At 35.2% G+C, this 62978-nt stretch overlaps 3 protein-coding genes, 1 long non-coding RNA gene and 1 other non-coding gene across 5 annotated transcripts; all 5 read right to left on the bottom strand.

The window, feature by feature from the left end:
• Positions 1-17835: 17835 nt before the first annotated feature.
• On the bottom strand, positions 17836-28631 carry wdr73 (WD repeat domain 73). Its single transcript, XM_030157470.1, has 9 exons — positions 28538-28631; positions 27857-27924; positions 26198-26286; positions 24661-24749; positions 23019-23086; positions 21519-21683; positions 20629-20747; positions 19453-19690; positions 17836-18514 (listed from the first exon to the last, which is right to left on the bottom strand). Exons 1-9 carry the CDS (start codon positions 28591-28593, stop codon positions 18261-18263), a joined length of 1146 nt encoding a protein of 381 aa, XP_030013330.1. The 5' UTR covers positions 28594-28631; the 3' UTR covers positions 17836-18260.
• A 4307-nt stretch (positions 28632-32938) lies between these two features.
• Positions 32939-35317, bottom strand: LOC115435215 (uncharacterized). The gene is made up of 2 exons (XR_003937671.1): positions 35114-35317; positions 32939-34511 (listed from the first exon to the last, which is right to left on the bottom strand). It is a non-coding gene; the product is annotated as an uncharacterized LOC115435215 (long non-coding RNA).
• An 863-nt stretch (positions 35318-36180) lies between these two features.
• Positions 36181-44568, bottom strand: cfap418 (cilia and flagella associated protein 418). The gene is made up of 6 exons (XM_030157480.1): positions 44374-44568; positions 43326-43428; positions 42891-42955; positions 42121-42186; positions 41086-41181; positions 36181-37478 (listed from the first exon to the last, which is right to left on the bottom strand). Exons 1-6 carry the CDS (start codon positions 44493-44495, stop codon positions 37319-37321), a joined length of 612 nt encoding a protein of 203 aa, XP_030013340.1. The 5' UTR covers positions 44496-44568; the 3' UTR covers positions 36181-37318.
• A 576-nt stretch (positions 44569-45144) lies between these two features.
• On the bottom strand, positions 45145-45226 carry trnas-aga (transfer RNA serine (anticodon AGA)). The gene has a single exon. It is a non-coding gene; the product is annotated as a tRNA-Ser (tRNA).
• Positions 45227-53345: 8119 nt separating this feature from the next.
• cd83 (CD83 molecule) lies at positions 53346-58694 on the bottom strand. The gene is made up of 5 exons (XM_030157479.1): positions 58525-58694; positions 58258-58394; positions 56609-56837; positions 56152-56249; positions 53346-55958 (listed from the first exon to the last, which is right to left on the bottom strand). The coding sequence occupies exons 1-5, from the start codon at positions 58571-58573 to the stop codon at positions 55797-55799; spliced, it is 675 nt and encodes a 224-aa protein (XP_030013339.1). The 5' UTR covers positions 58574-58694; the 3' UTR covers positions 53346-55796.
• Between the last annotated feature and the right edge of the window lie 4284 nt (positions 58695-62978).

Below are 62978 nucleotides of genomic sequence, written 5' to 3'. Positions count from 1 at the left end.
ATCTGTGGACAGATTCTTGTCGTAAATTCAGATCTAGATTTTCTCACCAAGAAATTAAAATGAAAAAGAGAAAAAATAAGACTTTGATTGAAAACACAACACACTAACTCTTATTGATCAAGTTTTATTGACTTTCCCTTACAGTCCTCAGTTTCTTAGTGTACATAACAGATGCAGATGTTTGCCTTGGTAGAAGAGTGGTTGTTTTTTGTCTTTCGGTGACAAAACATCCAGTCGTTTTAAGTCCAAGTCTCTAGAATCTGAAACAGTTAATGGAAACACTCTGGATGTGAGTTGTGTCCATCTCAGAGTTTCAGATTGGATGAAGTGTGTGTCCAGCTTCATGCCACCTTTTGCCTTCGCTGTCACATGGTGCCTTCGGTACAGAACGTACAGGGTATTTGTTACTGAATTGACCTTCCTCAGACTGGAGCAGCTGTGTGGATTGTGTTTACGTGCTGCATATTACCAACCAGAAACCGACACTCCCATTCTCAGACATGGAGACTAATATGTTTTTCAGTGGAGATCTTTGAGTAATATTTCTTTTAACTCTTAACTAGGTTTAATCTACATCTGAAAGAGTTGAGGTTGGAGATGTAATGAGGAAATGTGAGTTTCTGCAGGTTTTTCTTTCAGATTTAGCTGCTCGTGTGGAAGGTGTGCACAGATTCTCCTCTGCTTCAGGCTTTTTACGAGGCTGATCACTGAGAAGAATGGCAAACTGTTAACGCTGCTTATGACGTTTTTCAAGCAAAAAACAATTATTGATGTGACAGTGTGCTGATTTTCCTTTAATCATGTACTTTGGGGTTTGGGACTAAATAACACAACTATATTTTTTTCTTGTGTTCTAAAAATGAAATGACTAAATCAATTAGTTCAGAAAATAACTCAGATGATTTAATAGTTGCAGCCCTTACAATCCTGCATATAATCAGAGCATCTCAGCAGAAGATGAGGTGTTTTTTAATATGTATATTTTCCAGTGATAAATGAAATGGCATTCAGGATATTTCCAAGAAAGGCTGATGCATCTTGAGTCTGACTATAAGGGAAATACAGAGTGCCAGTATCTGTTTTTGAGGAAATAATGAGGGATTTCATGTGAGATTTAGATTGACAGTTCCAACAAATAATCTGTCCTTCTTGGAAATAATCCTTTAATTAATACTTTAATATGGAAATATGAGGATTTTTAACAGGACATGGAAAATAAAGTGAGATATGTAAAAACATCACTAAATGAAGGAAGTGCAATGGAATAATCAAGTGTATGGAATCAGATTTGTGTCAATATAATCCATAACAAAACATCTTTAATCTAAAACAAAAGTATTGGAGTAAAACTCACTTTTTAATGCATCCTGTTGTTTGCAGTTATTGACAATATACTCATTCAATATTTAATATGTCCCAGGAAGTCATAATAGTACAAGAAAAAGTCAGAATATTTAGAGATTAAAGTCACTGTGATATACTCAGAAAAAAGTTATTTTGTGACAATAATTCATTTATTTATGAGAAAAAGGTTTGATATTACAAGACGCACTTAAATATATTTGCTTCGTAATGTTTAGTATCTATGAAGAAACTTCATAGATACATTTATAATTAATAAAAAATCTAAATATTACTTGTTACTCTCCTAAGATTAATTTTTTCCAAAGAATATTAGCATTTGATTTTTACATCACATTATTTTTTTCACAAATATTTAACATTTCCCCGTCAGTTTGAGTCTAATAGTGACAGACTTATTGATGATGATAATGATAATATACCCGTTATTTATGTAGTAAAACATAATTATAAAATTCTTTACAATTAGGACTGGATTTTTTTTTACTTGCTAATTTGTGAATAAACTGCAAAAGCTGATGTGGATTTACTTGGTCATATTGACACACATCTGACTCCATATTCAGTCTTTCTTCGTGTTTTTCTTCCTAATCTCATGATGTGATGCGTTGTGACACAGACTCAGGTTTGTGTTGTGTTAACTGGCATGAAACCGTCAGGAAATCAGCGTCTTCCTTCCTGTCAGAGACTCCTCTTCCCTGAGCCGCTCTGAGGTCAGAGGGCGGCGCCGTGTCACAAAACAAACGCACCCTCTGTGAACTGCAGCCGCTGGAGTCGCGTATCCTCACAGGAACTGCGTCTCTGCCAACGAAAACCACCGTCCGTCCACGTGTCTGTCTCCGTCCGTTTTGTCCTTCCTTCTTTATTTTCCAGCACCACAACTTTCCTCTGAGTACCTGATCATGTGACTCGCCCCGTCATGTGATCAGCCTCCGAACTGGGAAGTGAGACGGTTCATACAGATGTTCATGTCATCAGTTTGAGCTGCAGTTTATTTTCCCTGTGACTCTGAAGAGTTTCATTCCTTTGAAAGAGGAAGTAGTGGAAGGCAGAAATGACTCATGTGAAAAACACCTTCTGACAGTGAAACGGAAAAGTAAAAGTTAGCGTGGATACGGAGGACGACAAAAACTTCAACTAAACCAGTTGAGTCTCCTTTATGAGACGTTGCAGGTCTAATAAACATCAAATGACAAAAAGTATGTGAAAGGATACAGAAAAACACTGGTTTTGTTGAACCTGTCATTCTCAGTCACGTGAATTAATTCCTTTTGTCTCATCTGATTTGCTTTCACACTTTGTTGTAGAACATGTTCATTATCCAGACTCTGCCAACATTGTGCTTAGATCTGAATATGCAAATTAACTTGTGTCATTCTCGACTCCTGCACAAAATGAAGTTTTGCTTGAATGGTCTTGTCTCCCTTTAGGGCCGAGTATCACAGCTTTAATCAAATGAACTCAGCTCTGATTTATAAGGTTCCACTTTGACTTGATTTCCCATTCGATGTGAAAGGGATTGTCAGAGAAATTGCACCATGAAATGCATTGCAAGGCAACCTCTGACCTGGTGCATTATTGAAATACTGACCCTAAAGTGGGTGTTTTTAAAAGGGGTCTTAACATAGAGGTGGAGAAGTCTTCCTTTATAGAAGGTGCATTTCTTCTGCTAAATCTTTTATAGGAGGTGGTGTCTGAGTGTGGATTAAAACCTCCTAAACTTAAAAAAAAACACACAACAGACAAAATAGACCCAGACTCTAACAGCAGATTTTTGCATTTTCAGCCTCTACAGCAGTGTTTTTCAACCTTGGGGTCGGGACCCCACGTGGGGTCGCCTGGAATTCAAATGGGGTTGCCTGAAATTTCTAGTAATTGATAAAAAATTAAAACTTACTTATAAAAATTTATATTATATAGCCTAAATGTTGCCTAAAATTTGTTTATTTGCAACATATTATAGCAAATTATTACACGATCAAAAACTAATAAATTTTAGCAAATAAAATGTCTCCGTTTTGAATGTCTGGGGTCGCCTGAAATTTCTAATAATTTATTAAAAAAAATTTAAAAATTAAAACTTACTAATAAACATGTACATTATATAGCCAAATGTTGCCTAAAATTTACGTTTATTTGCAACATAGTATAGCAAACTATTACATGATTAAAAACAAATAATTTTTGCAAAAAAAAAGGGTTCTGTTTTGAATGTCTGGGGTCGCCAGAAATTTGTGATGTTAAAATGGGGTCACGAGCCAAAAAAGGTTGGGAACCACTGCTGTACAGAGTTAGAGCAGAGCAGTGCAATCTGCAAATTCACCACTAGATGTCACTAAATATCACACACTGGTACTTTAACGAGGCAGTCGAGAGGTTTCTTTAGTGCAGAGACTGTGACAGTAATAGGGATCAAATACACCTCTGCAATTTAGGCATCAAATTAAATGGTATTTTAATCCCTGTTTGGGGTGTGGTTTCATCTGTAAACCATGGATGGGCATTGTTGGTTTTCTCTTTGTATGAGACCAGACTTTTTCCAGTAGATCCAGTGTCGATATTATCTTGGACCACAGTTCCAGTTTAAGATCTGCAGGTACTTGTACATTATCATCTCCAATACCAGGGCTGATTCTTTAGCGATGGAATTCTACTCAGATTTTCAACTGTTTTGTTAATTTTATTCCATGTTGCAAGTTTCTATCCGCATGTAATTTCCTTTCTTTTTTTTTTGGTTTGTTATATATACACTAAACCAGGGGTGTCAAACTCCTTTTAGTTCAGGAGCCACATCCAGCCCAATTTGATTTCAAGTGGGCCAGACCAGTCAAATAACAGCATAATAACCTGTAAAAAAAAAAAAAAGCCCTTGACTGTTAATATCTTCAGTGTAATTTTTGCACTTTGCAGATTCATCCCGCAGACCAGACCGGACCCTTTGGTGGGCTGGTTTTGGCCTGCGGACCATATGTTTGACAGCCTTAGACTAAATAGTCAACAGGTTTCTTGGAGCCGCAGTAGGAAACAGAAACGGCTGAAACAGTTACTGCTTGTACTTCGACCTAAACATTTGGTTTTTTAAAATTCTTTTACTTCCTTTTTGTTTCCATCAGTGTATAAGCTTGACGACACAGTTCTGATGGATCTGGGCTCTAATGTTTTCAGAGTCTTGTTTTTTAACATTTAATCTCTTCAGGTCTTACATGTAGATCTGTATTTGCTTCTGTCCTCCAGTCTGTGTCAGGTGAAAAGCCCATTTGTCTGCAGCTTAAAGCATTTTTACTATTATTATTGGAGTGAAACTCTTCAGAGGAGCATTATTGTAACATCAGACAGCAAACAGACTGATTTGATCGTTCCCTCTGGACTGGGAATAATCGAACAGGGATCAAAATCGTAAACACTTAAACCTTCTTCTGTTCATTTTGATGTGATTTAGGTGAAACTTTTCCTTTTGTGTTCAGTCAGTTTTCAGCATTTTTCATTTAGTGATTAGACTCTGGATCAGCTGACGACCAGAGAGATTAAAGGGATCCATTTCTTTTTCTTTTGTCTTGATTTGACTCGTTTAATTTGCTGTTAATGATGATGTCGCTGCAGAAGAAGCAGCTTTAGAGAATTAACATGTTAATGATCACTAACCAGCCGGTGTTTATACTCGCTGTGGCCGAGGCGACGGCTTCGTGTTCAAACCAGACGCACAAAGTCCGGCCTCAGGTTTGCACTTAACGGAGCTGGCACATGGACTCAAGAGTCCGTCCGACTCAAATCGACTCTGACGGAGTTTTAAAATGAACCTTCATGTTGATTTTTGTACAGTTGTACAGGTTTGTTTGGGCTTTTTTTGGGGTTTTGTTGTACAGTTTTAATCAGTTCTGAAATGACGCTGTTTTGGCTCCTTCCTCCTGTCTTCTTTTTGTTTTTAGTCCAACAGGATCTGCAGCTTTTACATTTGTTTGTTGCTTTTTAAGTCAGATTATCAAATGGATCCCTGAACTCAGCATCACTTTTCTGCAGGTTTAAAGTCAATTTTCAGATTAATGTGTTGATAAGGGTCAAGATCCACAAAAAAACACCTTTTATTGTAATTTGATCAGATGATTTTATCTAATGAATGAACATTTGAGATTTGTCCACTGAAGAAAAATCAACCAATTTATTAAATTGTTTATGCTGCATCTTACGTAACCCTTTCATGCATACTGGTCACTACAGTGGACAGCTATTCTACAGCTGTTCTCTTGAATATTCATGGGTTTTGTTGTTTTAGTTGCATCCCATACACTGCAATTCATACCATTACTGTAACGTTGCTGTTCTTGATAAACCTGATCTGCACTAACATGTTTGAGTGTAAATCAGTTGCTAATTGTTATTACTGTTATTAACAGTTTTCTTAAACAAAAAGTTCTTTTTGCATATTATTTCCAGGAAGTGAGTAACAACTAGTATTAGAGTATGTTAAAATGTGAGAAAACATCAGATTGGCTGCATTAAAAGATGTTTTATTTCATAGTTTTCACACACTATATCACTTTCTGATGATGGGTTTTAAATACGTTTCTTCGTTTCAAAAATTAAACGTATGGTGTCCAGCTGAGTAGACATTTTTGTAACAGGTTCATAAAAAAAAATTCAACTGCATTTTTTCATGCCTAAAGAGGAATAAAAACACTGAAGAAAAAAATATTGACAGAGGTTCTCAGAATTCATGCATGAAAGGGTTAAACATAAGTTAAAGATATTTTCATGTTATATTGACTCATGTGTATCATGTAAAACGTACACAACATAAAGTGTTTCATGTTATAATTCAATATTATAATGTGAAATGTTTCTTATAACATGAAAATATCTTGTTACTAGTGGAAACTTCAACAGATGCACTGATTAAAAAAACTGAACATTAAGGAACTATAGAAATGGAATAAAACTAATGTAGAAATAATTCAAAAAGCTGGAATTGTTGAAACATTCACAATAAAATAAATCAATTGTCTATAGACTGTATTTAATTAAATGTTTGAACTTGTATTAACATAAAAAGTAAAGGTTAAATGGTCTGAAAACGGTCATTAATGCTGGTTGTAAAGTTTAGAACCAGGTCGTTTCCTCGACTGGACTTGAGGGTGGATAAAGGATTTAGATTGAATTTTCTTCAGAGCTGCAGATCCTGACACCTCCCTTCAGAACCTCTTAGTGTCTAAACAAACCGGAGGAAAACTGCCTGAAACGGCTGAAACTGAGATCTGTGTGTTTGAGTTTGGTTTTGCTCACTTTACACCTCATGGATTTTTATTAACATCTTTTCAGTCGGTTTGACTTTTTTTTTTTTTTTTTTTGGTTCAATTGACTTCTTTTTAAAAGGGCTTCAATCAGAATGTAACCCAGCATATCATTGTTTAATACTAATTCTGCAGAAATCTGTGAGTATATATTATATAAATAATGTATTGCTTAAAACCTGCTTGTTTTGTCTTTTTTTTTTTTTTTTTAAACTGGAAAAACATCACAGTCTTAGCTTTGATGAAGTATTGCATTCTTAAGTTGTACAATAATGTGCACTACAGATAAGCAGGATGTAAGAATGAAAGTAAACAGCAGCACCACTGACAAACACTGCAAAAAAATAAAATAACACAAGCTGGTTAATTACACTGTGATTAAAGCAACTGTTGCACAAAGATGCACAGGAGACGAGTCTGCGATGAAGTGTAAACAAATGGATATAGACGTAGAGTAAACAAACACACGGATGTTCATTTGTCTCACAACATAATCTGTCAATTGGAATTTCTGGTGTTTCCATTTGGGTCTTTTTATGCACAAATTAGAGTAAATAAAAACAACTGGATGGAAATGAAGCACATGGTTATCAAATATTTTCAGCTGAAGACCTTTAAAACATCTGACAAAAATTTACAAAAATATGACAAATGTGTACATGTTCAACTCTTCATTTAAACGTCTCTAGATTCTGAACATTTATTAAGTACAGGTCTGATAGCAGTGATTCGGATTCAAACAGGGATTCACTTGAGGATACGTATGAGTCGCCTGATTCGGATTCGAGTAGCGATTCACTCAAGGATCCACTACAATGTGAGTCACCTGATTCAGAGTCAAATTGGGATTCACTTGATCCACTGCAATGTGAGTCACCTGATTCGATTCGAGCAGGGATTCACTCGAGGAGCCACTACAATGTGAATCACCTGATTCAGATTCGAGTAGGGATTCACTCAAGGATCCACTATAATGTGAGTCACCTGATTCATATTCAGATAGGGATTCACTCAAGGATCCATTGCAACGTGAGTCACCTGATTCAGATTTGAATAGGGATTCACTCGATCCACTGCAATGTGAGTCACCTGATTCAATACGAGTAGGGATTCACTCAAGGATCCACTGCAATGTGAGTCACCTGATTCAATATGAGTAGGGATCCACTCAAGGATCCACTACAATGTGAGTCACCTGATTCAGATTCAAAAAGGGATTCACTCGATCCACTGCAATGGGAGTCACCTGATTCGGTTTCTAGTAGGGATTCACTCGATCCACTGCAATGCAAGTTAATCAATTCTTGCTCAAGCGACTCAAGTGACATGTACAACACGGATCCTTTCAGTGAGTCTTTCAGAATGATCCAGATCGTTAAAATGATCTGTTTCCCATGACTCGTAGTGGTTTTAGTTCTGGACCTAGTCTCATGTAGCCAAGATGGAGATGTTTTTTCCCCATTTTTATAAAGAGATGAAAGGTTTCACAAATTGTTTTAAATAATCCATAGATTTTCTAGTCCGGCTCTGAATAATCCTGTCTCATATGGTCTAGATATGCAAAAGTACAATCTTCGTGTTGGTAAGTTTCTCAAATTAGAAGGATGTTTTAAATAAGTAAAAAAAATATTTAGGCAATTTTCTTGTTTAATTCAGATGAAATGTTATTGAAGTATTCACGTACAGAGTCAACAGGGAGCAAAAGGTCAAGACTAATCAGTGACTGAAAGGAATTAGCACTGATCAAATGTCATCAGGCGTAATCAAATTTTAGTAATTAAGTTATTTAGAAGTGTTTTGGCTGATGATGATGGTAAATATGTAATACCATTTTACAGTGGGTACGGAAAGTATTCAGACCCCCTTACATTTTTCACTCTTGTTACGTTGCAGCCAGTTGCTAAAATCATTTGAGTTATTTTTTTCCCTCATTAATGTACACACAGCCAAGGTTATAATAGTTTTGGATTTTTAATTATAGTTTTAATTTGTTTTGACTTTTTTTTTTCTCTAATTCAGTTAGTTTTAATTAGTTTTTAGAGCAGGTTTGCTAGTTTTTATTATCGTTTTTTTTTTCTGAATGCTTAGTTTTAGTTTAGTTTTAGTATTGGTTTTAGTTATTTCATTTATTTTATTTTCCTCACCATCCTATACAAAGAAATTAGTGAGGCGCGGATATGGGTTACCCTGGACACTTTATTTGGGGTCAGGTTAGGGCGGCTCATTGACTGAGCAGAGACACAAACACGTACAGTACAATGTATAAATTCCCTATAGCAGGTTGGGGGGGTGATACATACACAACGACACTTACGTGAAAACAATGCGAAGATGTGCAAAGCGTGAGAGGAGATGCACAAAGCAGCCAGCAGTAAACCAGATAGAAACATATATAAACCAGTTAACCAGCAGGTAAACCAGATAGAAACATATATAAACCAGTTAACCAGCAGTAAACCAGATAGAAACATATATAAACCAGTTAACCAGCAGGTAAACCAGATAGAAACATATATAAACCAGTTAACCAGCAGTTAAACCAAATGGAAGATGTCCGGCCAAACTGAGCAAGCAGGGGAGAAGAGCCCTGGTGAGAGAGGTAAAGAAGAACCAAAGATCACTGTGGCTGAGCTCCAGAGATGCAGTGGGAAGATGGGAGACAGTTGTAGAAAGTCAACCATCACTGCACGGCCTGATCACAATCAAGACTTTATGGCAGAGTGAACCAACAGAAGCTTTTCCTCAGTGCAAGACACACAAAAGCCTGCACAGAGTTGGCAAAAAAACACACATGAAGGACTCCCAGACGATGAGAAATAAGATTCTCTGGTCTGATGAGACCAAGATTGAACTTTTTGGCTTTAATTCTGAACGGTATGTGTGGAGTAAGGATGTAACAATTACCGGTATAATGATAAACCGCAGTAAAATTGCCAACGGTTAGTATTACCGTTTAGATTCTAATTATCATGATAACCGTGTTTGATTACCACACTTTTAGGGGAAAAACCCTATGTAAAAATCTGCTTTTATGTCAAATATTTGAGTATAGTTTTAATTTATTACAATTTTAATTTTCTATACCTCATATTTGGAACCGATATTCACTTTTAAAGTCTTTGAAAAGGTTTGTAAAGCATCTGTGTGTTATTTATGCAATAAATTATATACATTTTTCAAATCAGATTTTTTTTTTTTTTTTGTGTGTTTTTTGTCCTTTTATGTTTTTATAATAGGTTAAAATAAAAAAATAATAATAATAATAATAATAGACAGATGAGATAGATGAAGTTGTGCTGAAAAAACAGATCCCAAACATGGGTCTAGTAAACATTTGTTTATATAGTATATAAAGAAAAAAATCAAAAGGACTGGAAAAACTGACAAAATAGGCTCAGACCACTAAGGGTTAATATTTGAATGTTTCTGCAACAGAAGGGACATTGTGCCAGTTATTTTATTTATTTATTTTTATTTTTATTTTTTTTTAAATACAACTTGGTTAAATTATTTCAGTGTGTGTATTAGTACTTTTTGAACATTTTGAGCACAATTTCAATAATACTGCGATAATAATGACAACCGTGATAATTTTGGTCACAATAACCGTGATATGAAATTTTCATATTGTTACATCCCTAGTGTGGAGAAACCCAAGCAGTGCTCAACACCTGTCCAGTCCAATCCCAACAGTGAAGCATGGTGGTGTGTGTGTGTCAAGGTTATAATAGTTTTGGATTTTTCATTATAGTTTAGTTTTATTTAGTTTTGACTTTTTTCCTCTAATTCAGTTAGTTTGAATTAGTTTTTAGAGCAGGTTTGCAAGTTTTTATTAGTTTTTGTTTTTCCCTAAATGCTTAGGTTTAGTTTTAGTTTTTTTTTTTGTTTGTTTTTTTTTTAATATCTTTTCTCTTCTTTGCCGTCGTATTCACATAAATCCCCTACAGGACTCTGCTGCTTTAGTCTCCATGTTTCCAGGTACAGTGGAAACCAGAAGACGACTCTAAACCAGGTGACAGACCGTGAAGTACCGTATGGTGCCAACAGCTAAAATTGATGGAGTGAAATAAATCAATTTCATATCAATCCGCCATTGACAAAAACGAGAATGAAGGGAATTTTAGTCATAATTTTTATACATTTTAGTTAGTTTTATAAGTACAAAATACAGTTTCAGTTATCGTTATCGGGGGGGGGGGGGGGGGGGGCAGCGTCATGTTTTTCAACTGCAGGGACAGGATGACTGGTTTACATTGAAGGAAAGATGAATGCAGCCAAGTATAGACACACCCAGGACCACAACCTTTTCCAGAGTGCTCTGGACCTCAGACTGGGTTGAGGGTTCACCTTCCAACAAGACAGTGACCCTAAGCACACAGCGAAAATAACCAAGGAGTGGCTTCGGAACAACTCTGGGACTGTTGTTGAATGGCCCCCTCCCAGAGCCCCGACTTAAACCTAACTGAGCATCTCTGGAGCAAGGTTGTAATAGTTTTGGATTTTTCATTATAGTTTAGTTTTATTTAGTTTTGACTTTTTTTTTCTCTAATTCACTTAGTTTTAATTAGTTTTTAGAGCTGGTTTGCTAGTTTTTATTAGTTTTAGTTTTTTTCTAAATGCTTAGTTTTATTTTTTTCATATCTTTTATCTTGTTCGCCATCAAATTCAAATAAATCCCAGACAGGACTCTGCTGCTTTCTCCCAACTTTAGTCCCATGTTTCCAGGTAGAGTGGGGACCAGAAGACGACTGGAAACCACAAGTGACGAGAAGTGACGGACCACTAAATATCATATGGTGCCAGCAGCTAAAATTGCTAGAGCAAAATATATCGATTTCATATCAATCCGACACTGACAAAGATGAAAACAAAGGGAATTTTATCCATAATTTTTATATGTTTTAGTTTTGTAAGCACACAATACAGTTTTGTTAGTTATCGTTTTTTTCTTTTAATTATAGTTTTTATTTATTTCAGTTAATGAAAATGTTTTTACAATTCTAGTTTTCGTCATTTCGTTAACGACCTGAAAATGACTGTCCACCAACGTTCACCATCCAACCTGACAGAGCTGGAGAGGATCTGCCAGGAGGAATGGCAGAGGATCCAGGTGTGAAAAACTTGTTGCATGCATCATTCTTAGGAACTGTATCAGCTCCAAAGGGTGCTGCTACTCAACACTGAGTAAAGGATCTGAAAACTTATGACCATGTGATATTTCAGTTTTTCTTTTTTAATAAATCAGCAAAAATGTCTACAATTCTGTTTTTTTTTTTCTCTCTCTCTTTTTCTGGGTGCTGTGTGTACACTGAGGGAAAAAAATGAACTCAAATGATTTTAGCAAATGGCTGTAATAGAGTGAAAAATGTAGGGGGGTCTGAATACTGTCCGTACCCACTGTATGTTCCGGTTTATCCTAAAGGTGCCTGATGGGGTCAGAGGTCAGGACCCTGCTCTTCATGGATGTGGCTTCATCCACAGGCAAAAGGTGACAAAACAAAGCCACAAAATCCTCACCACACTGTAAGCCCAGACTTTGTATTTACTAAAATGCTTTAATTACAATGTACTTAAATGATTTAAGTTTTATTACATTAATTACATATTATAAAATGTTCAGTATATTCTACTAATTTATAGACATAGTCGAAAGTACAAAAAAGTTTAAGTTGAATGGAATTAAATCACTAAGTTTTAGTCATGATCACACCTTTTTATCTCCGCATTGCATCCGCATTGCATTGTGGGTATTGGGCATGTTGTTGAAAATGTGTTCTTTTTCTGTGCAGGGGTTTAACGGGGTAATGGTGTTTGTGTTAATTTGTACTTAATGTGTGTATGGACATGTTTATTGGCCTGTTTGTGTTTTGTTTTTTTTTTTGTATTTTTGTACAGCTGCACCATGAGTCAGAGCCATAGGCCCAACAACTGTTCTGTTACTGTTCATAAAGGATTACTCTGATACAATATGTAACTTAAAACCTTACCAAATCAAAGGTACTGTCTATACTGACTGACTACATTGAGCTGCCGTTGTTGTAACTTCCAATTGTGCTACGATATATTTAGTTGAATAATTTTGAAAAGCAAATTATATCGCATTACGTTTAATTTAACTTAACTTCAAATTAAGTCCAACGAACTGATGATATTAAGTCTAATGATTATACAAAGCAATTGACATTGCAACAAATTATAAGTTAAATTAACTTGGCATTTAGTGTGTTGTACTTAAAATAGCAATTCCATTCAAATCAAGCATTTAAGTTTAATACACTCATGTTTTCATTACTCATTACTTAAATTTTTTAAGGCAACGAGTTACGTCCGATTTTTTAAGTGACCTCAACTTATCTGGTCTTACAGTGCAGGAAGTAACATGAGCCTCATCACAAAGTTTATCATGAGGGCAATAAGTATCTGAGAGGCATTTCTATTAAGTCAGATGGTTTAATTATGTGCATATTTTAAACCTCATCACAGCAGGAGTCAATCTGATGCAGAGTTCACACTGAGACTCACGCAAAAATTCAGAGAAAATTATAAATTTTTCATAAGAAACTAATTCCCGACAGATGTGCATGTATCACAGGATGATGAATGACTATGTAAATGTTTAAGGATATGTAAAACATAGACCGCAAGGAACTAATGAAGGTAAAAGACATGAAATATTCATTTAATATTAATTATACAAACTCTCAGACTCCTTTAAATAGACAGAATAAGACGAATAATGATGCTGGATGATTTGAGATGAAATTACGAGGAACATTACATGACTTTTCTCATTTGGGGTCCTTATAGTCTCATTAAGTAAATGTAGACTCCATTTAGATCTTATTATCTCCTGGGAAAGAAAAACGACATAAGGATCCTCTAATGAATGTGACGTACGTTTAATAAAAAAAGAAGCTGAATGGTTTCTTGCGCAACATTGCGGTGAGTGGCAGGTAATGACAGCGAGCGCTGACCTTTATAGGCTGAAAATGGAGGATAATAACAGTAATCATGGTGATTGTTTCTACGACTATTGAAGTATATGTTTCATCTGCATCTGGACATTTAAATACTAGGTCAAACTGGTACTTTTAAAAGCCAATCATATAGTTTTGTTAACAATTTTATCAAGAAAAACTTTGCTCAGATGTGACCAGTTGGTGTTTTTCTTCATCATATGAAAGAATTATGTAACTAGATGAACTGCAGTTTTTGAAGTGGTCGTGTGTGTGAACGCTGATAGTAAAGGTTTGTTAAAATGCAGCTGAACTGTGGTTCAATTGTGACTGAAATATCACAGAGGAGATGAAATGGCTTAAAGCACAAAATATGCATTCACACCGTCATTTTACCTATTAATGATTCATGTGATTGATATTAACCCTTTCATGCATACTGGTCACTGCAGTGGACAGCTATTCTACAGCTGTTCTCTTGTATATTCAGTTTTTGTTGTTTTAGTTCCATATCAGCCGACACAGTGGACGCTTATGCACCATCCCATACACTGACATTCAGACCATTACTGTAACTTTCCTGTTCTTGATAAACCTGATCTGCACTATCATATTTGGGTGTAAATCAATTGCTAATTGTTATTAGACTGTAATTAACAGTTTTGGGTTTTTTTTAACCCTTTCATGCACGAATTATGAGAACCTTAATCAAGATTTTTTTTTCCTGAGTGTTTTTAATCCTCTTTAGGCATGAAAAAAACAATCCGATTGAAAATTTTCTTATGAAAAATAAATAAATTTTTAAAAAAGTAAAAAAAAAAAAAAGTAATAATAATAAAAAAAATTCTTAGGAACCTATTTTTCATGAAATTGCAAAAATGTCCACTCAGCTGGTCACAATGCATTTAATTTTTGAAACATGCATTTACTGATAATTGCGTGAAAACTATAACTATTACACTCAGGAGAGATCTACACAATGTTACCAATTCACGTCAGAAACAATATGTAATGTCTTAAAACTTTAATAAAGATATGTGTAAAAAAACAAAACAAAACAACAAAATCCATGAATATACAAGAGAACAGCTGTAGAATAAGTGTCCACTGTAGTGACCAGTATACATGAAAGGGTTAAACAAAAAGGGTTTGTTTTTCACATTGAGTGAATAATAACTAGCATAAAATGTGACAAAACATCAGATCAGTGGCATTAAAAACATTTTTTATTTCATAGTTTTCACACAGTATATCAGTAAATACATGTTTCTTTGCTTCAAAAATTAAATTAATTAAATGGCGTCCAGCTAAGTGGACATTTTTGTAACTCTATGAAAAATAGGTTCGTAAAAAATTTCAATCACATTGTTTTTTCATGCCTAAAGTTGACTACAACCACTCAGGGAAATTCAATCTTGATTAAGGTTCTCATAATTCATACATGAAAGGGTTAATATTTTCACTTAACTCTCAGTAAAAATACTTTTGAAATGTGTCAATCGGTCCAATTTTCTGCCATTTTGTATCAGTTTTAGGTTTAGGATGTTTTTGTTTAAATAAATAAAATAAGATGCAATTTTAGGTTGGAGGAGATTAACAGGCACCTTTTTACCCTTATCCAGTGGCAAGAAAAGTATGTGAACCCTGTGAAAATGTTGTTTTCTGTATGAATCTGATCTGATTTGCATCTGATTCGCTTAACCCAATACCAAACAAAGAAGTATATTATGTGATGACATTTTATGACCAGTTCAGATACAAAAAAATGTTCATTTCAAAGGGTTCACATACATTTTCGACACTAAATAAGTCAACGTGTTTATTTCTGCATCACTGTGTCACAGATGTGCCAAGTGAGGACGCAGATGTTTTTAGTCCAAATTATTCCTGATATTTAGCCTCATTTTGTCTGCCTCACTTTTATTTTTAGATCAGACTATTTTAGACTTTTATATGTGTGTGGGATGGGATTGAGAGTCACAGATTTAGCAGCAGCAGAAAAACTTCAGGATTACAAATTTTATTAAAAATACATTTTCAGATTCACCTGTATCAGTAAAATGCTACTTATTTATTTATTTATATTTACTTACTAATAGAGGTTCTATGCCTTTATAATTTAGAAATGACCAGTAATATCATATCTAATGTTGTATTTAGATTGATTTTCTGAAGCTCTGGCTTTCATTTTAGCTGTTAAAGCAGCAAAAAACAAAGCTCAAAGTTTCATTAGAGAAGGGGTAAAAAATAATCTGTTTTAATACTCATTCTTTTTAATATTTTAAATAATCTTCCACTTGTTCTTATAGTCTTAAAAATAATAAATCCCATAATCTGAATCTGTAGCTTTAACTGTCTTAAATATTGTTTCAGTGGGTGTTAAAACTGATTGAAGTTGATATGTTCTATAAAGTTGCTTTGACTGGTTTTACTTTTCTGTATTAATGATGCTATAACAAGCGAGGGGCTTTGGGTATAATGATATTAGAGTCTGAAAAACAGAAAAATGCATCAAAAACTACCAGAAAATGCCTGCTCACTTCGAAAACTGCATTCATATTGAAGATTTTAAGTGAACTTTTTAGTTTAAAAAGTCTGACATCTATCTTTATTTAACCTACAGAAATAATAAAACTCGATCTATATTGATAAACAACTAAAAACACAATGAATGTAAATCTCCCTATTGCCATTAACATCTTTGTAGTGCATTAGTAGGTTTTGCAAAAGAAAATGTTGAAAGAAAAAACTTTTTTATTTATGGTTTTTCTTTCTTTTTTTTTCTTTACGAGCACATAAAGCAAACATTTAACTCATGAGACTGATCAGATGTTCGTGGCATTGTCATATACGCTGATAAAGTGTAAAACATTATCTAATACAACACGTATATGTGGAATGACCATGAGAAGAAGACATGACAGTTGTTTTATGTGGAAAACAAGAGAATTTTCTTCCTCTGAACCTGCTTTATCCTCACTAGGGTCATGGGGGGGGCTGCTACCTATACCAGCTACCTATGGGCGAAGGCGGGGTACATCCTAGACGAGTCACAATAGAATCCATACTGGTCAAAATGCCAACATATTTGTAAAGTAAGTAGGTGTAGAAAGGCAGCTTTAGAGAATCCTACTATATAATGCACGTTCTGTGTCCGATTGATCGATGTTGCAGCACAGGAGGGCATTTGTACAGATTTTCCTCAGCCTTCACAGGCTCGATCGCCTCCAAACTCACCAAATAAATAGAAACATTACCTGACTATCTACTAGGCACAATTTTATGTCCATATTCAAATGTTGTGAGGTATGCTGGGCAACTTTAGCTTCTCATGCTATCGTACAATGGCACCACAGGTACAATGCTGCTAGTAAGGATAATAATAAACATAAGGACCAGGATCCCATACATTTTTACCCCACCCCCTAAAGGGGAGGCAAGGGGTATAGTTTTTGGTTCGGTTTTTTTCTTTGTTTGTTTGTTAACACTCTAGCAGCAAAACTATCGGTTTAATTCAAACCAAACTGAGTTTATAGATTGCCAGTGATGCAGAATAGATCTCATTAAATTTTGGGAAAAGTAGGTCAAAGTTCAAATTTATTATGAAGTTTTTAAAATCTTTTTTCCCCCATTTACTTATAATGGGCGAAATTTCAAATGTCTGTAGCAGCAAAACTATCGGCTGAATTCATACCAAACTGGGTTTATAGATTGCCAGTGACCCGGAATAGATGTATTTACATTTTGGGAAAAGTCGGTCAAAGTTCAAATTTCTTATGAAGTTTTTTAATGTTTTTTTTTTTCCATTTACTTATAATGGGCGAAATGTCAAATGTTTATAAAAACATCAATTTTGTTTCAATTTACTTCAAACTTGACCCATATATAGAGGCAAACGATATGCTGACATCATCACACACATAGACACGATGACATCAGCTGGATCGATGCCAAAATAAGCTACAATACATGAAAGGGGCGGGGTTTGATGTGCCTGGTACTACTTGTTTCTTTTTGTTTTTAAGTAACTTTATAAATGATGCAAAGTTTCACAGAAAGTGAGTTTGGGACATAGAAATGAGACTATTCAGATATAAAGTATATTTCATATTTAAAGAGATTTCAAGGTTTTCCCTGGAACACCTAAACCAAAAAGTGAAGTCAGCTCTTTAGATGTTGTTAATATATCATCGGCTCCAGCTTTTCTGATTTTCTGTATGTATTTTTTTATATGGCACTAATGGTCCACAATTAATTGATGGTATAATGTGCGCATAAATCCTCTGCAAACTCAGGAGAAATTCTTGAATCCAGACAGAACCTTTTGAAAACCTGTGGGAAAGGATGGCTGTGATTCAGTACACTGTGATATACTGCAATTTTTTTATTTAATTTGATAAAACAGTCAGAGTATAAAGGAAACGACACCAAATGTGTGAAAACAGAAAAAAAAAGTTCAGTCAAACTGCCGAAAATTGACAACGGTTTGAAATTCCATACATTATCACAATATGCAACAAGTTTGTGAACATTTTCTTCACTTTTCTTTCAGTTTCATCTTTTTTAGAGCAGCTGCATGTTTTCAGTTTGTCAGTCAGGTTTCCAGTCCAAACACTCACCGGTGGAGACTAACAGAGCTCCAGTCCTCTTCCTGTTTTCAGGTGGGAGGGTCAGCTGATCCCGATTCGGCAGCAGATTGGTTGACCCAGTCCCACACATGAACGGATCCGTCTGAGGCAGCGGACAGCAGCGTTCGCGGACGTTCAGGATGCCACGCGTGAGCCGTGGTGAGGACGCCATCAGGCTGCTGCGATGACACCATGTGACCTCTGTGTTGAAACAGCGGCGTGGTTTCCTGCAGATCGGACTTCCACAAAGACGTGTTGTAGATCTGAACTGCCCCACTGAACCCTGAGAGGAAAACACCTTAGGTCAACATTCAGATTCTAACATAAGGTCTCATCACCAGAGGGGGGCAGCGTTTTACCAGAAAGCTGTGACGTTCTGTGTCTGCGCCCAAAGATACGAAAATCTGAGTCTGTTGATGTCAGTGTAAAGAAGGGGAAAGTTTTTGGACACGTTTAAAATTTTACACAATCTCAAATATTCAGGACATATTTGCAGAAATTTTTTTTGTGTTTCAAAAGTGTGTAACTTCATCAGACAAACAAATGCAAATGATGGGGTTTTGTTTCTTAACAAGAAAAAAAACTAATCTAAATATTTAACAGTTGTAACATGTCATGTCCTGGATGAGTTTCATTATTTTGCTGAAACATTCAGTTTTGACTTTGATGGAACAGAGCATGTGCAAAAGGGACAAGTCGTTTTAAATGATTTAAAAAAAGATAAATCTGGATGTAGATGTTTTTCTAACTGATTGAATTGAGTTGTGCTTTGAGATGCATTTAAGGAACACTGTTGTATACTTTTAGTATCCTTTCAGTCATTGGTAGTGTTTTATGTATGTTTTTAGTGTGCATCTATGGCTGAAATGTATATTTTCTGTAACTCCTGCTGCTGCTGTCTTGGCCAGGACACTTTTCCAAAACAGATTTTTAATTTCAATGAGTCATTTTTTTCAAATGTTGAATAAAGGTTAAAAATATATAATTATCTCTACCAGACACTGACATGTTTGTTATGTCAACTGAGTTCATTTCTGAATGTTTTAAAAGTAGAAATATTACAAAATTGCTCCTTTAAAAAAAATTTCTGTATCACAGATATGACTTCCAACCCTGACTGTAGCACGTGAATGTGTCCTGCTGCAGGTTGAGTAGACTTTATGTTTCTACTGAAACTGTACAAATAAAAACACAGCAGCTGTGATTTCAGTTCAAACTGACCGGACACAGCAATGCAGTCATCCAGCGCTGGAGCCCACGACACCACGACGTCCTCAGAGTCGGAGCCTCGCATCTGGATGTCGAGCTGGGCCTGACACACAGCCCCTCCTCCCAGCATCCTCAGCTCCGACACCACGGCTTGACCACATGAGGACAGACGGATCAACCTGGAGCTGGACGCTGAAGCGTCCGTCCACCAGAGAACCGACTCAGCTGAGGAGGCAGGAGGACAACAAACCTGAGGAGCAGTGACCAAACGTCAGTGACTGTTTATCAGTAACAATGTTCAGATAAACACATGAACGTTCCACATTCAAGGGGATTTCATGGTTCTCCCTATAACACCGAAACCAAAAAGTTACAAATAGTTAATGACATTTTACTTTGCATATTACAGTTTTACGGTTTAATTATGCACATTTTTTTTCCTTCAAATTTATTATGTATTGTGTGTTTGCTCACTATTGTTGTTCTCTTTTTACCTCCGTTAAGGAACAGTGGAGAATATGTTTTCATCGGTGGTTGTTTGTTCGTCTGTCTGTTAGCAAGATAACTCAAAAAGTTATGGATGGATTTCGATGAAATTTTCAGGAAATGTTGATACTGGCACAAGGAACAAATGATTAAATTTTGGTGGTGATCAGGGGGTGGGGGGGACTGATCTGCCTTGGTGGACGTCTGTGCTCTCCGAGTGCTTTTCTTGTTTATTCTTCTATTTTTTCCGTGTCACATGCTGTTGCTATCTATCTATCTATCTATCTATCTATCTATCTATCTATCTATCTATCTATCTATCTATCTATCTATGCTTTTTGGATGTTATATATCATCTGCTTCAGTTTTTCAGATTTTTTGGTACGTATTTCTTTAATATGGCACTCATAGTCCAGTTTTATGTGAACTTATATACTTGTTAATGTGTGCATAAATCTTCTACAAACTTGGTAAAAATGCTTGAATCCAGACAGAACCATCTGAAATCCCACGGGAAACTATGGCCGTGATTCAGTACATTGTGATACACTGCAATTGGCTAACTTAATTTGATGAACCCATCATAGTATAAAGGAAAAAAATTTACACTAATCAGAATAAAAACAGTTTAGTCAAATAGCTGCAAACGGATTTGACAGTTTGAGAATGTGTCCAGTATCATCAGGCAGGAGGACGACAAACCTGAGGAGCAGCCGGCGACCGAATATCAGCGACTAAAATGCTGCCTTTACAGCAGCCGGCGACGACAATGCTGTCAGTCACAAACTGAAGGGAACTCAGAGCATCTGATGAATCCACCTCTGTGGACGGAATGAGACAGAGGACATGAGTGGCTGCATGAGGAAGAGCATGGAGCTGAACACACTGACAGCATTCAGGACCAGAGGGCTGGAAATGTGGATTATTGACTGATTTTCATACATTTCAAAACAGTGTCACATATTAATAAATCCTCCTGGAGGTGCTCCATGTCGTGAGCTGATGTACAAGCATAAACATATGTATATTACAAGTTATATGTATGTAGATTTATTTCATACATACAAGCATTTACAGTACTGTGCAAAAGTCTTTGGCCACCTTTAGCTTTCTTGTTTTTACAGGGTACAAATGATCAAACATATTTATGTCTCATGCTCTTTTCCTCAGATACAAGAAAATACAGGAAATATGAGTGCAGACTTAAAAGACATACAAAAACTGAACTACGACAGCAGCTTAAAGCTGCGCATGACTTTCGTCACCAATTTTTCACCATATCTGTAAAACCAGAGTCATGGCCTAAGTATCACGAATCTGTTAGTCTTTCTGTGATTACTCACCTGACTCTCTTCCCTCATGGTGAACAATTTCGAAGTCTACTCCACCATAAACAATCCATTTGTTTACAAACAGATGGGTATTTTCGGAAATTTATCACAACGTGCATTGTAGGAAGCGGTGCTACACGCAGCTGCAGTACCAAGAGGCAATGAAGCTGTTTCCATGTTTGCTGCCACTGCGGCCATAATGCAGCAGCGTGGAGCTCCGATTCCCACAGTGCACGTTGCGACAAACGGTTAAATGTTTACCTAATTTGTAAACGGTCCGTCCTGATGTGATCTCCGTCAGCCGGACGTCGTCGCTCTGGGCTCCGTGAAGAACCTGCGGCTGAGATGACGGTCGAGCTGCGATTCTGCTGCCTCTGACTGAACCCGTCCTCCCGCCCTCGACACTTCCTGTCCTTCTGATCACATCTGTCATTGGGCAACAGCACAGACACGCCGGACCAATCAGAGCACAGAATCAAAGCGACTCACTGATGACACAAAAACTGAATAATGACGCAGAGCATCCTCATGTTACAACACAGCCCCGTTGACTGAAATAAAACATTGTATAGATGATCTACAGAAACAAACAGTCTGGATTAAAGGGTTTACTGCTGTTCAGGATTTGATCAGTTCTGAAACACTGATGACTGGTTTAACCCTTTAACGACAGCAATCTCACCAGTGCTGTATTTTACACTTCACAACATTCAAATTACTGTAAGTCCTGAACTGTTTGTTCTATCCATAAAATTCAAACGTCATCAGAAAGCTGAGGTCCTGAGCTTTCCGACACTATATAACACATTATGGCAGCATTGTGGGGCTTTATTACAAGTAGAAAGGAACTGTTTCGCAGTCTTCCACACAGGCTAAAAAACGCCTGGAAATAACAAAATATATGAAGCCATAATATGGATACTGAATGTTCAAGACCAAAAAGTATGTTCAAGCAGATGTAAAATAGTTGAAAGTTTATTTCTGCAATCTTGAAAGGTTTTGTTATGGACATTTACAGTTGTTTCTGATAATAAATATGCTAAAACCTCGATTCAGTTTTTTTTCTTTTTTACTAAAATACACTGTTTTGAGCATTTATTATTTATAATCATGATCATTAATGGCCAGATATTGAAAGTTTGGTTCTTACAGAAAACAAAGGTGCAAAAGAACTGGCAAAAAATACATTTTTTGACACTTTTATTGCAAAGAAAACATGAAGACCCCTAGGCAGCCTGTTATAATGGCAGCCAAATAGAACACATTTACTTTAAAATACTCAAAATTGTTTTCAGTTGATCTTTTCTGTTTCATATGATTGTACATGGGTTCATTTGGAAACGTGGGCTGAAAAAAAAAGCCATTTTAAGTCGACAAACTAGAGATGTGACTGGGACATTCTGGTCCAATACTGATAAGATGTTAAAAATAACAATTTACCATGGTTATTTTCTTTTCATTGTGTGTTTCTTTTTGTTATTTTTTCTCCTTTTTATGGGAATCATCATTAAAAATGGTAACATTTTAGAATATTTTAGGTCTTCATCATAGTATCTTTGAATAAGAACAAAATCAATCTTTACAAATGTATCAAACAACAGCAACCGTCAGTGAAATAATACCTTATTTTCTGATCAGGGCTGATCTATCTGTGCCTGTCTTGAACAAACTGTACCACCTACACTGTTCCTGTACCCGTCTGCCTACCTGAAGCTGATGTGTGATTTCACACAGAGGAGGTTCAGGTAAATATAAACTCACCGCTGTCGTCGCCGCCAAGATCCCACACCTGCAGACTGGAGCTATGACCATCATTTGTAACAGCACACCTTTAAAATGATAAATGAACAACACTTTTATTCATGGAAATATACTAATCACACAACAACAGCACTAGAAACAATGTTTACACACAGATTACATTCATTCCCATATGTTTAGGATCCTAGGATATGAAATTAATTTAAAAAAAAACACTGTTATGTACCCATCAGTGAAAATATTCTGACCACTGACGGGTGAAGTGGTATTAATATCAATTATTAAATTTCAAAGGGACCAGTCGGTGGGTTAAATATATTAGGCAACAAGTAAAAATGTAGACCTCAATATTTGTTCATTTTGTTGATTATTTTGCTCATTTTCATCAACTTTTTGGATTATTTTCCTCATCCTTGCCCTTTGTGTTGAATATTTTGCTCATTTTGCAAATATTTTGTTCATTATTGTCCCTATTGTTGATTATTCTGCTCATCTCTGTTCATTTTGTCAACTGTTTCCTTATTATTGTCTCTATTGTTATTATTATGTTTTAAATTTTCGTTTATTATTGTCCCTTTTGTTGATTATTCTGCTCATTTCTGTTTATTTTGTCGACTGTTCCTTTATTATGATCCCTATTGCTGGTTATGTTTTACATTTTTTTTAAATTATTTTGTTCATTTATGCTCATTTTGGTTCATTTTGTCGATTATTTTGCTCATTTTCACTACATTTTTGTCAACTTTTTGGATGATTTTCCTCATCCTTGCCCTTTGTGTTGAATATTTTGCTCATTTTGCAAATATTTTGTTCATTATTGTCCCTATTGTTGATTATTCTGCTCATTTTTGTTCATTTTGTCAACTATTTCCTTATTATTGTCCCTATTGTTGGTTATGTTTTAAATTTTCATTCATTATTGTCCCTGTTGTTGATTATTCTGCTCATTTTGTCGATTGTTCCTTTATTATGATCCCTATTGCTGGTTATGTTTTACTTTTTTTTTTTTTATTATTTTGTTCATTTTTGCTCATTTTGTTGATTGTTTCTTCATTTTTGTTCAGTTTGTTAGTTATTTTCTTCATCTTCTTGATTATTTTGCTCATGAGGAGGTGACACCTGAAGCGTTAAGGAGCAGATAGATACAGATAAAGATATATATGTCATGGAAAAGATGAGATGTAGAGGAACAAGTAGAAGAGATGGACGACCAACATGTCAGAAGAGGAGGATGCTACCTTCATGGGACTGTCGTTTACCATTAGTATTTAAATTTATACGACATCCTACTGTTTCTGAATTGAAAAAAATGTTAAACTCGTCATAAAATCTATCAAAAGAAAATAGAATAAAATATTATGAAGGCCTGATTTTGCCTACAAACATATTCATTTATCAACTCCAACATATAATAACGTGTTCTTTAAAGCTGAAAATAGTACAAAATGCCTGTTACCAAAAAGAGTGTTTTCTAGCTGCTTTCTCTAAATAAACAAACAGTCCATTTAGAAAGAAAAGAAAATCCTCCGAAGTGAAACAGTTGCAGTGCCTCTAATGAATCTACAATCTAATATGTAAAAATTATATCTTTACTAAACTCATACTGTAAATGAAAAAGGTTAATATAAAAGTTGAAGCTCACCTTGTTCCTGGGATGTGTCTGAGACGGCGAACCGGACCGTCTGCAAACCCACCATGGACCACTTTAAAATCCCGTTCAGCACAGAGACCCTGAACACAACACGGCCAACAGAAGTGTCATATCTGTGTTAAATCTGAAGAAGCAACACACAACCTTAGGGCATTTGACTCAGTGTAATTTTCTTTCAATAATGGTTTAGTAATTATATTTTACTGCTAAAACATTATTGGACCAAGACGTTCAGCTTTAGAATCATCCTGTGTTATATTAAAATTATGATATCTGTGTCCTTAATACTGTCCCTTCAGGGTTTAATTAATCAGTGACCTTATTCTTCAAGGAAAAACAGTAAATTCACTATTACTGCTTCATATATACTGATAAAAGTCGTTTTTCCATTATATATTAAGGATAAAAATAAGGCAATTGTCAGCGTTGTCCTTAGTTCCTCTTCCTCAGTGGCAAAGAGATTCCATTTAATCCTCGACAGGTTTTATCCAACTAATCTGTCCCTACAGAAGCTTTAACAGCAGTTTTTTGTTGTGAGAATGGATTAATTCAGCTATAATTATTTGCTTTTTCCACAAGTTTTTTTTTTTTTTTTAATTTACACTAAAGATTAGACAAGAAGCTCAAATCTCAATTCTAATTGGTAAACAAAATTATCAGGACCACATTTTATATCCATGAGTCAAAATTCTGAAAACAAGTAGAGCCGAGTGTAAATTTTTAAACAATGTATCTCTTCTAAATATGAATGCGTGTAAATTTTATGTCAACCGTGTTTTATTGCTGTACTTTTTTTCTTATTGCTTTATCTAGTACTCTTTTAGATGAGATAATTAATGTGTTTTTCTCTGTAGTTATTCATTTATTTGTTTTATATTTTCTTGCTCCCCAGCATACTAGACAAAAACTGTATAGGGTGGGGAAGCAAAATTTACAATATTTTGAGGCAGGGATTGAAAGACAGTGTATGACCAGTTAGTTTATTGAAAGTCATGAGAATTTATTTGCCACAAGAAAATTTACATAATAGAAAATGTTTTTATTCTATGTGTCCTCCTTCTTTCTCAATAACTGCCTTCACACGCTTCCTGAAACTTGCGCAAATGTTCCTCAAATATTCAGGTGACAACTTCTCCCATTCTTCTTTAATAGTATCTTCCAGACTTTCTCGTAATAGTTTTGCTCATAGTCATTGTCTTCTTTCCATTATAAACAGTCTTTATGGACACTCCAACTGTTTTTGAAATCTCCTTTGGTGTGACGAGTGCATTCAGCAAATCACACACTCTTTGACGTTTGCTTTCCTGATTACTCATATGGGCAAAAGTTTCTGAAAAGCTATGGATAATAGTGTTAGACATGATTATGACATCAATATATGTTTGGTTTCAAAACAATTGACGTAGTGCCTGCTGAGAAAAAACAACTAAGTGTTCATTGTAAATTTTGCTTCCCCACCCTGTACACTTGTATACTTGTTTAATAAAAGTAAAAAGGAAACACTTTGACCATCACCTCGACAGTTTACCTTATTTTTATCAGCCAACAGTTTCAGTGGCAGATGAAGCTCCAAGATTTCATTTTTAGATGATGAGGTGTAGCCGGCGACACAAACATCTGTGGACAAAAGAGCAGGTAAATACAGAAATACAAAAATGCATAAGGGCTGATAACATCTGGATCAGGATTTTGGTCTCTCCCGGAGTCATGTCAGCAATTTGGCTTCGGAATATCTGTTTTTTATCATTCTTTTACATGTTTAGTTTTTAGGACACAAAATAAACTGAAAATGGCCAAAAATAATTATATTTCCACCTGATTTAAATAAAAAGAGGCCATTTACCCTCTAATTATGCATAAAAAAAGAATATTTAAATGTCTTTATCCTCTCATGGTTGACAATTTTAGTTAAAGTTGATAAAGATGCAATGACGACTTGATAAAATTGAAGTTTGAACACATAAATAAATAGTTGTGTAAAATACAAAACAGCAGGTTTTCTGTATACTGTCTGTTTAAATGATAAAGACAATTCTGTAATAAATACATGGTTTATTTTAATGATTATGAGTAACAGGGACATTAACCCTTTGGAGCATGAATTATGAGAACCTTAGTCAAGTGTTTTTATTCCTCTTTAGGCATAAAAAAAAACAAAAAACAATAAGATTGATTTTTTTTCAATGAACCTACTTTTTATGAACTTACAAAAATGTCCACTCAGCTAATTTTTGAAGCAAAGAAACATGTATTTAAAACGCAATAAGAGGAAGCAATAAACTGTGTGAAAACTATGAAATAAAAACCGTTTTAATGCAGCTAATCTGATGTTTTCTCACATTTCATCATAATTTAATACTAGTTATGAGAGTAGAAGTGTTTTGAACGTCATCCTTCAGTTTATCAGAAATATCCGCCGTCAACATATTCACACTGGAGTAAAAACTAAAATGAGGTTCAGGAAAAGCTGCAGGAAATGAAAAATACTCAAACAAAAATGATCTCAATTTTGTATTTAAGCTCAGAACTGGAGTAAAAGTGAATTAACCCTTTGATGCATGAATTGTGAGAACCTTAGTAAAGATTTTTTATTCCTCTTTAGGCATGAAAAAAACTATGTGATGATTTTTTTTTTTTTTCCAATGTACCTATTTTTTTATGGAGTTACAAAATTGTCCACTCAGCTAATTTTTGAAGCAAAGAAACGTGTATTTAAAACACAATAACAGAAAGTGATAAACTGTGTGAAAACTGTGAAATAAAAACAGTTTTTAATGCAGTTAATCTGATGTTTTCTCTCATTTTATCACACTGTAATACTAGTTATTACTCACTTCATGGAGATATGTAAATAAAAAAAAAAAACATTTTTGTTTAAGAAAACTATTAATTACAGTCTAATAATAACAACTACCAATGGATTTACACTCAAACATGTTAGTGCAGATCAGGTTTATCAAGATCAGCAAAGTTACAGTAATGGTATGAATGTCAGTGTATTATGGGATGGTGCAGAAGTGTCCACTGTGTTGACTGATATGAAACTAAAACAACAAAACCCATGAATATACAAGAGAACAGCCGTAGAATAACTGTCCACTGTAGTGACCAGTGTGTATGAAAGGGTTAAAGTCAGTGCATATTTTCAGGGATGATCCATTTTCTATTTTCCTATAAATGTACTCACTCCTTCCTGAGGTCCACTCGAGGACCTGAGTGGGATTTTCCAGTTGATATACATGAAGATCTTTGTAACTGTAAAACACCATAAAAACAGTATCCAACATCAGTCTATTCTACTCATCTAATATTAAAAAGAGTCAAAATAAACCACACTTCTTCCTTTCTTCTCCAGTGCTTTCATCTTGCCACCAGACTCCGTTTAATGATGTTGATATTTGTCACATAACACATCACTTATAAAAATTCACATCTTAACTCTGAAGTATTACTGTAGTTTCTCACTCACTGCAGATTATTTTTTAATTCGGCTTTAATGTGATTCACTGGGAAAAGAATATTTGTTGAATAAACGTGTCTTAATCATGTATTTCTATAGTGTAAAGGCGCTGCATTAGCCGTGTCCTGTCACTAAAACTTCAGATTGGAGGACACAAACTGCTGGTTTAAAACTTACCAAAGTTAACATTTAACGTATTTGGGTTGAGCCGAATTGAAAAAAACAGATCACCCTAAACAAAAAAATGCATTATTATAATATTACTCAATGAGATACATTTTTTTGGTAAAAAAAATTGTTGAAACTGCAGGTTTTTAAGCGGAGTTCAGTTTCCACAGTCAATTAGCATGTTCGCATGCTAGTCGTACATTTCTATTTGCATATAAAAGTTTCTAAACTTTTACTCACATCTTTATAGACTCGATGAACCAGTCATCTAGAATATTATCTAAATCCTCCTCCATGTTTCAGATCCACATCATAGTAGAACGTTTACTTCCTGTATTTCTTATTCTATGGTGTTTTATTGTGCAGGTGTAAAGTCTTTATCGCCACCTGCTGGACAGGAGGTTCTACTGGTTCCTATTCTATACTTGGCGTTTGAAAAAAGGTAAAAAAAAAAAAAAAAAAAATGATGTAGATTAACCCTTTCATGCATGAATTATGATATCCTTACCCAATATATTTTTCCTAAGTGTTTTTATTCCTTTTTAGGCATGAAAAAAAAACAATGCAATCAAGTTTTTTTTTTTTTAAGAAGTTAGAAAAATGGCCACTCCATGTATTTAATTTTTGAAGCAAAGAAACATGTATTAGAAACCTAATATCAGAAAGTGATATGGAAAACTATGCAATAAAAACATTCTTAATGCTGCTAATCAGATGTTTTCTCACAATTTACCACACTCTAATACAAGTTATTATTCATTTCATGGAGATAATACCAAAAAAAAAAAAAAAAAGTGTTACAATCTAATAGCAATTAGCAATTGATTTACAGTAAAAAAAAACAAAACAAAACAAAACAAAACATGTAACTGCAGATCAGGTTTATCAAGAACAGCAAAGTTACAGTTATGGTATGAATGTCAGTGTATGGGATGATGCATAAGCATCCACTGTGTTGGCTGAAATGCAAATAAACCAACAAAACTCATGAATATACAAGAGAACAGCTGTAGAATAACTGTCCACTGTAGTGACCACCGTGCATGAAAGGGTTAAATGTGCTTAATGAATCTTTTTCTACAGCTAATACGTATCTTTTGTATATCTAGCCAGAAATATGTATAAAAATGTATAAATTTGTCACCAAGTGCTTGAATAAACTATTAAAACTGTATACCTGTCTTTTCTTTCCCTACATAACCATTCCATTCTTCAAAACTCTTGCCATAAGTCATAGTTATATTTAAAAAAAAATTTAAATGCATCCATAGTTTATCAAAATAGACACCTTAAAGAACATCTCAGCAAATTTTTATAATTAGGAGACACTTCCAATTGCACTTTTAAAACATTTAGAAAAAAAGGAAAAATGTAGATGTTAATTTTTGTTCCCTACATAACCATGCAGTTTTTCAAATTTTTATGGCAAAAGATGGAATTATATCTTTTGTTTCTTTTTATGAGCTTCAAGTACTGGTTAATACCTTTAAAATGATGTATTATTCATGTCTCTATCTTAAATACTTTTTGAATTACAGTATAAAATGTAGTCGGGCACTCCCTACATAACCACGTGACTTGACCCATCTACAGGTTTTTAGCTTTTTTAATATTTCAATAGTCTGTAGCTACTTATGACATTTAATCAATCTATAATAAACTAAGTAGGCTACATGTATTAAGTAGTATTTTGAGGAAAATGGGTATTTGCCACTATTTTAAAACTTTACTCCATTACATCTCATCATTCCACATTTTACTCCACTGAAATGTCTGGAAAAATCAGGATAATTATGAGTTTTTAGTTGATATAGCCATGTGAGAACTATTTCTAAACCATAAGACGTTAAGTTTCAGTTACAGTTTGTGGATAAATAATAAAAAGTGAACTTTAGACCTCATTGAAGACCTTATAGTTTTACAGAATTTATTTGATTTTAATTGTGTGTGATTTTCCCGTCAGACTTACTGAGGGATTCAGCCGATGATACACAAGGCTCCATCCTTCGCTCAGGCTGTTGTTTTTCCTCCTCCTCCTCCTCTTCTTCCTCCTCCTGTTCAGTCCTGTCCATCTGTAATCCAGGACTGACCAGGTCACATGTTCCATACAGTTCCTGTTCCAAGTTTTAAAGTACAAATCTGGTGAATTTCTGCTCTTGATTCACTGTCAACAAAGCAAATGGTGTATGTGTCTGTGTGTGTGAAGCTTCATTTAAGGCATCGGCGGATTTTCAATATTATTACGCAACTTCAAAAATTCTGTCGCATACACATATTTTCCCCTTTTTATGTCTTTTGAGACACATTGAAGGACAATTAGGAACATCTTAACATACATTTATGCAAAGAGTAAAAACATTTGGCCACGCCTGCTGGGATTTTCAGTTATTTTTCGAGGATGTAAATTCATTACTATTACACTTTTAATAAGAAATGTGAAACAAATCTCATTTTATTTATGCAAGTCAGAACATATTACTGTTTATCTTATTAGCATACAAAATATAATATATACAATTATCACATCACAGCAGCATGTAAGCATTAATTTAACATTGTGATTTTATTTCAAAGCACTACACTGACTTCATTTTTCTCATATTTAGTTGGAAACTATTATAAGGAATAAGAATCTGGTTAAAGACTCTGTTTAATTTTTTTTTTTTTTTTTTTAAATAAACTTCCTTGAATTATTTACTGCTGACAAATGATAGTAATTAAATGGTGTAAAATACTACTTTGGTACTGAATAATAAACTGCGACACATTGGAGACGCAGTGTAACTGTAATAAAAGAAAATAATTTTAAGAATCTTCACAAATGTGAGATTAGAATCACCCACAAAGAGTGAGCGCAAGATATAATAGAGAAAATGAGACAGAAAATACAGATATTTCTCAAAAACCCATCACAGTGCCCTTGAATGTCTTGTTTGATCCAGAATCCAAAGGTTTTCAATTTACTCAGGGTTCGTACACATTTTTCAAGGTCAAATTCAAGCACTTTTAAGGGTCATTTTCAAATTTTTCCAGCACAGCACCTTATTGCTCAGGTAAAATATCTACAGGAATATACTCAGGATTGTTTTTTTTCACTTTTTATCACAATGATGTAAATTGCACTATGCTATAAACATCTAAAATTATGTTTCATAATAGCAAAAAGTTTAGAAATTAAAGGAGAAGTGCAATCTTCAGGCAAAAGATTAAGATAAAATGTACCTGGAGTCGACCTGAGAACACCTGCTAATTTTCTTTGTTGACATAAAGTTTTATTTTTCTACAGGGTGGGGAAGCAAAATTTACAATAAACATTTAGTTGTTTTTTCTCAGCAGGCACAACGTCAATTGTTTTGAAACCCAACATATATTGATGTCATAATCATACCTAACACTATTATCCATACCTTTTCAGAAACTTTTGCCCATATGAGTAATCAGGAAAGCAAACGTCAAAGAGTGTGTGATTTGCTGAATGCACTCGTCACACCAAAGGAGATTTCAAAAATAGTTGGAGTGTCCATAAAGACTGTTTATAATGGAAAGAAGACAATGACTATGAGCAAAACTATTATGAGAAAGTCTGGAAGATACTATTAAAGAAGAATGGGAGAAGTTGTCACCCGAATATTTGAGGAACACTTGCGCAAGTTTCAGGAAGCGTGTGAAGGCAGTTATTGAGAAAGAAGGAGGACACATAGAATAAAAACATTTTCTATTACGTAAATTTTCTTGTGGCAAATAAATTCTCATGACTTTCAATAAACTAATTGGTCATACACTGTCTTTCAATCCCTGCCTCAAAAGATTGTAAATTTTGCTTCCCCACCCTGTAAATGTATCACCTCTCTGGCTTAGCATCTAACCTGGTAGAGTTAATATTAAAAAATAAATAATAAATCACATCACAGAGTTAGAATTGCAAGAGCACTTTCTGGACCTTGAAAACACATTGAAATTCAAGCATTTTTAAGGATTTCAAGCACCCGCGTTTACCGTCACTGGAATCAGAGCATTTACTTTTGTCTTTTTAACAACTACAACAACTAATCAAAAGATCTGAACAGTTGTTTAACTGTAGACTAAAACACCTAGCAGCAAAACATTGGCCTCTTTGTCAGTTGTATTACATTTTTGAGAATAGGTGAAGTACGTGCAGCTCAGAAAAACCAAAAAATTAGAAAAACAAAGGAACAAATTGAGGCATTTCCTCATTATTCTATGTATCAGCTGCTGTATGTGACTTCCCTTATGTTTGCTCCTTCTGTCCTTTTTACTTTCTGTACTTGAAAAAAATTAATCACCGAGTACATAATTAAAAAGAGGTTAAAAAAAAAAAAAGAAGAAGAAGAAGAATGAAGCCGAGCTGTTTCTTTGTACATGGCTATGAAGTGGGATATAAAGAGAAGAGAAAGTATTAAATAAAAGAGACAGAAATAAAGAGATAACAGCGTCTTCTGCAGATATTCATGGTCCTGCACAGGAGAAAAACAACAGGAATAATAAAAACACACATGCACTCCGGCTGTGATTTCAAAATAATTAAATAAATGAAGAATAAAGTTAATTTTGTGCCGTGAAGTTAAACTAAAGGCCTTCCTGTAGAGTAAATAAACGTAATCCTCCTCCGCTGAGACGATGTAAAACACGCAGCTCTGTGTTTCATTATCAGCCGCTGAGTTTTCCCCATAACAGAGATGTGAGGGTGGTTTTGTTCACATATGATAATTGTGTGACAAACATCTCCCGCTGATGGGATCCCAGCAGGTTCAGATCATTTATCAGCAGGATGGAGGTGAAACGAAGCACAACAAAATGTTAACATGACTCACAAATCAACAAGAACAGACGGAAGAAAATAATCCACAAGTACCAATATATAATCAACATCTATCAGAGGAAGGAAACTAGAACTACACGTGAGCATCAAAACGCCTTCTACAGGACTGAATGGGATTTAAAGCAGTTTGGTTCATTATATACTGCATCTGCACAAATATGAATCACACCGTAAAATGAATTATCACACTTTATTTTAAAAAATTATGAGGAAATGTAAACCTAGTTATCAATTGACAAGCACTATTTTACATAAAAATATGAGAAGATGCAAGAAAATAGGATGAATAAAAGTACAGGGTTGGAAAAATACAATACAGTTCTATTTTTATGGAAAAAATCTGTATGTTTTTCCATGCAATGATGATGAATAATGACTTTTTTTCTCATAATTGTGATATTTTTTCCCTCTTAATTACACATTCTCTATTAATTACAATATTTTTTCAGAATAAGAAAGAGGTTTCCTTTTAATTATGCCATATTTTCTCATTATTTTTTCAAAACATCAGCTTTGAGGACTATATTTTACTTGTTCATTGAGCATTTTAATCTCTTTTAAAGACACATCTATTTGCACTGACTTTTTATACAAGCGTGTGACTTATTCGTTTTATCTTCTGGTTGTGTTTTAGATGCCATTTATCTATGACAGTGTATCCGTTTTTATCAGATTTAGCATATTTTGTACTTATTCTTATCTTACTAGCTTTAGCATATTTTGCATTTCTATCTGCAGCTTTGAACAGCACTTTTGGCCCTTTGCATTGTTTTAAATGTGCTATATAAATACACTTGAGCTTGCTGTTTAATATATTTCGCTCATTGACAGGTCCCATTGGAATGAAATGATCAAAATAACTACCACTTCCCCTGCCAGTGTCAAAATGTTATGGCTGATGGATGTATACCAGCTTCAGTTCCCATCTGAAAGGTCTGTCTGACGGAAGGGAAATAATGTAAATAAAGCATAAACTTGAACTCATATTAATGGCTTCAGTCCATCCTCCTTTCTGTTTCTCCATTAACCGAAGTAATAAACTGACAATAAGAACCTCAAACTCCCACACATCAAAACATCCAAAGACAATATCAACAAAGCAGATATTAATATAGTTTCCTCCTCTATAATGATTTCTTATTTGTCTTACATTTAGTTTTTGCTCTAAAAAATACAGAGAATTGCTTCTCCCTCTGATCTAAATAAACACTATGTATTTTATTTTTCAGTGAAAACAATAATAAAATATATCATTTGTCCCATGCTGCAGATCACCCACTTCTGTTGTTACCATTCACAATAAAAGCCCAAAACACACACAATGAGTGAGTGAACACGATAAAATCAATCACACAAAATTTAGAGACGTATATTCTCTTAATGCAGTGGTTCCCAACTTTTTTTGTCTCATGACCCCATTTTAACATCACAAATTTCTGGGGACCCCAGTCATTGAAAACTGAGACTTTTTTTTTTTTTTTTTGCTAAAATGTATTTATTTTTGATCATGTAATAGTTTGCTATACTATGTTGCAAATAAACTTTAATTTTAGACGACATTTGGTCTATATAATGTATATTATTATGGACGGAGGCAGTAAATCCAGGTGTAGATGACTGCACAAAGTGAGAATTTTATTTTCCTTGGTCAGGATATGTACAGTCAGTCCAGCTTGGATTTACAAGGCTGACAATTAATACTGAACAAACAAGAACTCAAACTATGAATTATGAAAGAGCTGCAGCATCTGAAACTGACCACAATGAACATTTGAAAGATAAACAGAACCACAGTGCTTCAGTTTCAGCTTCACAGTTTGTCATGTCTTTTACGTATTGGGATTGTTTGTCAACTCACCATATATTTTTTGTGAGTAAGTTTTTTGGTTTTCTTTTACTATTTATTACTTGAAATTTCAGGCGACCCCATTTGAATTTCAAGCGACCCCACGTGGTTGAAACAAGGTTGAAAACACTATCTTAATGTAATTTAGAAATGTTATATATTCATTTTAATGTAGAAAGAGGGTGTGAAACCACTGACGGGGAAACTACGGAAATAAAACATTTATTTATATCATATTACTGGAAGGTCTCAGAGCGTCTGTGTGTGTGTGTGTGTGTGTGTGTGTGTGTGTGTGTGTGTGTATCTGCACAGTTCTGAGAAATTGAGATGTTTTTAACTGGCCAATTTGGTACCTACAGTTGAGGAATAGTCCCATCTACACATTAAATATCTCGGCAAGTTGATAGGACCAATATTCTGGGAGATATTAGTCATTTTGGAATACAACAGTCTTACAATCACATTGCGTTGCCCATAACGGTTGATGGAAAGCACAGGACCATGCTGCATGATGGGAAATGAAGTTAAAAACAGGACGTATTTACTAACTTCAGTCTCTAGATACCGGTATTAATATGACCCGTGGGAATGTGCTAGTATTACATATTTGGCTGAATTTCAAAATCAGTGGAAACATTTCATACAAGAGTACAAACGTACTCCAAGGCCAGTGTGGATGTGACATTTTAATGAGTCGTACTGAGTGACTTAAGTCGCTCTAAGTTCACAAGTTAAAATAAATTTGCTATGTTTTGAATTAAGCTACATTAAAATATACTGAACAACAAAAGAAACACAAGTTTTGGTTGTTAATTTAGGCAAGAGTTCAGCTGTCCTGTTGAGTTGTCAACTGAGATACACATTAAAATAAGTGAGTTGTAACCATTGGAGCGTGTGTTTGCAGGCAATCACGACCACGAGTGGTGTTGAGCACGTGTACAAAGTATTGGAGGTGCGGTACGTTTTGAGTGATATGGTAGTGGGAGCAACAAATGGGAGTGGCAATTCCCTTTGTTTATCCGGGGGCTATAAAAAGAAATGGTAAGATTCAAAAGTTACTGCATTACCACGATGCCTCGCCTTAACGATAATCTAAGAGAACGCGCCATTGGTATGCTTGATGCTGGTTTAACGGCTCGCAACGTTGCCAGACGTCTGCAAGTGCACGAGTCCACCATCAGTAGGCTGAGGACACGACTCCGTGACACAGGGACCACTCGGGACAGACCAAGATCCGGAAGACCACGTGTGACCACCCGTAATCAGGATCGCCATATTCGCTTGGCCCATCTCCGTGACCATCAACTCAGTGCCCATGGACACAATTCAATGTACTGCCACTGTAAATTTCACAGCTGGATATAAATATCTCATATGAAACCAATATTCATAATAAAACTCCCATATAAACCAATACCGAAACATACTTGCGTTTCTTTAGTTGTTCAGTATACTATCTTCATGATTGTGCAGGAAATATTGTGTCTTTCATTGTTGTTTTTAGCTTCAGTGTGAATGTATTTGGATCATTGATTGTGACTGATTTATTTGAGCCAGGCAGTGGAAAAGTTGCTATCGCCAAATAAAAATGGATAAAAATATTTCACCAATTAACACAAGCATATTCACTGTAGTCACCCCAGTTGTACTTTTTTCATTTCCCCTTATGACCACTGTTATTTCTTAAAGGACAGCCTATCTATGAAATGTAAAAATATATATGTCAAATCGATAATGCCCTTGTAAAGTTTGCACGTTGTATACTTTTTGTCCTGTAGATGGTTTAGCATCGCAAATGAAACCACATCAATTTTTTTTTGGTTTTTTCTCATCTCTGTTTTCCATTTTTATTCTTACTTTTACTATTTGACCATATTATGTAATGCACTTCTATCTTTCTACAGCTCTTTAGGCTGTTTGGGGAGTTTTAAATGTGCTGTATAAATAAACACGACCTTGACTTTGACAAGGATTCATCCACAGTGAACCAACACCATGGAAAAATTCAATGCTTCTAGACTAGAAACCACTCTCACATCCACTGACATCATCATTCATGTACTTGTATCAGGTCTTGCCAAGAGGAAAAATAGAAACTGAAGTGTATATTGGATGTAAAGATGGTGTTACAGGTAACGTGCAGTTTTTCACAGCTCATAAAGCATCCTGTTGATGTACATGAGATGGAAGCCTCGTCTCACTCACAGATTCCACGTCCAGAGCTGCGACTTCCTGTTATGTGTGAAAGCTGTTAAAACAGACGGAGAGCGTGTTCACTTCATATCTGAGGTGTTTCTGTCTCTAACGTCCTGTTTTTGGCCCAGTTCTTCTTGAGTCAGTCGTGGTGTTTACCGCAGACCCATCTGAGCAGAGGGCGCTCTCTGAGATCCGTCACCTCCGACGTGGAAAACCAGCTGCACTGACAGCAGTACGAGCGGAAAGCCCTCCTCTTCTTCAGCTTGGATTTGAGCTTCTGACAGTCTGGCATGTTGTTCCTGCAAACAGACGGCAGAATAATCACCAAGAGAATAAAGTTAAGCTCAGGACAGACCGGAAAAAAATCACTTTTTATTTCTGATTTGAGAAAAAAAAAGGACAATATGTGTAAAAGTTATGGATAAAAGATGAAAATAATAATGAATGATGAATATAATAAAAGATGTCAAGACTAGGGGTGTAAGAAAATATCAGTTCTGCAATATATCTCGATATTTTATTTCACGATATTAAAAAGTACTGTATCGATATTGCCCTGCGATGAACTGGCGACTTGTCCAGGGTCTACCCTGCCTTCGCCCCTATGTAGCTGGGCTAGGCTTCAAGCGACCCCCGTGACCCTAGTGAGGATAAAGCGGGTTCAGAAAATGAATGAATGAATGTATTGATATTTTTAGGTATTTATTCAAATGTAGATATTGTGGAGGTTCATTTTTGTTTTTTTGTTTCTAAATTATTTATTATTTAACAGTCTTTTATTAAATAATGTTAGTTCCTTTTTTGGAATTCCACAAAAAATAATGTTATGATGTTAGTTCTGAACTAATAGAATGAACATTTGAACAGGATCTTAAACTGTAATGTCTGTAAAACAGAATTTAAGTTTTAACGGAGGAAAATTTTGTGATGTAGCATTAGATCCTGTTGAGATCAAATAAAAATGTGTTTAGTATTTGTGCATATTTCTGCTGTAATTCAATTCTTCAAGGAAATAATCATTTAAAAACACGAAATAAACAAAAAAAATTGCCTTTTTAACAGTATCATGACATATTGTGATATATTGTATCATGATCCCAGTATTGTGATTTGTATCGTATCGCCAGATTCTTGCCAATACACAGCCCTAGTCAAGACTAAGTTTGATAAATAAGTGTTGTGTTTAGTTTAGTCTGCAAATCTAAACTCTAAATTATACGAGCCTCTGATTTCACCTTATAAGATCTACTGAGACACAATCCTAACCCATGATCAAATCACAATTTTCTCACGTCTTGTAGAAAATGTACAATCCTAATAAGAAGGAACATTGTGTAAAATGTAAATATAAACATAATGCAATGATTTGCAATCTCATAAACCGACATTTATGAGATTTCCTTTCCATGTTCCATTGTGAAACTCATCTTAATAGAACAAAAACAAAAAGTTAAATGAAGTGTTAAAAGTGAGAAAATGCATCATTTCAAGAAAAAAAAGTAGTTTGGGAGTTTCATGGCAGCGACATGTCCCTAAAAAGTTGTGACAGGGCCATGTTCACCACTGCGGAGCAAAAGATGAATATGATAAAAGATAATGAATATAATAAATGATAATTGAAGGTGAATGAAACATGTCAAGACAAAGTGTGATAAATGAGTGTTGTGGGTACTGTAGTCTGCACGTCTAAACTCTTTGATCATTATATGAGCATGTGATTCCACCTTAAAAGGTCATATGATGAATCCTGATCCACAATCTGAAACACAATTTTCTCACCTCTTGGACAAAACGTACAATCCTAATGAGAAAGAACGCTGCGTACAATGTAAATACAAATAGAACGCAATATTTATGAGATCTGTTTTCTATGTTCTACTGTGAAACTCATCATAATAGAACAAAAAAGGAAATGAAGGAGTAAAAGTGGGAAAATGCAACTTTTTCAGCACAAAAAAACAAAAAAAAAACAAAACAAAAAAAAGGGGTTTTGGAGTTTCACGGCAGCAACATGTCCCCAAAAAGTTTTGACAGTGCAGTGTTTACTACTGTGGAGCATTCTCTTGTCTTTTAAATAGGTCATTTAAAACAAATATTAGCTTATGTCGCCCCACGACCACTCCGCTCGTCTGGGGAACGTAGTCTGGTGGTCCCCAGACCTTGTACAAGACAATCCAGGCTCTTTTCATGGGTCGTTCCACGTTGGTGGAACGCTCTACCAAGTGCTACAAGAACAGAGTCATCCCTGCCTATCTTCAAGAAGCTCCTGAAGACCCAGCTCTTCCGAGAGCACCTCCTATCCTAGCACTTTCAAACATTCCATTTTAAATATTCTAATAAGGTTTTTCCCAGGACAACCACAGATTCTTTCACGATTATCTCTGGACCTGCTGCGGTGGTCCGGCCTCTTCCCTGCCCTCATCATCACCACTCACTTATCCTCAACCGCCTCCATGTGTCTCCCCCTACTCCCCCCTTCTCCCCCTCTCCCCCAGTCCCTATCTCTATCGCTCTCTCTTTTTCCCCTTCTCTACCCTCTCTCTTTAACCCCAACTGGTCAAGGCAGACGGCCATCCTCCAGGAGTCTGGGTCTGCTCGAGGTTTCTGCCTGTTAAAGGGAAGTTTTTCCTCGCCACTGTCACCAGTCACAAGTGTTTGCTCCTGGAGGATTCTGTTGGGTTTCTGTAGAATTGACTTAGAGTCTGGTTTTGACCAACTCGATATATAAAATGTCAAGAGATAACTTTGTGATCTGGCGCTATATAAATAAAATTTGATTGATTGAGTGATTTAATTGGTTTCCCCTGTAAGTCGCTTTGGAAAAAAGCGTCTGCCAAATGCGTAAACATAAACATAAACATAAATATTAGTTCAGCAGGAAAGTTTGGAAAGCAATACCACAATCTGTCCAATCCATTTGAAAAGTAAATTAGAAAACAAATTGAGGTCGAGCCTCTTGACTATTATAGACAAAAGACAAAGGAAAAACAGGAAAAAGGTATTATAATAACAGAATGAGTACTGTAAAACCTGAATAAAAAGCAAGATGGATAAAATGAACAAAAACAAGCAGTAGCAAAAGATGTTAAAAAAGACTGGAAATCACAAATTGTCCAAAAGATTAAATAAATACATACATATGGTGAACAAACAGGAAAAGCAGAATAAATGCAGCACAAAGACAAAACATCAAAACATCATGTAAATGACAGTAATGAAAGAGGAAAAAGGAAAGATGGCTGAATAAAAGCTATTAACGACAGAATAAAAGTAGAAAAAAAAAGGATGAAATCACTGAATGTACACCTTATGTGCTAGATTCAGAGACGTAGAGAGAAGCATCTGAATAAAATAAAAAGACTAATCAAACCAGGGGCTAAGAATGGACTGATCTGTTTTTTTTAGGCTTTTTAATGTCTTTTAAAATGTAAAACCATTCTCAAATCATGGTTGTGTAGATTCAGTAACAGTCCTCAGCCTCTGACAGGTGACAGGTGTCTGGTCTTCGCTCCATTTGCTTAATTTCTGTGGATGTTGAACAGTGCCAGGTAAAAATGAGAACCAAACTCCAACACTGCCCCCTTCTGATCAAACGGAAAAACATCAGGTACATGAGTGTAACATGTCATGTATCAGCTGGGTGAGTCACACATCCATTTAACACCATCCAGCACTAGAACACACAAACAGAAGCATCACTACATCTGTTATGTCCACCCTTAAAGCCTTAGTGCTCAAATACATGCTCAGATTTGATGTGTTTTTTTGGCTTCGTTGGTCACATTATTTTTAATAAGAGGTTTTAATCTTCATACTGTGGAAGTAAAAGAAGCTCAAGCCTCAGAAAAACCACATATGTGCTGCTGTTTTCATGTGCAGAAGTATTCCTCCTGCAGCGAGTCTCACCTGAGGAACAGGTAATCACATGACGAGTCCCACTCACAGTCGTCAAATGTCAGCACCCGGAAGTCACATGACGTACACCTCAGCTGGTCACATGACCTATCAGTACAGACCGCAGGCTTGTTATTGTTTCTTATAGAGACAAATCTTCCTCTTGTGAAATGAGTAAAAACAAATAATGTAAAAGTTTATTTATTTATTTTTTTAAGTTTAATTTATTTCAAACACAAACATAATACAAAACTTAGGACAAAAAAACAAAACAAGACAAAAAAAAGAAAACGAAAATGGAACAACTATTGTGCCTGAAAGGAATAATTAAATTAAATAAATAATTAAATAAATGAATGTTGGAGAACTTACATCAGACTAAACTTTATTTTTTAATATTTAGACAGAGAAAAAAAGAGGTTAAATTATTTTGATTAAATTGTAAAAAAAAAAAAAAAAAAAAAAAAAAAAAGTCTTTACATTCTGGTCAACTGACAATATTTTCTACAATACAAGGCTGATCTGTGATATTCATTAAACTACTATATATATATAGTATATAGTGGTGATTTGTGCATTGTTTGTGTAATGGAGAGTCTGGTGTAGAGGATTTTTCATATATTGCATTACAAATATTTCTGTTAATTAGAATAAAAATCATCTTATGGTCTATAATGCCCCAAAAAATGTGTTTCCCAAAATTACAAGTATCATTATTAGAAAAAACAAAATTATTCAGTTTTTTCTGAGATATGACACATACTGAAAATGTGCTAAGTGCTAAATATTTGCTTAATATTATCACTAAAACTAAGCATAAACTAACACTGTTGATGAATTAATCATTTCATGACATCAGCTCAACAGTCACACTATGGTCACTGGGCATTCAGCTAAACTCTACTAAAGCAGTTAAAACACCACAAACCCCTTCCTCCAGAATCAAATAAATATGAAAACTATGATGGGAAAACTGGATTGATTGCAGCTTGGTGCATGTGAAAAACGAATAAACCAAACACAACGGAGAATAACTGATTTATTCACCTCTTGGACGTGGCGGTTCCTACTCCATTTGTGACAGAACTCCCACCGATAAAAACAGGACAACATCTGAAACCACAGTGAGCTTCAATTATTCACTCCTACGTATGCAAATGACAGACTAAACAGAATGGTACAAGCCCTTAATTTAATGCAGACATTCAACAAATGAAAAGAGCATTTACTGATGATGAGTATGTGACATTTAATACATGTATTCAAGGTAACACATCACAAACATTACTATAATCACATTAATGTTGTATAGAAAAGTAATACTGTTCATAACTTCAGTAAACTCATTATAGTTTCTACTGAATCAATATGTAAAGGATTAACTAATATGTTTTTCAGAACCAGTATCGAGCATTTGTAATCAACAAACTAATAACCAATATCTGGAACCCATACACGTTCACAGTAAAGATAAGAAATGTTTTCATCTTTTCAATTTTACCAACTAAATCCTATTTGATAAAAGTCAAGTGTATCACCACATATGATTAGAAATGAACAACTTTGATGCCTACAACTCAATTTCTTGAAAGATCACAGAACTTGATTGCTTGGCAGATCTTTTCTTTAAGTGAAAATGAAATGCAGACATTAAAATCGTGACTCATATTGCAAGAGCTGTAAAACTATTCAACAGGGTTCAGCAGTGAATGAGTCAAGTTAATTGTTGAGTACATTTTCTGCCTTTGCTTCCTTCATGGAGTTATTCTGTAATTATTTTTTTCCCATCTACAAATTCAATGTTCAGAATGACTTACTTTCTTCCTCCAGACTGAGTAGAAAGCTTCTTAACCATTTCATCTCCTTTTGGAAACTGTTCAGGCTGAGAGAAAGATAAAGGAGCACATGACAAACATCTTAAACTCCTGGTATTTTGTTCAGAAGTTACAATTTAACTCTGTTCACAGTATCGAATTTCTTATTGTAACAGTATGACTATAATGACAAAGGATCTTATTTAGGAAAAGGGCTTGAATATCAATTATCTTGGATAACTGAGAAGAAAAGTAAAATATGCATTGCTGGACTTTCAGTTAATTTAAAGCTCTTGTTACAGAAAAAAACTCTTACTAAGTAGTTGAGTAGATTCAAAAATACTTCAGTACAGATTGTGCATTGATGCACGCATAAGGCTCATAGGAGATTATTATGTCTGAAGACTCAGTATGTTAGATGTAAAGGTACATACTCACCTTTGGTGAAGTGGAATCACTGTAGTCTTCCTCTAATAATTCCTCCAAAAAGCTGTCGATATCCTCAGTGTCGCTGCTCATTGTCCTGTTTTGTTTTGTGGCACTGAATCAGAGGAGAAATCACAAATTAAGGTAAATGCTTTTGGAAGCAACAGGACTGAAGTGATGAGCAAAACAGTATTAAAAGTTCAGACTGTACTGTAGTGTTTGTATAATATTTTTTGAACATTTTCTGATTTTGAAGACCTATGAGGAGTTCAACTTTTATCATTTATGACTCATTAACAATTTGCCTATTTTTTAATTTTGCATCTGTGGATTTAATGGTTTTAATAATTCTTGTATGTATACTTCTGTCTTTGATTAGCGTTATACTGCTTTTAACATATTTTGAGGACTTTAATGCATGATCAGAATGACAGATGAACAGAACCAGGTCTGTTTTTTTTAAAGTTAAATGGGCATTATACATAAATGTAAGATTACCTTTCAGTATCAGTCACCTGAACCTTTACAACACAAATCTGAACACTCACACAAATGTAATGGATGGGACTGTGCATAAATTCACAGTTTCTTTGCCAAATTTTGAGAATCAGTTAAAATGTATGGAGCATACACTATGGTGAATTTGGGCACATGCATGAATTTAACTTAGCTGAGCTTATATGCTCCCTTCAAAACCCAAATGTGGGACATTTTCGCCATATGTTTGAGGTAAGAAGAAGGATAAAATACTGTGAATAAGACCCTGTGAAATTGTGTGAAAATTTTGTGAAATACTACCCTGACCTCTATGTCAGGGTAGGTATGACTGTATTCAAATGCAGAAATGTGTTTCGCATTAATACTCTTAAATCCAGGGCTGCAGATGTATCTGAGAAGCAAACTTCATATAATTTTTAATGAGACTGATGATGTACTATTTTAAGACCAATAAAATCCCTTTAATTGAATGTTACAGTGCACACATGTAACACTTACCATGCTACAGTTTCAATAGACGCTAGCTTGTGGCTAACTATCTGAATTAGCTTCGTTTGTTTACCTGTGTTTTTTGTCTTTTCTGTCCTCGTTAGACTCTGCTCGAGCTGAAGAACAGACGGAAACGTTTCTGCAGAACTTTTTCTCCACTTCATCCAGCAGTTCATCCAGGTCGTCATCGTCCATGTTTTATCTTTCTGTGTGTTTTTTTTGCTATTCGTTCTGCTAGCATTACGGCTAACTAGCCCTGGCAAACCTGTGCGAGTTGCTTAGTAACCGAGGAGCGGAAGTGCTTTCAAAATAAATGCAAAAATAATGTAAAAATATAGATCCTTTTTTGAGTTATTTTACTGCCAAACAGAAAATATAATGACTTTGAATTTAACCTGGCTATTACTTGGCTTTTTTACACCTTATTTATCGAGTTACAGAGCAAGAAGTTTTTAAATGATCAAACTACATGTAAAGATAAGTTAAAATAGGCATAAAATAGGTGTTTACTCTGTCGGATAAATTCAAATTAACCATTAGGTCAGTGCATAGTAGTAATAATACTACTTAATCATTATTTTACATGTAAATAGTAATAGAAGTCGGAGACAATGGACGTAGTAAGATATTAGACGTAGCAAACCTAAAGTCTACTTTTATTTTGAAAAGCAGAAGTAAGAGTAGATGTGTGCTGAATTTGCCTTCTTCAATTAACAAAAATGGAAACATAATTGTAGAACTGTGATTAAATTAAGAAACAGTTACATCCTTTGAATAAGACGGACATAAGGTGCTTTTTTTTTTTTTTTTTTAGTAATATATCGAGAGGAAATATAAAGTGATTCGTTGTCGGCAGGATTCGAACCTGCGCGGGGAGACCCCAATGGATTTCTAGTCCATCGCCTTAACCACTCGGCCACGACAACTTGAAGGTGAGTGAAAAATTCCCATTCCAGAGATTTTAGTCCAAACCTCAGACTGAGACTTACTGTCCAGCCTTCGAGCCAAGTATTTAAAATGTTCGGCCAAAGATATACTTGTGTTATATGACCTAAATAAACACTTAATTAATTCATTTGTACTCACTTTTAAAATCCAGAAGGACGGCGGCAGGACACCTAAACTCCAAGTAATGTCAGTGATTTGGCTAATTGTACACCTGTGTTATATGGCCTACACATACACTGCATTAGTGATGTGACGTTCACGAATGAATCGAATCTTTTGAACAACTCTTTGAAATTAACGATGGGAACTGAGTCTTTGTAAAGAGCCGTTCAATTTTTTTTTTTTTTTTTTTTTTTTTTTTATAAGGAGGGAGTGTTTGATTGCCTGCCTAGCGTCACTGGGAAGGCACTGGGCAGGAGGAGAATGTTCGAGCAGAAAAAAAAAGAGTGCATTGCGTATGTCTCATGGCAAGAAGTTAGCAAAAAAAAAAACAACAGTTTGAAGCGTGAAGTGAGCATACTCGAGGACAAATGATAAATCGCTTTTGTGTTTTGTGCATTTTTTTCTGTATGTTTACCAACATACTGTTCTTGTTCTGAGAATTGCACTATAGTTCAGGTATTTAAGAAATTGCAGTGATTAATCACTGTTGTGTTTTGTGCAATTTTTTCCATGTGTTTAAATACATTTATTGTTCTTGTTTAGAGGAGAATAAAATGTTATTTCATAAGAAAATGTTTTATTTTCTTCTTCATTTTTAGGCTACAGACTAGTCCACATAATGTACCGGGATGTTTTTTTTTTTTTTTGGTCAAATTCCAGCATTTGCCTAATGTGACCTCTCATGTCATGTATTTAGCCCACACATTTGAACGAACTATTCTTTTTTACGGTAAGATAATATTTCCTGCTGCGCCAATTAAACACCTTTAAAATGTAATGTCAATCATCACATGTAGCCTATTTAGTCATTAAAACATTGGTGTTTCAAAAGAATGCAAAAAACATAAAAGAGCCGGTCTTTTGAACGGCTCTTTTCAGTGAACGGCTCCTGATTGAACAGCTCCCTTCAAAGAGCCAAAAGTCCCATCACTACACTGCATTCATTCATTTGTACTCACTTTTGATTGGACTGTGTCTGATGGCGGGGGGTATCACTCCTTGGCTGCTGATTGGCTCTTTTGCCCCATGTTCCGAATGTTCGCAACTCTGTTAGGACTGACGTTCAGAATTGTTAGGACTTGTGTTAGGATTTGTTTGGACTTGTTCGGAATTGTTAGGACTTGGTTAGGAATTGTCTTAGCATCCGATCGCCGGCGGTGAAAGATCAGTAACTGGTTGTAGTAACGAAGACAGTGGCTGAATGGGACAGAGCAGAACAGTCAACAACCTGCAGAGGGTGGGGTGTGAAGTGGCTCATTTGCATTTAAAGGGCCAGCGTTCAAAACAACCTTTCTGATGTCATTACTAGGCATGGGAATCAAGAACCGGTTCTTTTTGAGAACTGGATCCCAGCAGCTCGATTCCTTGGAATCGTTTGCCTGCCTGCTTAACGATTCTGCTTATCGATTCCACCTTCGTTGCGCATGCACGATGACGTCACACATACGCAGTGTTTTGATCAGAACGTAGCCAACATGGTGTTGAGGCAGAAACGGTCTAAAAAGACAACACTAGGTCAACTGGAACACTGTCAAAGCTTCCATTTCTCCAAAAGGGTGGAATCCCTCCAATACACTCAAACATTTGTCCACAACATGGGATTCATTTACAGGAATGTCACGTATTAGTGATGGGACTTTTGGCTCTTTGAAGGGAGCCGTTCAATCAGGAGCCGTTCACTGAAAAGAGCCGTTCAAAAGACTGGCTTTTATGTTTTTTGCATTCTTTTGAAACACCAGTGTTTTAATGACTAAATAGGCTACATGTGATGATTGACATTACATTTTAAAGGTGTGTAATTGGCGCAGCAGTAAATATTATCTTACCGTAAAAAAGAATAGTTCAAATGTGTGGGCTAAATACATGACATGGGAGGTGACATTAGGCAAATGCTGGAATTTGACAAAAAACATCCAGGTACATTATGTGGACTAGTCTGTAGCCTAAAAATGAAGAAGAAAATAAAACATTTTCTTATGAAATAACATTTTATTCTCCTCTAAACAAGAACAATAAATGTGTATAAACATACGGAAAAAATTGCACAAAACACAACAGTGATTAATCACCGCAATTACTGAAATACCTGAACTATAGTGCTGTTCTCAGAACAAGAACAGTATGTTGGTAAACATACAGAAAAAATGCACAAAACACAAAAGCAATTTATCATTTATCCTCGAGTATGCTCACCTCACGCTTCAAACTGTTGTTTTTTTTGCTAACTTCTTGCCATGAGACATGTGCAATGCACTCTTTTTTTTCTGCTCGAACATTCTCCTCCTGGCCAATGCCTCCCCAGTGACGCTAAATTGACAGGCAATCAGACACTCCCTCGTTAAAAAAATTTAAAAAAAAATGAACGGCTCTTTAAAGAGACTCAGTTCCCATCGTTCATTTCAAAGAGCTGTTCAAATGATTCGATTCATTGACGAGCGTCACATCACTATCACGTATTTGATTTGCTACTTAGCGACTCTTGTGAATGTAGGGGCAGAGTGAACGCCGGGCCCAGTTCCAGTTCCGGTGCGGGCAACAAACATCGTACCCAAATACAAGTTTCCGAAGGTAGGGGAAAGGACAGGAGGTGCACAACAACGGGAGACGAGCCAAGCCGATCCAAGCCGAACTGGTTCGACGTAGTGGACATGCAGCAATAGAGGAATTAGTAAAGTGTCTTGAGTTTCACTTTCACTGCACGCCGCCGCCACCCACCCCCCCGAACCAGTCTCGGTGTCATCTGTTCTTATTATTTGTACTTTCTGCATATGGTATATTTTCTTTGCGGATGGAAATATAAAAGACAGTTAATGCAAACAAACCCGTTTGTACTCTTTTATTCCCTCAGCCAATGAGAATCGATAAGGAATTGGATCGATAAGCAAAATCGATAATGGAATCTGAATCGTTAAATTCTTAACGATTCCCAAGTCATTACTCAGAAATAGGGTTGAAATTGGGCCTGTGGAGTTGAATTAATGAAGAATTCAGACCCAAGCATAGCATTTACAGTTTATGTAGACCACAGGGAAATGTTTTAAAATGCTGAATTTCTTTAAAAAAAAAAAAATCACTTCTTTAAACTTGAATCTAGATGAAAGAAGAGTAACTGAAATGCCAGGTTATTTTGTACTAGATTAAAGGCTAAAAGTTTTCATTTCCTGTTATAATGGATCGGAAGTTACCAGAAAACCCAAATAAAGGTGACCCACCTTTGGAAATTGATGTTCACTGGTGTGGAGCCTAAACCTGTGACCTGTTTTCTGTTTTGAGAGCAGACTAAAAGTAAATAAAGCCCTAAAACTCCCGTCTAGGTGGTTGTGGTGTAGATACACAGATGTCAGGTGGAACGTAGAAAAAAATATAACGGTTATTCTTTGTACAGATACAGATACAAAGTGTTAGCAGAGTTACAATTACAAGCAGCATTTAAGAGGATAATATATCATAATACCTCCTGAATGGGATGTGGAATATTGTGATTGGTCCTAATAAAGTCTGAAAGTTCAACTTTTTCTACCACTTAGCTGAAACCGCGTATATTCCTCTAAATCCACATCTTTCACACTATTACTTTCACTAGTGTTACACAATATTGAATGCACGTGAGGCTTGTTGCATTAAACTGATGATGTTGTTCCACTTCTCTATTTCATGGGATATTTTTTCTTTTCAGTTTTCACTTCTGATTTTTAAGGACATCAGTCTGATGATTACACTACAGAAGCTTTTCCCCAAACTTTCAAAGTGATCAAAATCAATGTGTTTGTCTTGGGGTGACAAACAGAAAGAAGACAGGGTTCCCCCCTGAACTTCTGCAGTACTGAAACTTAACTGTGGGCACCTTTATCCCCCTACCCCGATACATCTCAGACACTAATGTTGGACTTTTTACTCACTGGTTTTGTCTGACAGTAGTTTTTCTTTACAGCTTTTCATCTCCTTCCTCTCCAGTGACAAAACATGTTATTTCCAAATGTTTGTAATGAACTAAATACTGAATAAGTGTTTCCTTCATGGGATGAGTTCACAATCCTCTGTCTTTTCAAGCTGAATATGCTTTTTAACTGTTTTATGAAATATTGACTTTTCACAGATATTTTTTTGTCACTGGACAGCGATGCTCCAAAATAATGTATTTGATGTCAAACAGAACAGAGCAGATGAACCGATGAAAGATTACTTTATTCATTACTGCTTTTCTTCAGAAATATTATTAGAACAAAAAAAAAAACATCCATCCTGTACAAAAATGTTTGTTTTAGTTCAGAAAGACATAGCTATGCAACCAGGCAGACAATCAGAGGTAATTTTACACTATCAAAATCAAAAACAAATGCAATGAAAAGAATGGTAATATACAGAGCTATGCAAGAATGGAACAAACTACTGGAACACATCACACAAGAAAACTGTAAAATGAAATTCAAGAAATCAGTCAAGACACATCTGTTGACCATAAATGATTGATACCTGGGTTAACTGAATATATATATATTGTATATACTATACCGCTGCTGACCTAAAGGAGCTGTCGTGTCTGTATTTTTGTCTGGTTTTTTTTGTATGTTATGTAGTATGTGAAAATTGTTTTGTATGATTATATTGTATGTTATTCGCATTTACAAATTGTAAAGATTATTGTAAGGACCCCGGGAAGAATAGCTACAGCTATGGTACAGCTAATGGGGATCATAAATAAATAAATAAATAAATAAAGAACCAATTTTCATTGTTTCCATAACAATAACAATAAGATTTATTCTGTTCTAATTCTAATAATATGATGATCTTATAGAATATGATGCATCATTGTATTTCTGAAGTATAGATTAAAAAATCCTTACATTAAACATGTCCAGCAGTAAAACATTATATACACATGGATGCAGATGTGCGACTCAAATACATCAGTTATAATAAAATACTGACTTTTCACTCAAGTGCATTTGACCAATTAACTTAAACTTATGGTGGAGTATTTTTATACTGTAGATTCCACTGATAATACAAACCTGTTTGGACAAACACCTTTGTATCTATGTAAAATCTTGTATTCATCTTTTATTTAATGAGGTAGTTTCATGATGAATTCACAATTTTCAGTTTGGATTTTACAGGGTTTTAAGATGAGACTAGACAAGACAAGGCTAGGCTAGGCTAGGCTAGACAAGACTAGACTAGACTAGACTAGACTAAACAAGACTAGACAAGCCTAGGCTAGACTAGACTAGACTAGACTAGACAAGACAAGACTAGAGACTAGACAAGACAAGACTAGACTAGACTAGACTAAACAAGACTAGACAAGCCTAGGCTAGACTAGACTAGACTAGACTAGACAAGACAAGACTAGAGACTAGACAAGACAAGACTAGACTAGACTAAACAAGACTAGACAAGGCTAGGCTAGGCTAGACTAGACAAGACAAGACTAGAGACTAGACAAGACAAGACTAGACTAGACTATGGGACGTTTGGCTCTTTGAAGGGAGCCATTCAATCAGGTGCCGTTCACTAAAAAGAGCTGTTCAAAAGACTGGCTCTTTTATGTTTTTTGCATTATTTTGAAACACCAATGTTTTAATGGCTTTTCTTTGTCAAAACCGGGAGAAACCATGTGATGATGGACATTACATTGTAAAGGTGTTTAATTGGTGCGGTGGTAAATATTATCATACCGTTGACCCAGACTTGAAAGATATATATTTTTTGCAAATATTGCAAGTTGCATGCCCATCTTTTCGTTCTGAAAAGTGCATCCAAATACTACTGTATTTCCTTTGGCTCATTACTCACAGGTGGTCACTCACTCACTCACTCTCAAACTTTTCTCTGGTTTCGACCAGTCTTCCAGCTCCGCCTCCTCGAGTATGCTCACCTCACGCTTCAAACTGTTGTTTTTTTTGCTAACTTCTTGCCATGAGACATGTGCAATGCACTCTTTTTTTCTGCTTGAACATTCTCCTCCTGCCCAATGCCTCCTCAGTGACACTAAATTGACAGGCAATCAGACACTCCCTCCTTAAAAAAAAAAAAAAAGAACGGCTCTTTACAAAGACTCAGTTCACATCGTTAATTTCAAAGAGCTGTTCAAAAGATTTGATTCGTTTGTGAACGTCACATCACTAGACTAGACTTTACTGATCCCACTATGGGGAAATTTCACAGTTGACAGCAGCAACATACAACACACTAGTGAAAGAGAAAGACAGGTAGAAAAAACCACAAGTGAGAATGAAATTTCCATATGTGGAGGATTTTTGGTTTTCTCAGTCAAAACTGGGAGAAAACCCAATAGTTTGGGGCTTTTGTCAGAAGGTTTAGTAAAATAAGATGTAAAATACAAAATTTGAGCTCAGGGGGATTAAAAGCAGGTGTTTCCACTGACAGGTACCATTTTATTTTTTTAATTTGTTTTCCTTTGAGTGGAGTGTTTTTCACATTGTGGTATGGGTACAAATAACATTGATCAAAGAAACATTTTTTGCACAAAAACCTCCTTAATTGGAGAAAATTCCAAGAAATTAGATGATAAATCAATAAACTGACATATTAAATTAAAACAAACAAACAAATAAATCAGCAAATGATTTGGCTTTTCTTTGTCAAAACTGGGAGAAAACTAAATATTTTGAGGTTTTTGACTGAAGGCTGAGTAAAATAAGATATGTACATAAACAAATTTAACCTGTGAGAGAAGAGAACCAGATATTTTCACTCTTTATGTATGAAATAATTAATTAAATGGGTCAAGTTAAATGTGTACAGCAGTAAAATGAATCAAAAACATCAGATATAAAAGCAAAACACTGGCAAGGCTCATGCTTTATCTACATTCTGCTGAATATATCAGTATACTTTTATTATATTTTCACTGGTTTCACCACATTCAATGATGTGAATGCCTGTTGCACTCATTGATTTAAATGAAATATTACACATAATCAATAATTCACAGATATTTCCATGAGTTTTCGTTACCATAGCCTGTGTTGTTACAAATTAGTTTTTTTTCTGAGGTTTTTGATTTTCACTTTTCAGTTTGTAGTTGATGTGAAAAGAAATATCTTAGGTGTTAAAATATGTCCTGTTCTTCTCATTGTTTTATATAACTGTGTTTTATTTTTACCTCACTGTATTTTACATTCTCATTGTAATTTTTATTCCTCAAAATATCCTCTCATATCCAAAAGGATTTTAATTTTCTTATGTTAATTCGTTGTTTTTCCTTTCTTTGTCACACTTCTTAGCTTTGTTCTCAATTCATACTGTTAATGTATATTATATATATATATATATATATATATATATATATATATATATATATATATATGTAGTTAAAAAATTAAGTACAAGTATACATCAAGGTTGAGTGATTGATTAATCAATTGATTCTTGTGTAAATCAGCCTCTCATTTAAACTTAAACTGAGACTGACATGTAAACCATTATCTTAGACTCAGTATTATTATCATCACTTTATAATAACAATATTACCTTCTTATCCACTATGTTTTTATTTGATATGTCTTTTAATGTAATGTCTTCTTGTCTGATGTGTTTTTTTTATGTATATTTCCCTCTTCCTTGAAGTACACTGACTCTACACTTGTATTAAATGTTATACATTTACTTAACTAAACATATTCATGAAAAAAATGAGACACTATATTAAAAAAAGCGCAGGTATCAATAAAATGTCACATGTCAGGTTTTGACTAAATGTCAAAGAACAGTTCAGAGTGTGATGAAATGTCCGCTTTTACTTCTCACTTCTCGATTTTTTAAAAGTCACTTAAGAATCATTTCTTGACTTTTCTTTCTGTAAATGATGAGAGCTTGTGGTTTCAACTTGTGCAAGTGAAACTAGAGATATAGATTGATTTAGAAATTCTTTCATTTGCTCAAAAATGACACAAATCTTCAAATGTATCATGATAAACATTATTTCATTAAACATTTATTTCACTTTTAGTCCTTGAAAGCATTTAAACAGTAAAAAACAAACTCATACAAGCATCAAGTGTAAAACCATAATCAACAAACACATTGAAACACATCCACAAACCAGATATATAGTTGTGGGGAAAAGTTTTCAGACACCCTTAAAATTTTACATTATCTCAAATATTATCATGAAATATTTGTGGAGGTTTTTTTTTTTTTAATGTTTCTAAAGGTGTGGTTGCAACAGACACACAAATGAATGCAATTTTTGTTGTTGTTGTTGTTGAAAGAAAAAACAACACAAAATTCTTGGATGTGTTTCATTATCTTGCAGAAACATCCAGTTTGGAATATGGAATAGAACCTCTGTGGAATAGAACATGTGCAGAAAGGGAGCAGTTCAATAACTTATGCAATATATCACAAATGCATGTGATGTGGTGTCCAAAAACTTTTTTCCACTACTGTAAGTATGGATTATATGTAGGTGACTTTCTCTGCTACACTCACTCATAAAACCACCAGACTCCATTGAAAAAGAGGAGATTTATCTCAAACAACACAGATGTTTCTGGTTTACCACTGCCTCCATCTGGTCTAGAGGGCAGAGGTACTTCTTTATACACTGACATAATAACTATTCTATTAACATTATTAACTGTATTTGACTGTATGTGTGTGATTGCAAAAACCTTTGTCCCACCACTGTAGCTCCACGCTAATATAGTGGTGGGTCAGCTTCTGCTTTCCTGTGCATTAACTTAAAGACTTACACAGTCTTCTCCAATGACAGGAAGATTTTCTCAATTCCAGCTTCAACAACTTTAATCATTACATTCAACGCTGCAGCTTAAGCAAGAAACCAAGAAAAAAAAAAGATAGTTTTAGTGGATTTTCTTGCTTTTATAGAGAACCATATGGAAATTATTCACATTTAAGAAACTGCACTCAGACAGTTTAAAGAGTTTTTCTCTTAGAATTTAAATTAATAAATCAGTTCTCATTTGATTTAAAATTAATTGATTAGTCTATCAATAAATTATGTAAACCATTGTTACTGGTTACATTTAGCCTCGTATTTGATGCAACATCTTATTAAGACAAACTCATAGCCATTTTCTTAAAATGAGATTACTTTTCAAATGAAAAATGTTGGTTTTCTTTTTGGAAAAAAAAAAAAGTTAATTCTTGAACTTCAGTGCAGTGCAGTGTAACCAGATGTAGGTTTTCTATCTAAATTCTCACCAAAAATGTTGACCTTCAGCTTTGATACATGTTGACATGAACAAAGCTGCTGATGTTCTAGAAATAAGGTTTAGAGTAACCTCTGGGTTTGTTAACGCTGACATGAAAGAAACTCTGTGTTTTCAGTCCCAGATGGAAGTTTAACTCTCCTTTGTTTTGCCAACATTTAGTGAATATTCCATTAATGCTTGACTAAAATAATCCTTACATACTCTTTATCACCATGGGATGTAAAGTCATCTATCATGATGTACAGAACTCTGTTCTGTTCTTCAGATGATGAGAGTATTTCAAATAATATTGCAATAATATAAATAATAAATAATTATGTTGCTTACTGTTGATTATCTCCTCCATTTCCCCCCTTCTCCCTCCTCCCCTAATCTCTCCTAAGAGTCATATTTAGACCAGCTCTAAATGTAAAGTGTCATAACTTTTGTTATGATGTCACGATACATAAATAAAATTTGAGTGATTGATTTATAGGCCTGTATAACAGAGTCTACTTTACATTCAGACTGAAGATGCTGTTTTACTCACAGGTTGTGATATTATATATGTGGTTTATGCTGTTAAATGAGTGTCCAGCATGCAAAAAGTTATTCATGTTATTACAATGATTTTCTAAACCAAACTCAGGCTGTTTCTCTGAAGATGCCAATTGTCTTGTTGAGACAAATACATATGCTGTCCACACAGACTTGCATATATTTGTCCTTTTTTCTCTGGATTAGTATGTTTCTCTGCCTTTCTATGACCTCGCTGTGTTTTATTTTAAGTAATGATGGATTTTCTTATTCTTTTTTGAGCAGATTAATTGCTGTTGGTAACAGTTTTAGACAGTTAATAGTCCCCCCCCCTCACCGTGGCTTGAACAGTTTCAGTGACAGTTTTTGGCAGAGGACTGGTTGAACTCTATTCACTCCAGTATGATCATGTGAAGATGGTGCCTAGTGATGCTTCATGCTTCAGGACTCCTTCGACGTCTTCCCGCCCAACACATGTGATGCAGCCGTTTCCTCTCGTGTCCTTTCAACTACAGACTGTATCTCGGTGCGTTTCCTGCTTGTTTGAACTTTTTCTTCTTCTTTGGTGTTCATTTTGTATTCCATCAACACGTATGGTTCATTCTCCTCTAGATTACTGTCTGAGTCCTTTACCCTGAATGTTCTTCCACCATAGGTTTTGTCTTTAAACACATATGTGCTTCATCGTCGGTGTTTTCGACATTTTTGGACCCAAAGTGTAGATTAGCATCAAGTCCTTTTTTTGGAGCGGTTTAAGCGGTTTATCCAGTAAAATTTCTTTTTTTGATGTCTTGCTTCTGTCCCTGATGATATTGTTTAAACATTTCTGTGCAGGAAAAACAAATACAACATTTAGACAAAATAAGAACATTTATTTCAGCAAGAGTTATTATGGTTTTACTACATGTTGTTGCTCAAGAATAGAAAACTGTAGCTAGGTCAAGGACAAAAAAAAAAGCTCTGCTACTGTAAACATGTCAGAGCTGATGAATGTGAGTGTAAGCATTTCCACTACTTACATAGCTTATGAGAAATATTATCAACGCTGTTATCAGCACTGCTGCAGCCAAAACCACCATATAACTGTCACTTATTAGGGTTTCTGCTTCCTGACAGTCTGGAAAAGAAAATAAAACATATGAGGGATCAGATGTAAGATGTGTCCTGGATACAAAAAGGGCAGCTTTTTCATCACAATTGTAACAATAGCAATATTTTACTCTGGTGACGACTGTTTTTCTTGTTCTTAAATATAGAAAACAATAATCTGCTCTGAAACTGAAGCGTATTCATGCTTCATTGGTTTAGGTTACTCTAAATGCTAAAAATAAAGGCGTCAGCGTCTGTCAGGAAGTTCCCCGCATCACATTTAACGCCTTAGGTTGTTCTCCTTTTGTGGTGTCACATTATTTCCACCATACAAGTCAGCATATCTGCATAAATGAATGGAAATTAGAGCTGTGGTTTGACTGGTACCTGTCAGGGTGAGGAGGACCAGTCCCTCTCGGTTCTGTTCTCCCACAGGTGCGGCTAGGTGACACATGTAGACGCCTTTGTCTTCACATGACACATTACGCAGTAGGACGTTGAGAGAGTCCTGTAACAGCTCCACTTCCTGGCCTACGCCGAGGTACCATTGCGTGGAGCCGTCTGGGAGGTCCTTGGTCAACAGCCCGCGTAAACGAGGCGCCGGTGGCTGTGAAACCTGAAACAACAGCACAACGCCATATAATGACAATATATAATATGTATGACAGCCACCGGACAGACACTGAACACCACTCATACCATCACTGCATAATAATGAATACTGGTTCAACTATTTGCACCGATATACAATAAAATGGAACAGGACAATCATTACCATCAGCATTACTGATACTGTGTCACCTGAATTAATAATAATCGTAGAATTGTGTAGAATTACACAGTGAAACAATCAGGTAGTTATTTCAAAGGTCATTTTGTCTAATTTGAACCACACATTTTGAAATATATCCTGAATAGCTACATAAAGTTCAGTGTAGTAAAGACTGGGGCACAATGCGATTAAAGATAAGATCCTGCATGTAGAACTAATAAGAAACTCACTAAAATAATAACAATATAAGATAAAACAGGCATTATTTTGAGAATGATTTTTTTTAGGAAAAATCCTTTATTCTGAGAATATATCTCATTATTTGGAGATAACATTTTGTCATATTGACAAAAAATCATTATTTTAACAGAATTTTTCATTACTTTGACAAAATATTTCAGTATTTAGAGGAAATATCACTATTTTAAGAATATATATCATTATTTTGACAAAATGTCTCATTAATTTGTCAAAGCAGGTTTTTGTTTTTTTTTTAATCAAATATGCCATAATTTTGACAGAATATCTCACCAAACTACTTTGATATCATGTCTCATTATCGCCCCCAAAAAGTTTTGATACAATATTACAATATTTTGAGAAAATATCACTATCTTCAGAAGATTTTTCACAAAATACCACACTGATGGTAATTCATTTTGAGAAAATATATCATTATTCTTTTCATCCCAGCGACAAAAATGAGCTCAGCCTTAAACACACTCATCAGTAAAATTCATCCACAGCGTAACTATAAAACACTGACAGGGACCTTTTCACACAGATTGCTGATAAAACTTCTTGTATTTACTTTTACTCTCACTGTTTAGAACACTTGAACTACAGCCCAGTCTTTGAATAGAATAGAATAGAATAGAATAGAATAGAATAGAATAGAATAGAATAGAACTTCATTTCCATTGTCACAGGAACATTAGAAATCTGTTTAACAGCAGACTGTAAAAAAATCACATAAAATACTGAAAAATGTAGGCAATGTGCAAATCTACAGGATAAAATATGAAATATACACATACTATTACTAAAAACCACTGAAATATACCAAAGCTATAACTATACTACAGATAAGAAACATGTACAACAAATCAGGAAATACAGGCAGTATTTCCAGTATATATTTGGAGTCATGGTTTTCTGTAAAACACTGTCAATATGTGCAGTTATAAAAGGTCTTATTTGGGTTTTCATTCATTTCTTTTTCATTTCTTTGTTCATAATGTGGTTTAACAGGTTGGTGTTGTACCTTATACCACCGCACCGCCATGTAAGGAACACCAGGTTTCTCCGTGGCAGTGCAGGTTAAGACCAGGTCAGACCCGGACACAGACTTCACCTCCAGCATGTCCTCAGTGACAGCTGTTACCTGACACAGATACACACCTGGGGAAACACACACAAACACAAATCAGACTCCAGCTCAGAATTACACCCTGTCTTAGAGTCATTTTGGTCTAAAAAGTCAAAACAGAACATAAGTTTATTATGTCTCAGATCTGGTTTAGATACTCACATAGTGTCAGTAGTAGAGGAGATCTGTTTAGAAGTACAACAGTCTTCATAATGATGACGAGCAACAGCACAGCCTCACTTAACACAGAGAAATGAAACGAGCGTCTGCACCTTATATAGTCCTTGTGCAAACAGAAATTCCCCGTGGTGTTGGTCGGTTACTCACACAAGTCGTGCTAGCTGCAGAACGGAAAGTGGAACTGTTCCAGAAGGGTGGAGCTGAACCCACCACTAGAATTAGCCACGCCCACCAGTTCCGAAGACGCACTGAGGGAACGTCCTTTAATCTGTACATGTACGGTGGATGTGTTTGATGCTATCCCTTCAGGTTTAAAAACTTTGATAATTTCTACTATTAGTCCTTCAACAACCATTACCCCTCAAATTGCGCCATCAGAATTATACATAGGAAATTTCGATCCATTCTTGAGTAAAAAAAACCAAAAAAAACAAACTAAAAATAAATGCATTAGAGAAGTGATCCAAAGGGATACAATTTGTAAACCAGCTTCCATCTTTTTTTTTTTTTTTGGAGTGATTTATATTCTGAGGTGGAGTGGGAAAAGGTATGGTTATTACCAAGGAAGTTTTTTATTTCGAACTAGAAGCGCTCGGACAGCGCAGACCTCCGCCAAGGCTGATCAGTGCCCCCCCCCCCCCCCCCCCCCCCCCCGTGGGCCCCCCCCCCCCCCGATCACCACCAAAATGTAATCATTTCTTCCTTATCCCATTTCCAACAAACCCTGAAAATTTCATCAAAATCTGTCCGTAACTTTTTGAGTTATGTTGCACACTAACGGACAGACAGACAGACAGACAAACCCTGGCAAAAACATAACTTCCTTGGCGGAGGTAATAAAGTGAGAGAGGTATCTTTAAAACTGTTACATGGGTATTATCCAACTAATTCAACTCTGATTAAGTATAAGATCAATGTCGACCCTTTTTGCTCATTTTGTCATAATTCGGATGAAACATTAACTCATTTGTTTTGGGAATGTGCCTTTTGTTAAATTTATTGGTGTGATATCAGTCTTTTTTTAAATAGAAAGCTGGATATTTCTTTTAACTTCAAAATTGAAGATATTTTATTTGGTTTCTTTATTACTGATTTGCCTGTTCAGAAATTGTTTATTCTTAATCTCATTTCCTTATTAGTTAAATTTCATATACATACAAGCAAATTTCATATACATACAAGCAAATTTGCCAATCAGAAACCCAGCTTTGTGGTCTTTAAATCTTATTTGAAATCCTATCTAGACACACTTAACTTTTGCACTAACCCTAAAGCTGTGAAGACTAAAGCCTTATGTGAAGAATTTAAGTTGTAATTTTTTTTTTCTCTCTCTTCTTGTTTATTCCTTTACTTTTATTTCATCTAATTTACTTACCTATTTATGTGATTGTATTTAATTTCTTCCTGCCTCACCTCGAGCACTATGTTTTTTTTCTCCATGCCATGTTCTGGTATATGTATATACAGTATTTTGTGAATAAAGTATGAAAAAAATAAATAAATAAATACATGTATGGTGGAAGTGTTTAGTCACGTGGATCAGTTAACCAATCAGTGAGCGGCTGACTTGCTGTCTCTTCATCCGCTTGTGCTGCATTAAGATATTGGCTATTTGTGAAAGATTGTGAATCAGGCTGTAAGTGAATTAATTTCAATTACATCACATTAATTACTGTTATAACATCTGGCCTAAGTTACCCAGTTCAATATATGGAAGTGCACGGATTCCTAGTCTGTGAACTGTTTACATGGGATTATTGTATGAGCATTCAACCAAAATCACACAGTCCACAGTGTTGAAGGGCTTTAGTCTCTTTTGGCTCTTAGCACTGTCCCATGTTGATAGTTCTAATACACAGGTATCAAACATGCGGCCCGGGGGCCAAATCCGGCCCGCCAAAGGGTCCAGTCTGGCCCTTGGGATGAATTTGTGAAATGCAAAAATTACACTAAGATATTAACAATCCTTTTAGTTCAGGTTCCACATTCAGACCAATTCAATCTCAAGTGGGTCAGACCAGTAAAATACTATCATAATAACATATAAATAATGACAACTCCAAATGTTTCTCTTTGTAAATGTAAATATTTTCATGTATTTACACTTAAAACAAAGCATAATTTTGGAAAAAAAAAAAAAAAAAAAGCAAATAACCTGAAATGTCTTGAGAGAAGCAAGTACAGTTTTAACAATATTCTGCCTGTTACTCAATGTTTTGTGTATTTGTAGATCCACTGTGATCTGTAAGTTATAATGTACATATGTAAATGATAAACTGAGGCAGAATATTATTAAAATTACACTCATTTTTTCAGTTTGTTCATGTTATTCACGTCTTTTGAAAGGATAGTTTGTAGATGTAAACCTTTTCATAATGTAAATTAACTTTTTTGCTCTAAAACATAGAGAAAAATTTGAAGTTGACATTTTTTATATATTATTATGTTATTATTTTACTGGTCCGGCCCATTTCAGATCAAATTCAGCTGAATGTGGCCCCTGAACTAAAATGAGATTGACACCCCTGTTGTAATAGATCAGGGGTCAGCAACCCTGGTCCTTGAGAGCCACTATCCTGCATGTTTTAGATGTATCCCTCTTCCAACACACCTGATTCAAGTGATAAGCCTATCATCAAGCTCTGCAGAAGCATGATAACGACCGTCAAGTGTGCTGGAAGAGGGAAACATCTAAAACATACAGGACAGTGGCTCTCAAGGACCAGGGTTGCTGACCCCTGTAATAGATGCTCGCTCTATTCATCATTCAGTGATATCGTGTAGTGTGTATTAATGTATGAAGTAGGTGTTTAGTGATCCAGTCCCTCCTCCAGATAGTGTAGTTAGTAAAGATGTTAGGTGCTGATACAGGTGACCAAGGTACGATTCAACACTTGATTTCTGCGTTTTCCATTTCGTATTTATACACACAGTAGGACAGATGGACGAAGAGATTTTCCCATGGTCTGGTTTCCCCCCCGTTGTCTGGGAATAATTATCATAACCCCCGCTCCAGATATAGTAGGGTACTGAAATAGTTTTAGGCAATCAATATTATTATTGAACTAATAATAATAACTGTGTTTATTATTATTTCATCAGTATGTCTTGATTCCATATCTCCGAGGCACTGGTGCCTGTTTTAGAAATGGTATTTGTGGAAGAGAAATGACAATTTCAGTATTTTTGTAACCTTGTATCTTGTGGCATAATTGTTCCTCATCATCATATTCTCAGTGGTCTCCTGCAAGACCCCATTCATGAGGTACAAGGGGCCAGTGGACTGTTTGATGAATATGATGTGAATCAAGTGCTATGGCCTTCGCAGTCTGTAGAGCTCAACCAATTTTCTTTATTATTTTTATTTATTTATTTAGAAAAACACACCATTAAAGTAAGGCATAGTTGGTATGTTCACCAACACAGCCTCTGGATTATCGAATCTACCGCTGCCCTGAGCATGCTGGCTCTGGAGGTCTATCAATGGGCGTGACTCAACCTATATTGAACTGGGGGAAGGATTAAACCTGGTTCAATGGGCGTCACTGATACTGGGTGGTTCTGCAGCGAGCACCCTCTTGTTGTTACTGGTTAACCAGTTACTCCTACTGGGAGGAGCCATAACTATTTTTAAATAATTAGAGCCATAATATAATTCATCTTAGCAGAATAACTGTCTGAGAGACTGAATTTTGCATTAATAGTAATAATGGATGTTCCCTAGGCCCTATTAGCCCTTTAAAAAGTGCAAAATTGTTAAGTCAATTTGTTTAAACTTTTATTTTCCTTATCTTTTTAATTTTCTTTCTGGCTTTCCTTGTAACGGAGCCAGCATTATTCTGTAATATAGTAGTTATGACATGTTTGCTGTAAGTATTGATCATAGAAATAAACAAAAGTACCAAGCAGTTGTTCTCAAACTTCTACTATCGGCCCCTTTGGAAGAAGAAAATTGTTCCCCCTCCCAAACCCACGAACAAAGTGGCTTCTATCATAACTTGTATTGAAAGAAATGTCAATATTTCTATCATAATTTTTGCTTTTATTTAAAGAATTTGTTGTGCAAATTAACTACTTGTAATTCCTGTGGGTTTTCCTGCAGGGCTGATGGATAAGAAGTGATTTCACTGTATGCTCTTCTGCTTAAAATGACAATACAATTAAAAATAAGACAGCGTTTCACAGATTCGGCATTGTTTTCAAATACACTATATATTGCCAAAAGTATTGGGACCCTCAACTTAATTTCTAATCATATTCAAAGCTTTATACATATTCAGAACATCTGTTGATTTTATCTGATTTTAGGAATCAAATAGAAAGCAGATGAATGCCTGCAAAACATATTGGCCATAACTGATTAAAACATTGATTATGAGACCTACTAGAAGGAAAAAAAAAATCATATTTCACAAAAATAGTAGCAGTAGGTGCTT

This window comes from Sphaeramia orbicularis, chromosome 16, assembly GCF_902148855.1.
Source record: "Sphaeramia orbicularis chromosome 16, fSphaOr1.1, whole genome shotgun sequence".
NCBI lineage: Eukaryota > Metazoa > Chordata > Actinopteri > Kurtiformes > Apogonidae > Sphaeramia > Sphaeramia orbicularis.
The sequence above is the reverse complement of the archived record's forward strand: the minus strand, read 5'-3'. Positions and strand labels throughout refer to the sequence as shown.

Bases quoted from the DNA above. Each gene is read 5' to 3' on its own strand.
- wdr73 (XM_030157470.1), bottom strand. From the start codon at position 28,593: ATGGAGGAGGATTTAGATAATATTCTAGATGACTGGTTCATCGAGTCT. The intron at 27,925-28,537 runs GTGAGTAAAAGT...GGTGTTTTACAG, and splicing joins TTCATCGAGTCTATAAAGAT to TTACAAAGATCTTCATGTAT. The intron at 21,684-23,018 runs GTGAGTTTATAT...GCCCAATGACAG, and splicing joins TCTTGGCGGCGACGACAGCG to ATGTGATCAGAAGGACAGGA.
- cfap418 (XM_030157480.1), bottom strand. From the start codon at position 44,495: ATGGACGATGACGACCTGGATGAACTGCTGGATGAAGTGGAGAAAAAG. The intron at 42,956-43,325 runs GTGAGTATGTAC...TCTTTCTCTCAG, and splicing joins GTGATTCCACTTCACCAAAG to CCTGAACAGTTTCCAAAAGG. The intron at 37,479-41,085 runs GTGAGACTCGCT...GTCTGTTTGCAG, and splicing joins TGTGATTACCTGTTCCTCAG to GAACAACATGCCAGACTGTC.
- cd83 (XM_030157479.1), bottom strand. From the start codon at position 58,573: ATGAAGACTGTTGTACTTCTAAACAGATCTCCTCTACTACTGACACTA. The intron at 56,838-58,257 runs GTACAACACCAA...CTGTTGTTTCAG, and splicing joins TGGCGGTGCGGTGGTATAAG to GTTTCACAGCCACCGGCGCC. The intron at 55,959-56,151 runs GTAAGTAGTGGA...TTTCCTGCACAG, and splicing joins TAATATTTCTCATAAGCTAT to AAATGTTTAAACAATATCAT.